This window comes from Clarias gariepinus, chromosome 16 (genome assembly GCF_024256425.1).
Source record: "Clarias gariepinus isolate MV-2021 ecotype Netherlands chromosome 16, CGAR_prim_01v2, whole genome shotgun sequence".
Lineage (NCBI taxonomy): Eukaryota > Metazoa > Chordata > Actinopteri > Siluriformes > Clariidae > Clarias > Clarias gariepinus.
In genome coordinates, this window is record NC_071115.1 from 16,636,862 (window position 1) to 16,708,950 (window position 72,089).

The 72,089-nt window shown below is 38.4% G+C and overlaps 1 protein-coding gene across 1 annotated transcript; it reads left to right on the plus strand.

The window, feature by feature from the left end:
- The first annotated feature begins 1,927 nt into the window (after positions 1-1,927).
- Positions 1,928-48,125, plus strand: ntn1b (netrin 1b). The gene is made up of 6 exons (XM_053514150.1): positions 1,928-3,736; positions 26,611-26,799; positions 36,130-36,279; positions 37,833-37,886; positions 40,462-40,536; positions 47,449-48,125. Exons 1-6 carry the CDS (start codon positions 2,719-2,721, stop codon positions 47,769-47,771), a joined length of 1,809 nt encoding a protein of 602 aa, XP_053370125.1. The 5' UTR covers positions 1,928-2,718; the 3' UTR covers positions 47,772-48,125.
- The last annotated feature ends 23,964 nt before the right edge of the window (positions 48,126-72,089 follow it).

The window sequence follows — 72,089 nt, forward strand, 5'->3', positions numbered from 1 at the left end:
AAAAATAGTGCCCATGCTGCTAGTCACTTCATCTAGATCATCTGCACTTAGGGGTCTAATTAAAAATTGGGACAGACCCGGCAGATTACTCTGTCTTTAGTAGTCAGATTCATATTTCTACCAAATAGATACCGTGGGGAAACACAGCTAATCTGTTCTACAGGTATAGTATATATCGGGAGGTGATGATCTGTGATATCATTTTGAGGTACAATCTCTATAATAAAGACATTTATACCATGGGATATAATTAAATCTAGCGTATGATTAAAGTGGTGAGTTGCTCCTTTTATACTTTGTGTAACCCCAATGGAATTTAGCAAATCCATAAATGCGATTGCTAAAGCGTCATTGGCATCATTTATATGAATGTTAAAGTCTCGTACTATCAATTTAGTTATAGATCGACATACAATGATCAACATACTGTAGGTCACTGATAGTTCTACGTCACTGCAGCCAACTTCACACTGAGTTCCCATAACTCAATTAAAATGTAAAAAAAATATGACATTTAAGTTTTTAAGTATTAGGTATTGTTGATGACTGGACCATTTGACTTGCTCTTCTGGGACCTGTTCTGCTTCATTTTCAACCTGGTGCTTGATGAGCTATATCCTCCAGCACACATCTATGCACTCTGACGGATTGTTCTGTGTCTCACCACACGATGTCGCTGTCGCATTAACATGTGGTGCTCCGAGTGAGTCTTTAACACAGGTGGAAGATGATTATTTGCGCACTGGGTAGTCAACAAGTGTTTTGTCAAATATTTGTCTGTTAAAAAGATAATACCTCTACTGATAGAGGATATTGTATTTTCAGTTTTTTCCAGCTGATTTAACTGTAGCTTACTGATGTTATATTGTTTGTTAGTTCATTCATAAACCATTGCAATGACAAAACAACCAAAAAGGTTTCTTCACTGATTGGATTCTTGGTACTTTAATACAAAAAATAATACTTGACCTTATATTCATTTGCAACACTTAACAGCCAACTACATATGATTCGAGTTGTAATCCTCAACGTATTCCACTTTACAGGGGGAGAAAAGTTCTGTTGGGTTTTCACTATGGAGGATACAGCTTTAGAACATATTAACCTGGAATGTTCCATCAAAGTACTTTTAGGTACCAAATTAGTATGTGAGGGCAATTGTTCTACCTTGAATAAGTTCTAAAATTAAAGGTATAATTACAATCACAGACAAAAGATAAAAAGATTAAACTAATTGCAACTGGGTCAGTCCCTTGAGGTATCCCTTTTCTATCATTAGTATGTATCTTGGACTTGGGTAAGTTTAAAAAAATAATAATCAAGAAACACCCGTATAACATGATCACATGCTTACATAAAGGTTCACTTCACATGTGTTTAAGACATGTAGTGCATTTTCACACGTGTTGTATTGTTTAATTGATTTTGTCTATACATCTTGGTTAACGTGTTTGTTTTTTCAAAAGTGATTTTCTCACATGAATCTTTTTCAGATGTTATCACATTTTACTCACATGATGTCACAATGTGCAATTTCCTGGGTAGACATCTGGGTGGGATGTTAGTCTATCACAGTGCACCAAGCACACTCACACTGATTCAGACATAAGTCTGGATGTAATTCCTTCACACATACAGACACCGACACTCATTAAGATATGCACCTTTTTTTAAATAATAAATCAATTAAATAAAAACCTTGTTCTTAGATGTGCTTCATTTACCCAAAATAAAAAATCTTTAATATTGATAGGTAAATATTTTAATGTACACTACAACACAGTGGATAGATAGATAGATAGATAGATAGATAGATAGATAGATAGATAGATAGATAGATAGATAGATTAATCAATCAATCAATCAATCAAAGAGAACGAGTTTAGTCAAAGGATACACTCTGGGTATTAATGTAGTTTTACAAAGCTCATGTCGGTAATCACAATCAGAATCTGCATAAGGAACAGGGATTAGTGATATCACTGGGTTGAGTGTTACTAATCACCTGCCTGTGGATGCCCCCTTTGGCGTGTATCCTATTCTCTGAGCTCAAACTCAGCTGAATGCCTGGATTCTGTTCACACAGCGGCAGCGCAGAGTGAGACACACACTCAGAGACACACTTAGAGACATGACGGTGTGAATGAGTGGGGGGGGAGTAAAAGAGAGAACGCTGTACTAGGAAAAAGTAATAGCAGGTTTTCTTTTTCATCTCGTTGGCGTTAGGTTGAAGGGGGGAAAGAGTGCGAGATTACACCATATCCGGGCGAAAGTGAGTAAGAGTGAAAAGAAAAAGGGAGCGTACCCTGTCATTTCTCGAAGCCGCTGGCCAAACTCCTCAGCCCGGTTCAAGCTGTTTCTCCGACTGCGCAGTTCCTCGATCGACTCGGCAGATTTTGGTCGCCTGTTCGCACACTGCAGAGGTGTACACTTCTCTACAAAAGGTGTGCATTTGGCCAGGTTTTAGTTCAGAGTAAACCGGGACTCCAGTTTGATTTGGAGTAACTTCAGTTTTTTGAAGAGGTCTCGATGGTCTGCTTTTCATGCAGAAAGCACGTGCACTAAATTGACAAGTCTCTTGATTGCATGCCCGCGCGCAGAGGATCCGATCTGTCTGGAGTTTGAAATCGCGCGCGCGGAGGAAAAAAAAAAAAAGGCAAAAACTTCTGTCTTTTTTCGCAAACGGCCGTGCGTCGAGAGCAAGCCTCCTGAGGGACGATGTTGCGGCTGTTCGTGGCTTGGAGCACGCTCGTGGCTCTGTGCGTGATGGTGGAGGGAGCGCGCGGCGGCGGGTACGGCATGAGCATGTTCGCCGCGCAGTCCTCCCCGCCCGACCCGTGCTACGACGAGAACGGCAACCCGCGACGCTGCATCCCGGACTTCGTGAACGCGGCATTCGGCAAGGACGTGCGCGCGTCCAGCACGTGCGGCACTCCGGCGGCGCGCTACTGCGTGGTGAGCGAGAAGGGCGACGAGAGGACGCGCGACTGCCACACGTGCGACGCGACCGACCCGAAGAAGGCGCATCCGGCCGCGTACCTCACCGACCTCAACAACCCGCACAACCTGACGTGCTGGCAGTCCGAGAGCTACGTGCAGCACCCGCAGAACGTCACCCTCACGCTCTCGCTGGGCAAAAAGTTCGAGGTGACCTACGTGAGCCTGCAGTTCTGCTCTCCGCGGCCCGAGTCCATGGCCATCTACAAGTCGATGGACTACGGCAAGACATGGACGCCTTTCCAGTTCTACTCGACGCAGTGCAAAAAGATGTACAACCGACCGAGTCGCGCGGCCATCACCAAGCAGAACGAGCAGGAGGCGATCTGCACCGACTCGCACACGGACATGCAGCCGCTCGCGGGCGGCCTCATCGCGTTCAGCACTCTGGACGGCAGGCCGTCGGCGCACGACTTTGATAACTCTCCCGTGCTGCAGGACTGGGTCACGGCCACTGATATCAAGGTGACGTTCAGCCGCTTGCACACGTTCGGCGACGAGAACGAGGACGACTCGGAGCTCGCCAGGGACTCGTACTTCTACTCGGTGTCTGATCTGCAGGTGGGGGGCCGCTGCAAGTGTAACGGACACGCGTCGAAGTGCGTGCGCGACCGCGACGGCAACCTGGTGTGCGAGTGCAAACATAACACTGCGGGACCCGAGTGCGACAGGTGCAAACCCTTCCACTATGACCGGCCGTGGCAGCGCGCGACAGCCAGGGAGGCCAACGAGTGCGTCCGTAAGTTCACCTCAGTCTTATCACGGATTTTTTTTTTTTTTTTTTTTTTTAAAGGTTATCCTAATTTATTGGCCTTATAATTAAAAAAAAAAAAAACTGAAAAAAGATATAGCACTGCGCATAAACAAACGTGTCAAACCTTCTCACGTTCTTGTAGGGGATCATTTAGGTCCAAATAAAACGTCTAACAAGGCAGCAGCATTCACTCAGGGAAAGGCACTAAATGTGTTGATCAAACAAAAATAACATCAAATAGCCCCACTAAGTTTGTGTTAAAGATATTTCTTATAATATATATAAATATGTATAAACCTCTATACAGTGTTTTTTACTGTTGTCTAAGAACTAATGATGTCTAAGAAACTGACCTGCCATTGTGTGCATTAGACACCAATACAGTGTGTAAATAAAGTCTAGATTCATTTGCAAAAAATACAGCAAGTGCTAAAATCAACCGCCTCTGACATCGCAACATTTGTGTATCCAGTGAATACAAAACTATTTACCTTTCTTAATGTATCGGAATTAATCATTTATATATAATATTAAACATAGACCTAATTCCATCCTTTAGTGCAACAATTGTTCTGGGATGGAACTACTGATAGTTAAGCAATTAAAAAAAAAAGTTGAGCGGTGTTAGGTCTGGTTCTGGTTTAAAAAGAAAAAAAGAAAAATATTAAATTTCATATAAGGTAAAATGCCTGTGGATGCAGATTTTGGGCAGTCTATTTATGTTTCAGGTACAAAGTAAATAATAGTGAATTACACATTTTTCTTGCTAGATGATAGAATGATAGACCAATTATAGATCTATACATGATGGAAAATAAATCTTGCATGAAATTTAATAATATATGTAAAGCTGAATAATTAATCGCTGCCGAGCCTCTACATTTGATATTGCCATTATCCTGCTGTTATTGTTGGCCCACACAGTTTTAAAATACTAAGTGACACAAAGGTGGCCATTAAACACAGGACGTTTTTACCTCTCCAGCCCTGTCAGCTGCTGTAACACCGTAAGTTTAGTCTGCACTGTTTCTTAAGGAAGGAAACCTTCACAACAGAGGTTTTAACATCGACTCATGCATAGCATGTTATTCCATGGCAGGTGTCTTTATCAGATCGAAGATGAGATTATATCAGCTTTGTTGACATTTTTGGCATGCAAGGAATAAACTGCTACTTTCCGCCAAATAAATTACACAGGGCAGGGGCTGTGTTTCCTGATCAGATCTGAGATTCTTCTGATCAAATGTACAACATTGTAAGCAAGGGAGTGAAATACACTGTTAGTAGATCTACTATTGTGTGCTGATGAAAGATTTGGGATTCTGGCAAACTACGTAACTGACAAGTTTCACTACTGGCAAGTTATGTTGCTGACAGCAATACTGAGCAAGTTGTTCTCAGGTCAGGTCTGAGAATTTTTACATGAACCGAAACCTGTATCTGTTTTTTTTAGCCATCAGTCTCTGAACTTTTCCAACTTTACCTTGTCACCATTTGGATCTACAATGTATTTTTGGTCATGTGCCATGTAGAATCAGGTTTGCTATCACAGATGATCTTGTAACTTTGTGTGTGTGTGAGAGAGAGAGAGAGAGAGAGAGAGTGTGAGAATAAGGCCCATCTGGAAGACTAAACGCTGCTGCTACAGTCCAGTGATTAGATATAAAGGAGAGAATAGGTTCCTGCTCTGCATTGGAGGAAAATGCGTCAGTATCTCTCAACAAGAGAGCTGCAGGTATGAGCGTGAGGATAACAAAGTAAGATTCCCGTGAGCTGGCATATGGGGGCACCTTTATTTGCAGAACTGTGTGGTGACCAACATTCCAGTCTGCTTTTTGCACGCAATGTTTTGGATTCTGATACCGTGGATTGGTCCAGTACAGGTAGTTTTGGGACATAGCGCAAAAGGAATCTTATTATATGTATAAAAGTTAATTCCCAAATAGTCATACTCATCTTGCTTTTGGAGATTTGTAGGTTTGGGAAAGAACATACTTGACGCAATATGTTTCTATGGGACCTATAAACCCATAAAAATGTATCAAGGATACAGCTTACTCAAAACATACAGTGTGTGTTCTCATCTCACAGACTGTCTTTCCTTGATCAGTAAGAAAAAAAAACAAAAACACTTGTATTTTTAGTCATATGAACAATAAAATGTAGTGTGCTTGGTTTTTAGGGTTTATAGGTTTTTATCTCACAGCACTCTTGAATTGTTAAATTTGATTTGTCAGAAGGTGTTGATTAATTTTCCCTTAGCTAGCTGTAATTCAAACTTGGATTACATTAATGTGCCTGGTCGAATATCTTTTGGTTCTATATCAAACAAGTCGTTACGCTCTACCCGACTCTCTCATACATTTTTTCCCACTATGCCCTGTAGTGCTATATTCCTTACATAAACTATAATTGGAATTTTTGAACCATACCTATGCCATCTATTATGATTATTATTAACTTTATAACTTAAAGATTTTTTCCCCCTGTAACCATACCCTAATTGATATCCATGATGAAATCGACCTTTTTTGACTCCATTCTGTGTGTCGTTATGGTTAATATTATAGTCTCAGCACTCAATAAAGCAAATACCACCAGCATAGTTCACCATCTTTTAGACATGTTTGTATGCTTCTGAGCCAGAGACAGGTCATTCAGTGTCTGTATACACACTATCAGTGCCAGAACGAGGGATGATCAGCCAGCGGCGTCACACACATGCCTGGCTCGACCTGCGTGCTATGTTAGCCCACCACCCCGGCGTGAATAGTACTGCAGGCGCCTTTTTGCCTGATAAATTTGTCCCTCGGTCTTTCACTAAGGAAAATAATTTATCCCATACAGAGACCATATCTGTCAGCCTCCATGCGAGATCAGAGAGGAGGAAAATAGCAATAATATGTCACAAAATAAGCTTGAGCTTTTCTGAGCCTATTCTCTCACAAGGCTTTGATAATAATAATTTGAAAAAAATGTTATGAAGTCTTTGCCTGAGCATCCTTATCGTCATGTTTATTTGAGAGGACGTTTGGTTACCATCAACTTAAACAGAAGTCTTTCTCCGTGTGCAAAAACATGTCCACAGCACGCGGTGGAGTTTTGAAGGGCCCGTGATTGTATCAGTAGCAAATTGGCTTTTCTCCCAGTCAAACCAGTATTGTGCTCAGTGCAGAGCCCTAAAAATAGACACCAGGCATGGTGGTCTTCATTTTGTGTTTTTTAACCATTGTAAACTCTTAATTGGCGTTAATCCACAGTTGTTTTGCTTGTAGACTGTGGTTTTGCGAAGTACACCACTGGTTTGAAAAAGATAAATAAAAAAAAGAAAAAAGTTATATTTATATAATAGAAAAAGATTACTTTTGGAGGAATAGAAACGAATTATTTTTCAGGCTTTCCTAAACTGCTGTTTGTGTGTATGTAATCTAAACCAGTGCGCTTACAGTATTTTATTGAAGTAACTGAAACATGAGGGGTTTCTACTAAATCTAGAGCGGCCCGTTGGGAATTGCGGGTCTGCGGAGCATCTGTGGGCTCCATCGTGCTGATATTGGATCACGAGGCGGCCGAAAGAATTTTGTAAAAAGATGACATCAGGACCACGTGGATGTGAAGCTCTCCAGCATTGCAGCCTTCTACTGCCAGGCATTAAATTTAGTGCAGTCCTTTGTGTGTTTTGGTGTGTATTTACATGTGGACAGTAAGCTATCAGTATTAAATTTACAGATGTTCTGGCAACAGCATATTCACAAACCTCATGCATTACAACGGCAAATCTTTCCGTTTCAAATTTTATGTCGCAGTCACAACGAACGCAACTAGACTGAAAGTTCGTTTCGCAAAGATCTCCAGTGGAAGTGTATTTTCTGCCCCGACAGCGTGGCTCGAAAAAAAATCTTTCAGCATTGCACAAAAACAGGAAATGAAATTTAGCAAATTGACATAAAAATGCCTCCCTGTCATCCTTGAACGCTGTCTCGACATGAAAAGAAAATGGGCCCGTATGAAACGGGGGGAAAAAATCACAAAAATGAAAACAAACATATAGCACAGAGAGAAAAAGGGAGGCAGGAGGAATGAGAGAGAGAGAGAAAGAGAGAGAGAGAGTCAAACGTTTTTAATCGGAAGCAGGTGGCTTTCTGGTCAGCTTTTTGGGGAGTAAATTCTGACACAGATTTGGCGATTCTTGGCCACATGGAAATTTAGACACCTACTAATACCCAATCAGGCCTTCACTGCCAGCAAAGACTGCTCACTGACTTCCTGGCAGAGGGGCTCGGGGTGAGTGATCCAGCCACTGGAGAACATGAGCACATTAGCAGGCTAAGGGAGAAAACATGTACTCAGCGTTTGGGGTATTGAGAGCTTGAATGCCTGAGACAGCTATAATACTGCAAGCTGACACTTAAATATACAAGACAGCTACAAGGTTTTCAGCTGGGACCTTTTTTCTTTTTGTTTCTATTTTGTTGCAAGTTGGGCACTGAATAAAGTGCTTTGGATGGTGTTTTTTTATATTAGCATTCCAAAAAATTGAATAAAATGTAGAAAGAAAAAAAAAAAGAATAGGCACAATTTCTAAGCAAACCACAAGTATTGTTTTAGGATTTTACATCCCCATAATATTGATTTAGACAGAGCTTTTTACCATTGCTTAGCTCGGAGCCTGAAAACACACATAAGGAGGGGAAAAATAAATGCAAAAGAGATGTATTTCGGGATTTCCAAATCTAAACCCAGGTGGAACTGAGAGTCCTCTGGGCAAAGAGCTGCGTGTTTTTGCGATTTTGTTTTGCTGAGCTCATAATTCAACACAGACACGACGTACAAGCCAAACGGCTTCGCTGCGTCTTCGGGAGCAATCCTGCTTTTCTTAAGCGCAGTCCAGAGGGACGATCCATGCCCTTCCGGAGACACGTGCGAGGCTTAGACCTTTATGTACGAAGTTGCTTATCTGGCTTATACCAGTGTTCAATCTGTGTTTTGTTTTGTGTGTGAGATTGCTGTGCTTTTCAGGAACTTTATCACTGTGGCAGCACATTGAACAGGTTCTTCTAATGAAACAGTAATGCTTCGCTTGTCTGATGTCAGATGGCTATTTCGATAAGCGTGTTGTATCTTGGGTCGTTGAACATAATAAAATCGTACCAGCACAAAACGTGCTGGCAAAAAGTGTGAGCATGGCACGCCTTCAGGCTGGTTGTGTGAAGACGGATTGAATAACAAGCACGAGGGAAATGGCAGCCAGTCATGAATGTCTGGTGGTCTGGGAAAACCCGTCAAATGTGAGTGTGGGTATCTGTGTTTGTGTGTGTGTGTGGCTGAGTTCTTGAAAACAGCTAAAAGTGATGAAAAATCATTTTCTTAAGTTTGTCTGTCAATAATACAGTATACTGTAGAGTCCCTGTTTTTAGAGAACATGAATATATAATATTACATAATACAGTATAATATATAATACTCAGAATATATATTTCCGTTCAGAATTCTTAGTAATAGAATATTTAATTTCAAATATTGATTTAAAATTTTTTAAATGCAACCATTAAGCTTAAAATATAAATCCTGCCAGTATTTTTCCTCTTGATCGAATATTCAATCAAATATTGGCACGTGGATCTATACATGAAAATTGAAAGACCTCCTGAGATTATTATTTCACACACTTTCAGTGGTATACATGGAATTAATTGCTAAAGACAACCATAAGACAACAGCATTAAAGTGAAAAAAAGCTGTGTGTGTGTGGTAAGTAAGTTTATGTGAGAAGATAGTAAAATGAAAGAGATGATTCATGCTCACTTCTATGCTTAGACATTTATGTACTGTATCTGGTGCTGTTTCTGTGTGTGTGTATGTGTGTGTTAGTGACAGTCGTATGGCTGCTGATAGGACCACCCTGCGTGAGTGTGGGTTTGTGTGCCTTTTAGTGCAAAAGGAAGATTGGAAAATGATTAATGGTTAAGTGGGCTGCCATATTTCATGCACGCACATGCACAACCACACACACACACACATACACATGCACATGCTTGAACACACACACACACACACACACACATGCACATGCTTGAACACACACATACTGTAGTGCACACTTCATCACTCTCCTCAACACCACGGACCTCTTGCTGGGTCTCATGCTGTGTTCCCAATCGCTTATGCCAGAGACGATACACACACATACACAGTATACAGTATATACACACACACACGTGTTTTTTTTTTTTGTTTGTTTTTTAACATTCATGCTATCAGCGCAAGGGTATCAGGTCTTGTGATAGCTAAACACAAGATTAGCAGGTGGACAAAGAAGATTCTAAGCTAAGATCCAAGCTGAACTTACTAAAACAGCACTCGAGGACCATAAGGAATTTATAAATACAGGCCTGTGTGCAGTAAATGCAGAGAATAAACTGTCAAATGCCATTTGAATGGTGGTGGCTGATCCAGAGAGGCAGGTGTGGTGGAGCTGAAGATTTACAAATGTTAGCCTTTTATAATGTTTACAGTATAAATTCACAACTCCTTACATATTGACTGAGCAACTATTGGAACATTTTATTTTCTATTAAACTGATTTGACTACCACACACCATTTAGCTCAATAGGATTATTATTGTTCTGTTCCTAATGGTCTAAAGCACACTTACAGGACCATTGGGACAGGAATCACGCTGCCCTACACCCATACTTTATGCAAGCTTTGTTTATTGGTGGGAAGGGACAGGAGGCTGATTTATATACGATTTCCTTTAATTTCTATAAAACATGAATTTAAACAAGCTGTCAATGTGAACACAGACTTTTTTTTTTTTTTTGTCCATAGTTGTTGGTCCTTTATCTGGTTAGAAAAGTTGTGATTAAGGATGCACACCCTTGTAACTAGACTGACCAAAATCTACATTCATGATCTGTATTAAAATGGAAAGTATATGCATATTTTTTTAATAAATAATGAGTTATCTATGCATGATCACTGTAAAACAGTACTCAGGGTCGTTAAGTAATATGTTTAATATAAAACCAAAATCTGTTTTTGCATATAATTCTATTATATTTCTAAACCTCTCCTGCATTAAGCTACATCATTCAGCCATTACCACTTATTAACAGTCTTTCATTTATAACTACTAGCATGTGGAATTAACATCCTGTACATTGCTAAGTAACGTTGTCAGCTCTGATAATCATCCGTACACAATAGATCTATTTGCTCTTGAAATTTATTTCTCACTAGTGGAGTACAGTGAAAGAGACGGTACATGTTATCATCTTGAGAATTTATTCATTCCTGGTGCGATCCTGGGAGATCAGTAAAGCGTGAGCAGTGCGTCCAGTGGGTGTTCCTGCACATCTCTATTTACTGACAGTTTTACTGGCTGTGGAGGAGATGATTAAGAGACAGTGACTCTTCCATGCATCATAGAATGTAAATCCTGTCCCATATCGGAATTTTCTCCTTTAGATGGAAACATTTGGTCAAAGGTTATTTCAGCTTGTATATGCACACTGTTATAAAAAAGGGTTCTTTAAGGGTTCATGGGATAATTAATGGTTCTCTGCCTTAAAAAGGGAAAGGGTTCTACTTTTTCTGATTGGCAGACGTTGTTATAGGGTCCGACTTTTTTTTTTGAGCGGATATAGAAGTCGGTTTACAGCAGTGTTACAGCAGTTCCATTTACACCCAAACTACCCATTTATACTTTTACTACAAGTGGAAAGAGAGGAAAATAGTTTTTCCAACATAGAGGTTTATAGCCTTGGCTCGATTTTGTTGAACAATAAAAAAAAAAACATTGTTTTTCAGCGCCTGTCATATTTCTTCCATATTTCACAGTAGATGCGCTGGCATCTGCAAATAAAAGAATTCCAAAAAGAAGAGAGTTATAATCGTATATAAAATCAATACTATTTACCTAAAAGACATTATTGATATTATTTACATTATATACTATTAGTAATAAATAATTCAACTCCTTATAATACAAGCTATAATGGGTAAATATTAAGACTTCAAGTGAAGATTATTTGCCTACTTAGCATGCTTACTTTGCATATTATTTCTTACATATACTGTAGTGTGCACATCCTGTACAGTATGAACAAGGGCCTAACTGATCTGTAACTGCTCTTCCAAATGCAAGTGTTACACTGGCTCAACAAGTAGCATTGCCACCTCGCCACACATTTGGCTACACTAAATTGGCCATAGGTGTGAATGAGTGTGAGAATGCATGTGTGATATACTGCTGTTCCATCTACAGTGTATTCCAGCCTTACACTCAGTCAACTGCTCCCAGTAACGGCTTCAGCTCTGACCAGGATAAAGGTCTTACTGAGGATGAATGAATAATTAATCTTCCCAATGCGACAAAACACGAGCGTCTGAGACTGATTAAGAGATTATTCCCTAATCTCTTGTTATATTTTTTTGAATGAAGATTTACTGAAAAATCAATCACTATCTCATAACTAATTAGTCTAGCAGAAAGCCAAGGACTACTTGATGGATTTGATTTGGGAGAGAAAAACAGTAAGACAGACTGAGAGGAGGTCCATGAGGAATAGAGAGAGAACGTAACTTTGTCCCCATAAGGTCTGTAAATATTACTGTAGAAGCAGGGGATCCATTCATCTCTTGGAGGCAATGTGGCTAGGAGAAAATGACATGTATGGTGAGTGTGTGTGTGTGTGTGTGCATGCACTTGTGTAAGACTTAATATTGTTAGACTCCTCAAGTCATCAAGAGGGCTACAAAGATTTCTCAGTCAAAGTCATGGTGTCATTTATCAATGAAAATGTTTCATGCACTAAAAAGTAAAAAAAAAGAAATATATTATTAAATATTCAGCTTCCAGGAAATTAGTATCATTATACATTACCATGTTAAGCATTTTACACAGTACAGGGGTAGGAACTGGGGAACTTCAGTAAGTACCGTAGTAGAACTATGGTGTGAGTCACAAACTCAGCAGGTATTAAATATAGTAGTGTTATCGTACTATATACAGTACTGTACCATATTCGATTTATAAGTGGAATAATATAGTACAGGCAGTACCATTTTATTGTAGGTCATTTTAAAAGGTTAAACATAAGCTACGGTATTTAATTAATGTTACATAGTATATAAATAGTATACCATACTACTTAAACATTATACATTACCATTGTAGTACATAAACATGTTTTGCATATTTTTGACAATATCCTAGTACGTGTTCCAGAGTACCATACTACTGTTAGGTTAGGACCATGTCCAAAACTATAGTACATGTACTGTTGTTCCGAAATATGTACCATGATAGAACCATGTACAGTACAATAGTGTGATACATGTTCTATATCAGCAATTAAGTACTATGGTTAATATTCAGAAATACAGTGGTACTACTGTATGTATCATAAAATACTGCTGGAATCAGACTACTATGATCCCTATTCCATGGTAAGAATTTCTTATGAGATAAATTATAGCCTTAATATGCAAGAATACCTATTAAAGTTTAGTCGGCTCAAACAAACAAACAAAAAGTCTTGTGTGAAATGAAAATGTTAAACTTTCTCTAGATGTGGAACCCAGTCCTTTAAAAAAAAATCTGGAACCCTTTGGCCATAATCCATCAGAGGTCTCATTTATTCAGATAAAACGTATTCACCCATTTAATTCACCTGAATTATTTAAAGAATATTGCAATGCTATTTGATACTATAATTAGCTAATGATGAGCAAATCAGTTCTATTTCAAAACATTTTTGTTTATTAAAATTTGGCTGTGGTATAGACTCTTTTGATATACTGTATGTACATCAGGTGTGTTAAAAGTCTAATCACTGGTTGTGTGTACTGACTAAGGGATTAGTTAGCTAAAGGGTGTTTACAGGCACAGTTTTGGCCTTCCACAGGAAGTTCTCACCCTCTTCCTGTCTTGCCCAGCTGCTGAAAGCCACCTAGCTACAAGGGTGTTTGGGGATGTTATGGGAGGTATGTGGCAAAAAAGCAAAAAAATAACACGTATATAGAGTTATATACAATAGTCTTCTTCATTTCTTTAGACATGTTCTCCTACCATACTTTCATCTGTGCACTCTTTTATTCAACAATCAGTCATTTTTTTAATTTGGCGTAAAAATGACTTACATTTCTTTTGAAACTTCAGAGAAAACTTGCTCTCCTCCTCGCTGTTGCAGAGAAGATTCATATCACAAGGAGGGATTTTGCTCAGTTATATATGACATTCCTGTGACAGGCTTGGCGAAAAGGTACAATAAAGACGCCACACTGAGGATGGATGGTCACCCGGTGTTAGTAATTTACAGCTCGGCCGCTTCCTGCTACACTCCCAGTCCGCTTTGGGCTAGACTGCAGTCGGCGCGTGTGGCACATCAGCAGGGAAATGCTGGAACTTAGCCCGCTGTCAATCCTCCATGCTGAGCCTCAGACAAACACCTCCAGCCAGAGTAAGTGTTTACTTACCGCTATCCCAGTGAACATGCTGGAGACCCTGTGGAATTTCAGGTACTTTAGAATAGCTCCTGAAGCTAAAACCGTTCAGAGCTACGTAGCTGTAAAGTCATGTCACAGCTTTCTTGCCATAATACCGCTCAGGATTAAATAACATATACACATTCACTGGCTACAGAAAGCGATACCCCTGGTCTTTTATGCAGTTATACATTCGGGTAATCACGCGTCAGAAACAGATCAGGAACCTTAGTTAATGTTCACATCGAACACATCCACTAAGTGGCAATTCTGTGGGTGGAAATGCCCTTGTTGATGAGAGAGGTCAGGGGAAATTGCCAGACTAGTCTGAGCTGACAGGAAGGCTATGGTAACTCAAACAATCACTCTTTACGATCACAGTGAGCAGGAAAGCAAATCTTTAGTCAGATGGGCATTGTGTTACAGTACTGTCAGCCCAGAACGGGAACTTGAGGCTAGAATGGGCACAGACTCACCGAAGCTGGACAGGTGAGGGTTGGAAAAACATAACCTGGTCTTTTTCCAGACGTTAACTTCCATTATATATGCAAGGTGACAAGATTTAAGACGGAATGCAGAAGTGCAAGGTTAAAAGTTCTGTCAGTATTCAACAATAATTTTAATCCAGAACTAGAACAAGAAAATGTGTTTTTGAACGAAACCCCTCACTGACAGTACAATTTAGTCTCAGATTAGTCTTATCCGGAGATGGAGAACGAGGCTTTTCTAAGGTAACTCATAAGCCAAAATGAAGTGCAAAATTAAAACACTAGCCCAAGAAAATAACTCTGTGGCATGTCATCCAGGTCTATCTTCCAGCCCTTACTGGTCCAATGTGGTTCTTAATTGAATTGCCTCTAGCTTAACTCTGCCAATAAAAGCAAACGGCTCAGGTTAACCTCTAAATTCCCACTAGCTCCTAATATCCAGAAGAAACTCACACTTCATTCCAAAGTGTAGCTGAAGCATGTAAGGCCCTCTGCACCAAACCAGTCCCCGCAACCACCCAAGTCAAATTCACGCCTAGTAAACCTTACCAAAGAAGCCCTCCCCAGCTGCAAAGGTCACGTTCCAATAAAGCAGCATCAATGAGGCTTCTTACTGCCCTTCAGGGATTGTAAATCTCCTCCAGAATGAGAGAACGGGGCTGTAGGTGTCATGGGCTGATGACACCTGCAGCAGGGACGAGTCAGTCCACCACCACGTCCACTAGCCCCCAGTATGCCTCTATAATGCGTCACTTATGGCGTAGGCGTAAGACCAACAGAGGGAAATTCCTATTTACAGATCATTGGACGGCTGATTTCTGAACATCGTGATGTAGTTTGGTTTTAGAAAAATGGAGCTGATGGGCCACACATCTGCAAACTGGCCTGTCAAAGGACTGATTTACTCTGGGCCGGAGAGAAGCAGGAATGCAGGCTGGGAAAGGAAGAGCTTACACTGTGCCCCTGCACTCCTCCTCAAGTCCGGATCTTATTTATGACCTGTCTATTCATGCCAAATCCTGAATCTAAAACGTCTTAGGTCATTTAAATAATGTGTGATTTTGCAGCAGTTTTTTTTTATCTTACAGTGTATTGATCACATCTGCTTCCACGGTCTGGACTGACAGTTGAAATATCATTTGTTCTAAGCAACAAATGTAGAATTTTTTTTAGCATTACAGTACAATCAGCTTAGATGTTTTCTTTCTAAGAATTTTGACTTATCTAAAACCCTTTTGTATCTGAGCCTTTGATTCCTGTGCCAAGGTTGCTGTAAACATTCCATGAATAAAACAAAAATTTAAATTAAAGGAATTTATACACAGTTAGGAACACCGGATTTTCAAGAGACTGTTATATAAGTAATAGTAAAAAGAAATAGTTGGAACCTCCTTTTGCTCAGGAAAACATGCTGTTGTAGGGTTCTTCATAAAATATTTTACGGTTTTACCAGAGGGGCGTGCTAAAGAACCTATTTCTAAAGTTAACTTAATTTTTAACATATTTGCAGAACATTTTTAGATATCTAGACCAGGGGATTTTGGCTCATGGTCCTTGGATTATGGATGTTGCCATAGTTTTTGCCAAAGCTTTCAAGTTTTTTGTGATCTGAATTCAATTCAATTTATTAATTTTTTTTTATTATTTATATAGTGCTTTTAAGAATGGCCATTGTTGAAAAGTGTTTTTTTTTTTTTTTTTTTTTTTTTACAAAATCAAAATAAGTTATGGAAATGTGATAAAAAGTGTATGTATGTATAAAATCAAGAAGGCCTGGAGAAAGCAAAGTACCCCACATATTTCAATGCATTTGTGTAACAAGTATAACTTTTTTTTTTTAACCAACAGAAAATGTAATGGCAGGTCTTTTTAACACACAACCGGTTTTGTTTATTATGGTAACTCAAATTTGAAATATTTAAAAATTTATAATATTCACCATCCCATATAGGCAACAGGTAGGATAGAGCAAATAGTTTTCACTATAGATATTTTTTTTAATATCTTGTTACATAACATCATACCACAGAACAAACGCTATGTGCTTAAAAAACCAATAATGTATAAATAAACAGGGAACAAATACAGAGCTTTTGGAGAAGTTGCAGAAAATAACACAGACTCTAAACTCAATGAGGCATTAAACTGTCTCTTTGGGCCATTCTCAAAATTTAAATGGCATGACAAATGAAGTAGTGAGTAGTGTTATTAAACCTACTATTACCTCTGACGATGGGTTTCCAGGCACCGAATTTTTTCGTTAATGCTCTCTTAAAAATGCAACTTAATCAGGTTTCTGTTTTTGATTTACAGTTATTCTTCAAGTAAGGCCGAACAAGCTGAGGATAAAATGCTCTAACCTGCGCAAATACATCTAGATGAGCTCATCAGAGAGAAAAATCATGGTGATTAACACCAGCATTGTGTTACTTTCCCGAGGCAAGGGTTTGAAAGATTAATTTTGTTTATGTATCCAATGAAATGTTGAGAAATGAATATACAACTGTGATCCTAGGATAATCCCCCCTGAACCATGTGCAAAAAGTAAGCAAAAGGATAAGAAGTTCCACTTGCCCGCACATGTCCAGGAATGACACTTTTACAACAATTTTTGTACGAAACAGGGAAAAAAAAAAAATCTCCAGGTAGTCTTCCCCCACCCCTGTCTTTGGGCGAATCTCAGTCTGGTTTCCGAGTAATTGTATTTGTTGAGACATTGCATCTCACTTTCTCCAGGCAACTGTGGCGTTTACGAGCGGTTACTCACACAAAAGCAGGGAGGTCTGATTGCTCAGCTAATTGGTGTCGGCAAGAGATCACAGAGCGGGCCTCATAAAATCCCATGCCCCTCTACCCCATTACATCACGGCACACTGGATCAGGCGAGCAACAAACCTCTCTTTGCTGGTTTCAGAAAGAAATTTAAGTTGTAGCAGCACAAAACTTTAGCATCTTAAGGACTTTTTTGCTGCAAAGCTTCGTCTCCTGTGCAGTGTTCCCCCATCAAAATAAACCCAAACAGATCTCTTTATCTTCTTGTTGCTAAAACATTCAGCTAGAGATGCTTTCTTGCTTATTAACCTCTCTTATCTTTTAATCTTTAATCCTATCTCCCAGCACTAAATGCACTCCGGTTAGTGGTGGACAGGTATTAAAAGCGACTAGAAGTCAGATTAGAGATAGATTATTTAACCTTTGAAGGGAACGCTACTGCAATTTATCCCCAAAGGCGATAGGAGGAATACCTCGTGTTAGCTACACTAAAGAGATTCACAGCTTTGCTCTTATCCCTGTCACCTTTAGGGAGTTTTCACAACACGCTGAAACAGAGCAACCACACTGGAAGATTAGTGAAATATCTACATCATAATGAGGGTGTTGATGAATTTATGCAACCAAGATTAGCTGTCAGGTGCAAAAACGTTGAAACATGACTAATTAAGGAGCCAGGACCAGAAATAGAGAATAAGGATTTTTGGTGAAAATTATTATAAACAAAATGTAAAATCCACGCGTTAAATCTCAATTTAAAATCTGTGACCTTAATTTTAAGCCTAATCCAGCAGACCCTAGATTTAACACCGGAATAACCAACGAAATAACATCATGTTACGCAATAGCAGATAAAGGACAACTACAAGATTTTCAAACTCTGAAAGTAAAATTCACCCTGGAAAAGCAAGACTCCTATAGGTTTTTATGATTACATCATCAAGTTGGTGAAGTTAGGGTTAGCAGCAAGTCACCCAGAGTCAAATTGAAGTATTATATAAAATCTCATTTCACAGACTTTGTCAAAATCAATGGGAAAAGAAAAGATAGAGATTTCAAATGAGACTAAAAGTTTAACTGTTGTGGTCTTCAGTGGACATGCACTAACACACACACACACCTGGTGAGAATTTGGTTGGAAGTGCTTAATTAGATTCTTTATTACCCCAAAGCAGAAAGTACAGTTCACAGGGGAAGACTCACACTGCTGGAGTCTCACTGTGAGTAACTGATGGGAAGGTCGGCAGTTCGAGCCCCAGCTCCGTCTGGTTGCCGCTGTTGGGCCCTTGAGCAAGGCCCTTAACCCTGTCTGCTCCAAGGGTGCCGTATAATGGCTGACCCTGTGCTCTGACCTACTTAAAAAAAAAAAAAAAAAAGCTGTGGTATACGAAGAATAAAAAAATTTAACTGTGCAGTAATGTATATGTAAGGAATAAAGCCTGGACGTATATTCCCAGTAATAAAAAATGTCTGGTTAGAGATGTGCAAAACATTAGAAAGTATAAAGGATGCAAATATTACCTTCCATTTTTGTATTTTTTGTTTTGTCTAGGGAAGGTTGACTTTTACTTTGGACACTCCCATGTATTTCTTTATTTGTAGTGCTGACATGTGCTTCAAAAAAGAAAGAAAAGAAAAGAAAACACTAGGCACTGGCTGTTCCCTGACCCCACACAAGAGAGGAATGTTTTAAATGTTTTAAAAAGGATAATGAATATGCAAGGTTTCCAAGTCATGCAGTTTTGTAACCAGTAAACGGTTTCAGTTATCAACAAGATTTAAAAAAATGTAAATAAATAAATAAATAAAAATGAAAAACCACCATTATTGAGTTAGAGTACTGAGTGATTCAGCCTAACGAGGCATTTAATTAGCAACACTTTCTGGCTAAGTGTCATCTTGTGATCAAGTTCTAAGTTCACTCACCTGCGTATCAACAGGACCTGTATGTACTGTAGTAATGTTACAGTTGAACATAATGGAAATAAAACAATCTGCATCGGAAAACACTGTAACATTCTGCTTCGAGAGTGATCCCTCCAGTATGACTCGAGTAAACAGAAGAAAAAAAAAATCCCTGCATCTATCACTACCATGTTCCCTTCATCTATAATTGTTTCATAAAATGCCAAGGTGATTCTGTGCCAAAGGCATGTCTATGAAACAAAGAAATCGAATAAATCAGTCTACTCACAACTAGCCAATATGTTTCTTTTTACAATTGCCATCAAAAGCATTCCAGAAAGTTGTAAAGAAAATTAATTGTGTTGATGTCACCCTGCCCAAGCTGTTGTTGTAATTCCCTCTGCCAAAGAAGCAGCAGCTGCTTTTTGAAATGTGTTGACAGTGTCTGGGGGAAAAAAAGAGAGAATCTGAATATTTTACAAATTTTACATCGATACTGTTTGTTTTAGTCTTTTTTATACTTACTCTCAAGGACGTTATTTTAATTGTTATTAAATGTCTCTCCATGGGAAAAAAATAAATAAAAAGGCTGTACAAGGATACATATCATGACATACTACTTAAAATAGAATAATTGTTGCCCGTGTGCATCCCTAAGTACCAGAAAGTGTTGATGATTTAATGCATGCTCTCAGAATTTAAATAGATGTCTCACCCACATAGTACTCTTGAGTTACATTATGCAAGTCATACAAGTGCTTTGTGTGGGCTTCGGAATAAATGTTCCTAATAAAGTTCTACTTCTATCATTTATTTATTTATTTTTTTAACTGCCCTTCAGACGTACCGAGTTTTTCAGTTTAACTTGTCTGCACACCGGCGCTTGTGTTTTCCTCAGGATCCTGATACAAAACCTGTTGACAGCCTGCAACACTCATGCAATTTTCCATGTTCTCATTCAAGCAGGGAAATTCGGAGATGTCCCCCAGACAGGGACACTCAGACAGGGCTAGACAAGATCTCACCTGCACACACTCACCCAACCAGACATAGCACAGTCTCACCCAAACCCCACCCTCTCCTTTAACCAAACTCCAAATACAAAAGGAGATTTGTGGCATTAAAACTGCTTACAGTAAGCACAACCGTGTAGCTGAAAAAAAAAAAACTGATAAAAGCAAACAGATTTTGAAATCGCAATGCGATTAAGCATTGCGACAGAGTGAAAGTGTGCTCCAGGATGCGGAGAGAGTGTTTCTGACACAAGTGTTAATCCGGCGACGATTGAAATGTCAGTCTCTCACATCATAGTGTGTCAAGAAGATGAGCGTTTTGTTTAACTTGGCACTCACCACACGACCATAATGGGCCAACGGTAATTACGGACTTCAGGCAGTGAGAGGTTAATTGATCTGGGATAAACAGCTATTTGGGAGGAATGCCTTTCTTTGCCCAAACTTTTGGAAGGAGACTTTCGTCTGTCTGTGGCTGAATCAGGGAACACCTGTAGATATAGCCGGATCCAGGTACAGTAATAAATATTTACCTTAATTTGTCAGACACTTTTATCTAAGTGACTTGCATCCAAGCCAGTATCTACTCCCATCATATCCCAAATCCCATAATAGACTTGATGGTAACACGTGCTTTAGACACACGTGCTTTCGAGCAGTGATGTCTGGGAACCAGGTGTTTATGAGGAATGGCCAAGGGCTCTGTAATTATTAATTTTTTTATTTAGTTGCAGAGATGGAACCCACAACCCAATAATAACGTACAACTTAATAACTTATAGTTATTAATGGATTGAATTAGTAGGTTTAAATCACGCTGTACCTGACAAAACAAGCAGGGCTATTAATAATGTCAACTTTGGGTATGCGTTGCCGTGTCAGTGGAAAGTTTAGGGAAGAAAATATTTATGGCCCCAATAAGCAGCTAGAATATTATTGAATTTAATTAGTTTGTGAAATAAAATTGTCCTGGCTAACATCTGGATTTTTTTTATTTCTTTTACATTTAAAGTCCAAAATTCTAAGAACTCCTAAATCCCAACAATACAACAGCCATCTACAGAGAGAAATCCTAGAAAGCAAAACAGTCCATGCTCTTGGTTTAGGCGGGATGACAATCTCTCTCTCCTGTCAATCATAGTGGACGTCTGTGAATTAATGGATGTGTGAAACAGAGCTGATAGTGTTTTCCTCTGCCTTCATGCAGCAGTTCAAAAAGATGCAGTTGGCTGACACTGTATGTCACTGTAGAGGAAGCACATGTTAACCTTCACCTCCCCTGGTTGGTAGCTGATGTGGGATCCAGGACAGGTGACTGAATTGGAAAGGAAACTGGATATGGGTGGAATACAAGATATTTATAGCAGAATACTGTATATATGAACACTACGGCTGTTATAAGAGCTAGACACATTTGTTATATGGAGCAGAACTACAAATGTTACTCCTGTATGTTAATAATGTTAATTGATATCTAGATATACAGTAGATACAACTTTATTGTCATTGTATAGTACAGGTACTCAACAAAATGCAGTTTACTAATTATCAATGTGTGGAACTTTGAAGGGAGGGAACAGAAGAAGAATACTGGAAAGTGTGTAGTGTTTTATCTGTGTTGGTTTGTTATACTGCATACTATTTTCCTTATTTTCAGCATCTGAAGTGCTTTAACACTGTAAGCTGGTACGGGGTAAAGCCCAGCATTGTTGCTGTAGTTGATCCATGAGATAATGATAACTTAGATGAGCAGTTTTGTATTCTATGAGGCCCAATCTGATCTTCCTACGGTTGGTTAAGTCAGGCTAGTTACTGATTATCACCAGGGCTAAATCTGAAAATAATGCAAAAGTGGGCATAATTTTTAGATGAACTGACATAGGTTGTTCAAAACTCTTCCTCTATATAAAGGTACTATTCAACATGGTCTCCATCACAAGCAGTACACTTGCGCCATCATTGAACCCAGTTGTTGAATCCTCTTTGAAAATCCCCTTTGTCACAGATGGTCTCCCACTGTGTGTTTTGTCTTCAATGCTGGTTTCCCGTTCTTTAAACTTCTTCATTCATCATTGCACATTGCTCTTGTTAATAGTGTCATCTTCGTAAATATTCTGTAGCACCGTGGGAGACCATCAACTGTGACAAAGGGGATTTTCAAATAGGCTTTCAATGGGTTCAGTGATGGTGCAAATGCATGGCTTATGTCGAGTAGTACTGTTGTATAGAGTTACTCTACCAACCTGTGTAGTTTAAACAACGTATATCAGTCAATATTAAAATTATTTTTAAAAAATCTGCCTTACTTTTAGCTTGTAACTTGTAAATAATTACAAGTTTTCTTAAAAAAGTGGCAATAAAAGTAAAACTAAAATAATTTTACATTATAAACACAGTCCATCTGATTTTATATCATGTCAAAAAGAACGCAGGACAGTGGTGGGGTAATGGTTAGCACTGTGGTCTTGCACCTTCAGGGTCTGTGTTTGATTCTCATCTGAAACTCTGTGTGCATGGAGTTTGCATGTTCTCCCTGTGCTTGGTGGGTTTCCTTTGGGTACTTCAGTTTCCTTCCACAGTCCAAAGATATGCAAATTAGGCTAATCAGCGTTACTAAATTGCATGTGAATGAGTGTGTAAGTGTGGGTGTACAGGTGTGTGTGTGCCCTGCTATGGATTGGCATCCCATCCAGGGTGTACCCTGCCTCTCCTGGGATAGGCTCCAGGCCCCCTGCAACCCTGTATACAGGATGAAGTGGTATAGACGATGAGTGAGTGACGGATTGACAGTTTGTATATATATATATATATTAGTATTGGGTCGTTCATGAATGATTTGTTCTTCTTGAACGAGTCTTTAACATGACTCGCAAAGTCCCTGTAGGTTATGTAAAATCAGTCACGTGACTCTCATAGACTCTATGCAGTTCATTACACATGAAACAGAATTGAGCGGTTCTTCTCTAGTCCTTCCATTTGTTCGTTTTTTTTGTTACGTGACTTCCATATACAATATGCAGCGGGATATATTTAAAATAATGAATGACTTAGACTAGAAGACTTATGAGAAGAACTACTCAATTCTGTTTAGTGTGTAATGCATAGCGTCTATAGGAGTCACGTGACAAATTAACGAATGATTTGGACCAGAAGATATGAGAGATAAGCTGCTTTGTTTGTGTGTGTGTATGTGTGTGTGTGTATATATACTTTACCATTTACTCATGAATGAAATTAGTACTAATAGATAATTTGATTGCACTTAATTGAAAAGTTAAAAATAGAATAAAGCTTTAATAGTGCTCTTAATAAATAGAATAATAGCACATATAGTGGATATAGTGAAAATAGGATCATAAAAAAACTCAAAGCAAAAACAGAGATTTGTCTGTGTTGCCTGAAGCTGTAAACATGAGCATTTTACTCATGTTAAAAATGATTGACAATGTTGAACATATTGACCATGAAGTTGATGTAAAAAATCACGATAAAGCAGAATTTGCATGTTAGACTTCCGGCACGTAATTCAATTTTAGTCAACAGCAGGAACGGAAACGCAAAAAAAAAAAACCCTTAAACACACCATGGCATAGCAGTCAAAGCATTTTGACCTGGATATTTTACTGAAACCCGAGTGAAAACATCCGCCGTCTCTGCCCCTGTGGTCATCCAGGGTTCTGTGACTCGAATCATTTCTGGCCTGTTGCTCTAAATAAGGCTTATCGGAGTAGCAGCTTATCGGTGCTAAAGGACAGTTAGCTGGAGATAGACAGCATTGCAGTGTGGTAGAGATAGCACAGTCCTCATTAAAAGAGGCTCTGGCCAGCTGCTATGATAATGCTTTAATACTCACTGTTTCAGTATTCACACACGCTCAAATTAGATTTTAAAACGGTTTATGGCTAACAGTAAATAAGAGAGAAAATTTAGCGTGTCATGTAATCAAGAAGCCGCAAAGCCTTTCGTTCATGAACACTTTCCCATGTTGGAAGAATTAAAGGTACAGCTCTACTCATGAGTGTTACAGTACAAAGTACTGACACGAAAGCCTCCTTACAAAAATGGCAAAAAAATAAATAAATAATAATAATAATCACAGAAACTTATGTCCTGTTAATAAAAGAGCATGTTTTTAATCGGTTTGGAGCAAGTGGCGTGCCAAGCAAATAAGTTGTTACTACAGAAACAATAGCATATAGAACAAAACCGCCCAGATCCGGATCGGGCTTTCGGCAGTGTCTTGGTGTAATGCGTTTTTAGAATAGCGGTGGTAAATTTACACCAACTCTTAAGACCCGCTTCAGCTTTCTTATATTCAAAGTGTTGTAAAAACAAAGGCAGCACTTTACTCTAAAGTACAATTGCTTTGGAACACAGTGAGCCATTTTCTCATTTGCACAAAAAAGACTGAGAGTGGAAATGAATGGTGTCTGATATCAGAGGGCGAGACAAAGAGCGTAAGATAAAAGCCTGGATTTTGTATACTGTGGACGTGCTGAGTGGTCCAAGTGCTCGAGGTGTGTGCGGATAAAAAACTTGACAGCTGCCTCACACCTTCTTCCTGTAGGCGTGTGTGTGTGTGTGTGTGTGCGTCTACGTTTTTATGCTCGTGTAATGACCCCCATGCAGCCAGTAACTGCTGCCTGCCTTCTGAAGCAGGTGTGAGCTGGACCAGGGCAATGCGTATTATATGGGCTGAACAGTGTGTTTTTGTGGCATGTAGCGTTTTAGTCTATCGCTTCCATCTTGGAGCAGTAACCTCAAAGCCAAAGCCACAGATGGAGAGGTTAAAAGAGAATGAGCCGTGATGAGGGCCTTTCTCCTCCGCACCTGCACGCACACGAGTTGGTTCTGCTGCGTGAAAGACAGCCTCATAAATAATCACTGAAGCAGAACTACAAAAACGTGGAATTCCTTTCTGCAGAAACATAGTCATTCTGTTTCCCTTCGGAAAATGTTTCATATTATTGGTGATCTGCCCAAGCCCAAAACAGTTATCCGTAACATAATCTGAAAGATTACACAGCCTTGTATCATACCGTGATTACATTTCAAGGCTTTCGAATGAATTTCCATTTAAGGGCCATGCGCTGAATTATAAAACTGGCCATATTTCCATCTGATGAATGCTTTCCTAGTAGAACACATGCTCAGTGTCTGTTCGCCATACGCCACGTTTCACTCCACTTTTTTTTTTGAGGGAAAATATGAAGCTCAAACATTTCTCCACTTTACTACTATTCTTCCATTAAAAAAAAATCTCACTAATCTGATTGCATCACAGCACATGCCCTTTAGTTATAAATAGACAGTAGGAATATTAAAAAAATTATAATAAAACATGTATACCAAGTATATTCACCATATGATATATTTTCTTGGGTAATATTCATTAAGCATGTGCTATATGTAGCAATGATTTACTAGCTTACAGGAATATGGTTTTACTCAAAGGATATCAAAAACTTTAATTATTGCGTCCATAAAAGGTTGAGATCTCATGGGGGGAAAATCTCAATTTCATGCCTGATGTCAGTGGCTGGGAAAGTTCATGGGTCAAATCCATGAGCAGGTGTGTGTGTGTGTGTGTGAGAGTGTGTGTGTGCGCCTGTTCATGCAGCATGTATGAGAGAGCACAAGAGACAGAAAAAGTAATATTCGTGCTTCTTGTACTCCTGCCCATTCATTTTATGAAGCATTTGTCTTTTAATAAATTGCTGGACTGGACAAAATCCCAAAGATCCAGTGAAGTCATGAAAATAGCAAAGTTTTCTCAGGACTCCAGGATACGTCTCTGTTCTTACTATGAACTTTTCTCAGGCCGGCTCAGCTCACTGAAACATGTCATTATGCTTTGGCCAGAGGGCTAGCGGTATTATGCTGTGACTGTTGAAAAATCAATTAGAAGTATTGTGCCAAAACCAGCCATGTTGAGAGGTGTGATTAATGTTAGCAGCAATCATGCATTTTGGGCTAGCTGTATTATTTAGGGTTATAAATTTTTGATGTTTTTAAAATGTACTGTCCAGTAGCTCTGTTATTATTCTTTCAGGGTTGTCTTGTATCTCTTATTTGTGGAGAGATTCTTTTTGATTCATATTTGCTACACCTGCGATCATGTTAGCATGTTCTTGTTTTCATCTGCCTTATTTTAACATGTCAATTTTTTGTCCCTTCTTTATTCTTTAGCTTGTCACTGTAACCTACACGCTCGCCGCTGTCGGTTCAACATGGAGCTGTATAAGCTCTCAGGACGCAGGAGCGGAGGAGTTTGCCTCAACTGCAGACACAACACCGCCGGACGCCACTGTCACTACTGCAAAGAGGGCTACTACCGAGACATGACGAAGCCCATCTCGCACAGACGAGCCTGCAAAGGTATGTGGAAAGGTTTTGAATATAGGAAAAACTCAACACGGTAAAGGTATAATCAATTTTATTCAATTAAATGTATATTTATATAAAAAAAAAATGAACAGTGGACATTGTCACAAAAAAATGTACTGTGCAAAAATCTTGAATCGTCATTTATTTCTTCATATTAAATGTAATTAAATGATGTATAAATATATTAAATTGAGGAAATGTAAAACACTTTTTACTGCGACAGGCTGCAATGTGCCTACAGATATCATTTAAAAATTGGTTGTTTTTATAACAACCTCAGGAGCAGCCTCATTTCCCCTCTCGTTTGTTCCAGCCAGATCATCTGAATATGAATGATTCATACGTCACTTTGTGTTTTACCAAACAAAAAACATTACACTAAAACTGGTTAGGTACAGTTATGTGTAACGACTGGACTGTAAATGGGAGCCAAAATGAGAGAGAAAAAAATTCTCAGGCAGTCTTAAATGTTATTACTACTACTACTACTACTAATAATAATAATAATAATAATAATAATAATGATGATAATGCATTTTATTTATAGTGGTGCCTTTCTAGTCACATAAGATTGCGGTCCAATTTAAACAATAAATCCCTAACCCTAGATAAATCTAATAACATTAAGTAGTAAATAACTTTTAAACAATATTTAATATTAATATTAATTTAATATTTAATATTAATGTTTTAAATATTTTGTTTATTTATGTTTTATTATGTTTTATGTTGAGTGAAGCAATTTACAGTAAACAATCAGGAAAACAGAAACAAAAGTATATTTGTACTTTTAGCACAGGAAGGCAAGCAAACACACTTTACTTCTACAGATAAAGCACTAAAGGCACTTGAAAAGTGGGGAATACGGAAACTAAATAGGGACAAAACACCTGGAGACAAGATAAAATAGGAGTCTTCAAACAGTCGACAATACCGACAGGGCACCAGACAACAGAGACCGACACCATCTCTGTTCAAAAACTAAGTCCAAAAACTAAACCCCTAGTAACCCTGACAGTAGAAAGTAAAACCTAGTTGACAAAAACTAACAGATATATTAACAGATATATCTTTCAGATGTTTTGTATTGTTAAATAATAATAATAAAAAAAAGAAAAGCTCAGATTTAAATTCTCACTTCAATTACTTGTAGCATTAAGTGCAAATCCAACTTCTACGCTGCCATACTGAGATTCAGTATGCCTCTCCAGGTTATGATTACTTACATGCAATGCAATTTCATTTGGATCACATAAATCTCAGGAGGTTTTTAGACATATTAGTTTGATACTGTTATAAGTGTAAATGAAGCCATGTCTGATCAAATAAATAGCCTTCAGAATAACGCGAGTGCTGTAAGATGTCATTTTTTGAAAAAAAGGAAAAATAGAAAATTGCACGTTTTTTTATTTAAAAAAAAAAACTTTTTTTTGACTAAAACAAAAAATGTGCAATGTGATGCATTTCACAGTACACACAATACATCAGACAGATTTCACTGTGCTTAACTGGAAACACATTTGACTACAAGTGTAGAAGCATGTGGTTAAAATCTTATCAGGAATCAATCCAGATGACATCCAGGAGTCAAAATGTCTGGGATCACTTGAAGAACTGCACTTACTTCATCAGTTTTGAAAAAACGATTCGGCAACATAACACAAAATTACATATGTAAAAATAAACCACAGCCAATATCCAGCCTTCTAGCAGTATGTGTGTTACTTTCACTTATCATATGTGTGACTTACTGCAACTGATCCGCCAGCACTGTATACAGCAGCGCTATCATTAGTATAACATAAATGATAGGTTTATTTTACTGTATCATTATAGAAATAGCACATTCACGGGGACCTGTACAGTGTACACTTCACATAATTTAGGAATAATAATAAATGGATTCAGAAAATAAGCAAAGAAAAGCATATAATCATTAATATATTTTTCTGTTAGGAGACAGTTATTTACGTGAATGAAATGTTTAGTGTCAGCACTTTTAAACTGTCAGTTTTCCATCACAGGAAAGTGTTCAGGAAAGAGGAGGTTGTGTTTTTCTCTACATTGTCTCAGTAACATGACAAGATTTGTGGCCAAAACAAAAAGTTGTTCTAATAAATGGTTCAACCCCCTTAACCTTGATTACAACAACCTGGTGACCAGTTCATGTGTAAAAATGATTCTTTCATATTCTCAGAACCTCTCTTTTCACGATCTCACTTTGGGAACGCGCCTGTGCTGTCAGAAAAGGGAAAAAATCATTATTTGGATAACGTGGTAATTCAGTACATGCAGGTAGTCAGCTGACTTATAACTTTGGTGAGCCTAGACATGACCAACTTGAAGAAAAGAGTAAATCAAAAGATCTGGACAAACACCCCATGATGTCACCCACAGCTTCTAAACATTAGTTTCATCTTAGCAGGAGCTGACTCCGCCCAAATCACACTTAATCCATAAATGGGCATATGGGCGGGGCTAATAGCACCTGGCCGTTGGTTGGAACATGTCTATGTACCTCATTTACTAGCTAGCTTAGCATTAAATTAGCTTCAATGCCAAAGTAGCTAATGCTAACGTTAAATGCTGATTTAAATGCTTACGTTTCTTTGTATTTTGATTGAACTCTGCCATCCATACCCTACACACCTTCCTGTGTTAACACTTACTTTTTTTGTGGTAAGTTAAAATATACATTTTTAGTTAGCTGGTTAGCTAAAATGATGCATAGCAAACAGCTAGCAGCTAGCCTGCCCCTATTTGTGTGTAATTGTAATGGCTTGATATAATTTTACCAAATGAGTTACAAAAAAAATCAGTTATTTATAAATGGAAAATCTAGCTATGGAGACCAAAAACATCTCTTGTACCAGGAAGTAAACATGTTTATTTCTGTTGTAATGTTAGCCATTTTAACATGGGAGTCTGTGGGGATTGACTCACGTTTGGACGCAGCTTCCAGTTGATATCGAGGAACTGCACATTTTATTTGCTACATCTAACGGCTTAATTTTTCAGAACTGGAGGTTGGCCCTTGATCATAACACTGCCTCAAAATGGCTTGTACAGTGGGTACTATGCATGATGGGTGCATTACTTTATGTACTACCCTTCTTACCCTGGCACACCCATCGCTTGGAATATGGTCAGTCTGGACTCATCAGACCACATGACCTTTTCTTCCAATGCAGCAAAATCCAATCTTTATGCTCTTTAGCAAACTGAAGCATTTTTTTTTCTGATTAGTCTCACTAACAACTGGTTTCCTTATGGTCACACAGCTGTTTAGTTCCAATCCTGTGGGTTCTTGTCACATTGTGCATGTGGAAAAGCTTTTACTTTGATGATGAAACACAGTTGTTTTTTTTCTACTGATGCAATCACCAAGTTTAATTGAAGGTTTTTTTTGACCACATTACTTCTATGAAGTTGACAGTCCAGCATCCTTCCAAGTTTTAATGATGCCTTGGAGGGTCCTATTCATTTTAAATCCCATTAGATGTTTGCTGCAACTTCTTTGGGGGAGGCATACCAAATATGTATATGTAACTTTCTAAGAAAAGCTTGTTTATGAGGGATTTAATTCAATAAAGAAAAGTTAATTGAAAGACATAATGCACAACAGCTCGGTCTACCATCTAATTTTTATAAGATGTGAAAAGAAAGCAGCTGAAATACTGCTACAGTAAATTATCCCATGCCCACCTGCACTATTCCAGTTAATCTTATAGCTAACTGAGTATCAAATAACACAAAGAAAAACAAATCAAAGCACAGTGTGAAATTATCCTTATGCATAGCTTACGCATTTCCTGTTCATAGCGCACCTGCACATGAATACATATGTACACACACACACACACACACACACACACACACACACACACTCACCACCAGTGCATGGTGGTATTCAGTAAAAAACTTCTGCTTTCTTCTGCTAGTTGTTACCTTTCCTGACAGAATTTATTCCTTCTTATTCTCATTCTTATTCATTTAACTTTTTATCTTCAGTAAGTGCTTTATCCTGGTCAGGGTGATAGCGGATCTGGAAACACTGAATGTATTTGATGGAATGCCAGTCTATTTCAGGGCACCATGTACACAGCACACACACATTCACACATTTTTTACACCTACGAGTAATGTAGAGCAGCCAATCGACCTACCCGCCTGTTTTTTGGACATTTGGAGGAAACCGGAAAACCCAAAGGAAGCCAACGCGATTCTTATTTTACAGCTCCCTTAACATGCATGTAGTTGAAATTTACTCAGTGTAAATTTCCATCATTAGAAGAGAGAAAGTTTAATATTCATGGCTCAAGAAACCAGGCTCTCTATTATTTTACTGGATTGTATTCATTTAACTTGGAGAAGGATGAAGCACATAAACCGCATGTGAGCACAAAGTGACGTGTGCAAAGCAAGAAAACAGAGAGAGGCTGCATAAAAATTCTAACCAGAAGTGAATGTTAACAATCACCTCCTAAACAAAATGGTAGATCTTTCCTTAGAGAAAACCTTTTACCTGGCTCGTTTCAGTAGTTTCAGTAAAATAAAGTATTATTTCATATTGTTACTACCTCTGTAATGAAATTTGGTGTTTTTGAGGTTTGTGGGGAAAAAGAAATATTTAATCTAGTAGAAAGCTGTATCTGATTTGAAGGGATGCCAGTGTGAAACGCAACAAAGGACAATGTAAACTTGCAAAACTTTCAGGCAAGAGATCTTGTCAAACTTATTTATCATTTACCCATTGGAGCCATCACATATTTTATAGTAAGTGCAGCTGCTGAAGAGTTTGTGAACAAACCGCAGTGTGGTTTTTATCCACCGCCATGTTTGCATTCCATTTGGCCCTGAGCTGGATTCCACAGTTTCAGTCTAACTGTGCCCTTCTGCCTGTTATCTTGTTAACTAACACACACACACACACACACACACACAAAAAAAATATGGGCAGAAGCTTTATTCTCACTTGACTTCAGCTAATGTGCTTTGGCTTGGCTAAAAGCATCAACAAACTTCAACATAACCGATATAAGCAGTTGCTTACGCACTCACTTAACTGGCTTAATTTTCCTTGGTTGTTCGATCCCAGACCCAGGGTTTAATTGATGGCCAATATAGCCCCATGCTTCACTGTCATCACTTTATATTCTCACCAGAGGAATGCCGCTGATTCATAAAGAGGTTCCAAATGGTTTTCAGCAATGCAGAGTCACTCCTGCCAGCGCAAACATTTACACAGGCTATATTTGGGATGCTCAGAGGGCAGAAGGGAAAGGATACAGCTATGCTGGTTACAGCGTTTCATGCCTCTCTCATCATGGGCCTAACATGTAGCCGCCATAATGCAGCAGCTGTTAATACGAGGGCTGACAGCTTCCAGTCCCTCACTCTCATTTGTTTAGCTGTGGACCGATGGGACCGAAAGGTAAACAGCCTGATTGCCGCGCTCTCCTCCGGTGACAAACTCTGCACTCGTGACGTTGGTATTTATTGTTCGAGTCAGCCAACCATCTCGACTTGCTTGTTTTGGCTGTGAAATGGGTCATCATGCCAGAGGCGCTCAGGAGAAAATCGGGAACTCATTCCCGCAAACGTGGCGTACGCGGCAGTCCGTGAAAGACCGAGCAGGGAATACGGTTCAGAACCAAATCCCCCTCCAGTGGCAGTGTGGAATGCCTCATGCTTTATTTCCTTGATCAACTAATTCATCTTTCATCAAGGGCAATGTAAACAACATGTCACTTTCCACAGTTATACCCTTTTGTTTTAATTTCTTCATCTCGCTTTCTCTCTCACGCTTTCTGTTTCTTTTGCTCTCTGCCTTCTACCTTACCTATATCACAGCCTGTCATCTTGTCTTTTTTTTTGTGTGTGTTTCGGTGTGTTTTCCTCTCTGATGGAACATTTCTGACTACACTTCACTGCCTCGCCAACAGCTCCTTACACCCCACTTTCAACCTTCATTAGTACTTCTGCTTTGGTCTGAAGTGCTCTGTGGTGGGCTGTGCGGGGGGGTAAGTGCTTTAATATAATGGCAGGTAGGCTCGCTGGTGGGTGGCTCAAGTACACAAATCTAGCTATGACTAATATGAAGTGTCCATGTCAAGTGTACACTGAAATTCCAAACACCTTGGCTCAAAATCCTACCTTATCTCTGTTACTCTGAAGTGCACTTCAATCACAATTGATCCCTTCATAGGTTAAAATAGAACAAAGGAAAGCATACACCGATGAAAATGGTCAAAATTTGCTATACTTTCATTCTACTGATGTCAACAGTATCGGCTTATACCGTATGTCCTGCTGATTTTAAAATATCCGCTTCTCCTGAGCACATTTCAAAATAGACCAGCCACTCATTTGGTTTAAGTCATGTCTCCATCCCATTGTTTCTTGTCCCATTTCATTTATAATTGTCCTATATGTTCTGCTTCTACTCAGACAGGATTTTCACGTCAGAGTAAGTCTGAGGAACATAATTTATGTTCATGCTGGAAAGGGCAACAGTGGGGGAAAAAAACAATGCCTATTTCATGAAGTCATAGTTGTACAGTAACAGACTGGGTTTAATTTAGCATGGAAAGTGTGATTTTATTTTTTCTTTTGTTCTTCAATATAATCATGCACAAAAGCAAGAGATAAAAAGGTAGTCATTGTAATGTTTACTAAACACTTCCCTCAGCCTCTTCACTGTACCCAAACAGTGTCAGGATATTGTCTTGTTTAAATTCCCTGAGTGATGTCTGATCTTCACGGGTGCCTCAAAGCCCTCACTAATTGCTCAACAGATTTCCTGAGACTGGCTCGCCTCAAGCTGTTTTCAAATTACTTCTTGGTTCCATAAAAACCTACCGGCCTGATGAAGAGGTCTGGGCCGGGACTTCAAACATGCAACTTTATAGCAAACGTTTGGCAGCACGAGCACGCAACGAAATTCTCACTTTTAATGTCCGATCCTCCTAACTAAAGGCTTAAGCAGAGCGGCTTTGAAGTGCGCCGTGCTGCCCCGTTAATGGTGAATGTTATTCAGGCTTTATTTGCAGCGGCTGTGCCTGCCAAGAGCCTTTACATTGGAAACTCAATCGGAGAAGGCTGCGAGAGGTCTACATGACAGATCACAAACCTACAGTGGAGCACAAAGGGATTTAAAACACACACACAGATACACATATGCAAGAACAGGCCCAGTGACAATGTGCAACCCACACATACATTGGCATTCAGTGTGTGGGCCCAACACATGAAAATAGGAAACTTACACACACACACACACACACACACACACACACACAAACACACACACACACACACACGTACACACTTTCATCTCACTATCCTTGTGAGGACCTTCCATTGACTTTAATTATTAATGCAGTACAAGCAAGAATGTCCCCACATGGTCAAAGTTGTCTGATATGCCTATGCTCACACCACGACTTTGACGGCCTCCTTCCAGATAAACTTGCCTACACTCCAATGTTCACAGGTGCAGGCCATAACTGTGCAATCCTAAATCCTGAAAAGGAGATTTCTCTTTAGTGAGTTTTCCAAATAAAGTTCCCGACTATATACTAGTTCAGAGGGCAAGTCACTCTGCAAGCTTAAATAGCCCCAAGCCTAAGTTTCAATACGTGCACGTATAAAGAGCACTGCAGTTTTCACAGCAGTTCGTCTAGGTAACACTTTGTAATGACTATTGTTAAAAGATCGTTAAAAAAAGATGATTAGTTGACAGACTTTTTAGCACACTCCTAAATCTAATTGGTCAAAAGAAGTGCATTATTTTTGTATAACAGCTAATCTATGATTGTAGTTACACATGAAACAAGAAGGAAAAAGGTTTTTATTTATTTAATACGTTTTGTCTATCGTAAAAAGCTTGTATACCGCAAGTTGTGCCTCTGGGTGTACCACATAATTTATGACTTAATAAAAAATAATAAATAAATGATTTAAAAAATATATTGCACAGGCATTGGTACATTATAACCTCATTTAAACTTTCATGTCTTAAGCAAACCATGACAGGTTGCTACCTGGTTTTTGAGCATTTTGTATTTGTCTTATTTTGCTGACTTCATGTTTTATATAAGGAATATTTGTTTTATATATGACATATATATAATATTAACTTGCAGACAGGCATGTGGTTAACACTGTGGTTTCACAACTCTAGAATTAAGGGTTCGATTCCCACTTTGGTTCATTGTGCATGGAGTTTGCATGTTTTCCCCGTGCTTGGTGGGTTTCCCCCATGTACTTTGGTTTCCTCCCACAGTCCAAAGACATGCAGATTAATCTAATTAGAATTTCCAAATTACTGTGTGTGTGTGTGTGTATGTATATATGTGCGTGCTTGTCCCCTGCAATAGATAAGTACCCCTTCCAGTGTGTACCTCCTCCCTGCAACCCTGTACAGGATAAGCGCTATAGAGAATGAGTCAGAGAGTGACAGAGATATTTGTTTGTTTCTTTAAAACAAGCTATAAAATATTACTACATATGTAAAAGTAATTTTATTTAGTGAGTGGCAGTGACATGGATGGATGGAGGAATGGATAGATATTGATCATGAAGGAAATGTACATATAGCTATAAATTATAAAGCTTCATTTCTTAACAGCTGGTTAAGATTACAAATACATCCTGTAAATACTTATATTATCATATTTTCATATATACATTGGAAGAAATCTAAGACTTAACATAAAGTTGCAGTCCTCACTAATTCTTTGCATCTGAAATTATTTGTTTTTACTAATGTTCTATGGCTCATTTAATTTTGAAGGAAGCTACTTGCTGTATTGAAAGCTTAAATTTTAATTATGAGTACACACATTAGCAACTACATCAGCTAATTATGAACTATTGCAATAACTTTTGTGGAATTTACTATCACAACATCTAAAATACTATATAATATTATCATCACTATAAATTAAGTTTTGTTTAGTTTTGGTCAAAACGAATACAGTCATGCAAAAGTTGTTAAAGATATAAATAAATAAACAAATAAATAAATACTAGCGAAATTTATTTTATTTCTTTAAAACAATGTACTGTAAATGGTTGGGTTTCTGTGAATAAATAGTTTAAAACTAAAAAGCCTTTAGTAAATAAATGTAGATACCTGCTAGCTTAGTCAAAGTAATTATGTAATTGCATAATTGCTTCTACACATAAAATTAATTCTCTCTATCAATGTGGAAGGGGTCTAAAAAGTGTAATGTTTTCGATTCCCTAATAAGAAAATGTTCCACTGCTGTTTTTAAAACTTTTCTTTAAATTTGAAATATTATGTCCTTTTTTTAGCGTGTGACTGTCACCCAGTCGGTGCTGCAGGGAAGACCTGTAACCAGACCACAGGCCAGTGTCCGTGCAAGGATGGTGTGACTGGTATTACTTGCAACCGCTGTGCTAAAGGCTACCAGCAGAGTCGCTCACCCATCGCCCCATGCATCAGTAAGTGAAACCTCTCTCTCTCTTTCTCTCTCTCTCTCTCTCTCTCTCTCTCTTTCTCATGCCTCTGGCACTCACCCAGTAACACAGTGGAAAAGCGAAGTGTAATAAAAATCATATTATATCTTATATGAGTGTAATACCTTATAATGGTAATAGATAAGCACAGAAACTGTTTAAGTGTGTCTCAGGGTAGCATTACGTTTTAGCAACAGATGGAATATTTAACAAAACAATTAAAATAAATATTAAATGATTGCAATGTGCTGGTATCTATTAAAATTGCTTCTTCTTTTTTTTTTAATAGTGCCTGAAATGTCCTGCACATGTATTATGACTAAGAAAATTTGTGATCATGGAAGTTAAAGAATTAATAGATCTATTGCAACTTACCTTAACTACTGTACCTTAAAGCTAAAATATATCTCAGTACTATTTGTACAGCAAGTCATTGTTGGAAAAGATTTATCTCAGCACTCCCACGGGAATGTAGTGGATGACGCCCTAAAGAATGTTTACCTAAACACTTACTATTCATGAATTCATGGCCTTTTCATTTCCGACTGCGTCCCCCCCTCCACCCCACCCCCCGCCCCCCCTCTGCTGTTTAACCTGCGCTAAAGCAAACAGTTCATACAGGACCAGCTGACAGCACAGGGCCTGGTGCGCTCTCAGTGTTGGCTCATTAAAGCCATGAATCTAATGGGCCGCTCTACAGCCATGATCAGTGATATGTTTATTGGCAGTATCAACAAGGCTGCAGATTCCGTCTCCGTGGTGATAAACAGACAGCAGTGGGGAGAAAGGTGGATGGGGCGACTGGCACTCTCCCCTTCCTAGCTGGCATCGCTTGATAACATAATGCCAGAAACACAATGCAAGGCTGTTAGCGTTCATTTCTGCTCTCCATTCATATTGTAAGGCACGTTATTTTCAACGCGAATCAGTTTGGTCCTTAGACAAAGCTATCTAGAATATGGAACTGTTCTGATATGTTTGGCAAGGTTTCACTAAAGCGAAAGAAACTCAGGGACCCTGTGGAATTAGGTTTTCCTTTATTTTACTGCGAGAGTAACAAATCTACTGTAAAACCTCAGGAGCAAGCCCTAGCGCTAGAGCTGCAAAGATTATGTTTCTTATATATTTTGTGAGATAATGTGTTTTAGTTTTAATAGGTTACTTAAAAAAAAAAACTGTATCGAACATTTTGCCAGCTGGGCTTTTTTTTTTTTTTTTACTTTCGCTGGACTCCCTAGTGGTGTATAGCTTACAAAAGCAAACAATGTAGAACATAAAGAGTGTGCTTCAAGAAGCAAAACCTATTAAAACCAAATACATGCTTTTTCATCAGCGATCAATAACCTGGCTATTTAAAAGGGCCTTGAGACTCTCAAGTGTTAATAAATCATTAGACAATATATTCTGTTCTTAGGAGGATAATTTGATCAATCCTTCTGCCTGCAAAAAGAAAGCCCAGGTAAAAAAGAAAAGAGATGTGGCATTGAGAGATAAAAAAAAAAAAAAACAGTTGGTCATTGTTGTCTTCCTGCCTACAGAGATTCCAGTCGCATCCCCCACTGCAACGTACATCAGTCCTGAAGAACCATCAGGTGAGTAAAAATAAAAAATAAATCCAGTTTCTATACGTTTCTATAGTTGAAGAAAAAAATAGGAGGCTTCATCTAAAATACAAACAGCCCTAATACTGGACGCAACCAAGTGGAACATTGTAGCACAATGTCATTTGCATTTATTTAAGCAGCTTGTTGTTTCTTTTTTTTTCATCTCTTCTACTTTTTTCTTTCATCTTCATTCTCACTTAAACTTAAAACCATAACCATAGCAAGACATATAATGCATGCCAAAAAGTAATTCTCAGGATTTTTCCCCCTTTTACAAAGCTTTGCTTCGGCAGCTGTACATGGTTTTCATTCCCATTTGTTTTTCCACAATGGAAAATGCAACCTGCATACTGAACAAGCGGCCAGTCCTTACCAAAGTTCATTCCAGACTCAGAGATTCCTCATGAAATCTATTCATATTAATATACAACAAGGCGTTGTCATTTGTCTGCGTTATACTGACATTTATTAAATTATAACGTTCAGGTTCTTTTGACATGTTTTAGCACATCGCCAGCTGCTGTTTGCCAAAGGCAGATGGATTCTTAATCTGATTACATGCTTCATTTGCTTGGGTTTGTTTCTCAGTCACACTTTTAACTAGACACAATGCACTCGTGCTCCTTTTCACACCTTATTATCTCATCAGGCTGGTCACTGGCAGATCCAAAGGAGCCTAGTAATCACTATTGTGTCAAGCAAGCCAACTAAAGATAACACAATCAGATGAAGTTTTTAGGTAATTTGCTGCCTGAAACTCAGAAGTGTAAAGTATGTAGAAGGTTATGATATACAATTGGTTAGCAGATATTGAGAAAAGTGGATTTGCAATGCACTATGAAACTATACCCCATTCAGTCATTATGGCAGCAGCAACATGTAGTGAATCAACCTCTGGTGTGGTCCCCTGGTGGAGCAGCAGACTGTAACATGGCCTCTGTCGAGAGCCTCCACAAAGCGGGCATTTGTCTCGCAGCAGGGGCCGGGTGTTAATGAGGCCTGTGGGTGTGATGGGCAGCACTGGGCTTTGTGTTGCCCCCCTAATGGCAGCCTGGGTGTATCAAAGAGGGGCAGGATGGGGGCGGACGGGGCTCACGGGCTCACAAAGCCATCCCATTCCTCCACACTACATTTACATGAAAATGAGGCGTGGTCGATGTGGTTTCATCAAATTCATTCGCTTTTCTTATCTCCCTCTCTTGTTTCTGCTTTCTCCTTCTTTCTCACACTGAGTTCCTATCAGAGAGATATATCTCTCATCCTTGAATGTCTAAAATGTTTTTAAAAATTTTCCAGAAATCTTCTACTATCAAACAGTTGTTCTTCTGAATCTCTCCATACGTCTTCTCTATTTCTTACTCCCTTTCCAGCCCCCCAACCCCCTCGTCCTCCCCCTTTAAATTTCTTTTTGGTGTGGCGTTTTTTTCCCGCCCCACCATTGCCCAGGCAACCTCATTCACACGGAATAGAAAGGGCCATGAAAAGGGAGGGCTAAACGGAGACCTGGAGAAAATAATGAAGTTTGTCCATATTCAGGCGAAAGCTGAATGGTCCCCTTTTTCCCATTTCCCTCTCTCCTTCTCTTCTTCTTCTTCCTCCTTCTCCCTTGACTGCACCCCCACCATCCCCATCCGCCTCACGAGAACGAGAAGCCTCCGGGTTATTACCGCTATGTGAGGTAGCACACCGGGAGACGTTCTGGTTCCAATTTCTGTCCGTCAGTAGAGAGACGTCAGAGGGAGTCATTTTCCTGCTCAGTCTGGCCTCGGTGGAGTTCAGCGTCTGTCCAAAATTGCCTCAACAAGGCAGCGGTCATCACTGAGGCCTTGTCTTATGTTCCAGAACTCTGGACATGTTCAGAAAGAAATGCTAACTTCAGGTGGTATTAATCAAAAACCTGGAGTCTGATTAATGCAGCCTAAGATTCACTCTACCATGTCATATCTAGACCAGGTTCTGCAACTGAAAGAAGTGTAGCCTAATTTAATTCTGCTGATTTGAATTAAATTACGGGCCTTGGATGGAAGACCCCTCTCAGCAGCGCTTCCCAATCCTCTCAATGGCCTTCCATTGAGTTTAAATGACCTCTTTACTTCCAGCGCTGACATCGTTAATATTGAGCCTAAACCAGAGTGGGGGATAAAGGAGCTAGACTGAATAATAACAGTGAGAAAAGAGCTTCGATCTGATCTAATGTGACACTCATTGGGGTATTTGATGTGTGGATTGCACAATACTAGACACCATCTAGGAATGGAATAACAATAATAAAAGTACATTTTGTAGCATTGGGCAGCCGTGTAAAAAAGGAAGAGACGAGAATCAGAGAATAAAATGTTGTCAACTAACGTAAGCTAAATTAAAATCTAGGCTTTCCAGGTAACTTTAAATGTGCATAAATGCATTTTATGGTCTCACCCACAATATATTTTCACCTCATGATGCAGCACCCCTGACAAGACAGATTGAATTCGTATAATTTGAACGTACCGAAGTCTTATGTTGCTTATTCCTCTCATAAATCTCTGCCTGATTTGTTTTCTTTATCTCTTTTCTTTCACAGATTGCGAATCCCATTGCAAGGCCTCCAAGGGCAAAATGAAGGTCACCATGAAGAAATATTGCAAGAAGGACTTTGGTAAGTGACTGACACTCGAGACACATCGCTTTCTGAGTGATGGACATCGCATTGTGCCACAAAAGTTTGACAATGAAACCAAGGTTTTTTAGTGTTCTATTTTATCCATTCCATCCATCCATCCATCCATTCAAGCTGACTTCACTGAGCGATGGTTGGTCGCAATGACCTATGACTCTTCACCAGTATTTATTGTTATAGAGGAAGTTACGTTGCTGAGGTTCTCAACCACTGGAAACCCACAGACGTGCGTGTGTGTTTATATATATATATGGGTCAATGACGTGACGCCCCCTTTTTCTGTCCGGGTTAATTTTATTTTGCAGAAAAAACTAAAAAATACCTAAAAATTTCTCATTTACTTGTTATACCTTCTTTATCTACTAAACCACTCTAACTTCTCCAAATTTTTAAGTTTATTATCATTTTTCTGCTATCCGAAGTGCCAAAACACCATATGGGGCGACCGTCCGGCCTTGACTTTAGTTAGGACAACTGGTTTAAAAACACTTTAAATCAACTTAAATATATCCCTTTTCCTAGTTGGCATAAATTTAAACATGTTTTACATCCATTGACAAAACTATAAAGCATTTGCTCATGTATTTCTATCATGATATACAAACGAATGTTGTCCGAATTATGTTGAGTCTATCCATTTCATCCGGGGCGACCATCAACAAACCACAATTTTGGGACCTTTATTTTAAAAAACATCTCAAGGATGGGATACTGCATCAGCCAGACACAAGTGAAGACCCCCTGGAAACAACTGTATAGTAAATCAGTCTCTCTCATATAGTAAGAAAAAGCTGTTTTTTAACGGCTGTGATGTCGTAGTCTCTTTTGGTCATCATGTGGGGCGACCACCCCAAAACTGTGAATTATAATTTTTTTCCACAAATCTATATTTTGATGATAAATTTGATAGTGCTTTGTCACTAGAAGAAGCTAGTTTGGTTTCTGAGGCTAACTGTTAGCCTGTTATACTTGAGTAAACTTGAAAACATCATATGGGGCGACCGAGTATCATGTGGGGCGACCACTGCTAAATGTTTTAAATGATAGATATATGTCCTATATTTTGTAGTTTTCATATTCTTTACATCAATTATATACATAGAGTTAATTGTTTAAGTATAATTATTTGTATATTTTATCTTTTTTTTTTTCTAAATTCAGCCATTTTCCATTCCTTTTATAGGGATAAACATTTATTTTAACTGGATAATGAAGGAGACTCTAATATTATAAAATAAACTTGTGAAATAATGGTTTTCATAAAATGAAAGGGCACTAAAGTTCATCTTTCTTCATCAGTTTATCTACTTACTGATATGAGTTCAACTAGTCTTAATGATACATAAAAATGTGAATTCTGAGATATATTACGGTCACCCCAGATGACTTTTTTAAGGCTATGTTTTATTAACTTAAGTGTAAAAACACTAAAATGTCAATTTGTTTACTTTTCTTTATAAAGGCATGTGTACAATACATTCTAAATGTTTAGAAAATGGCCAAACATTAAAAAAAAAAATTAAAAAATCTTATCCGTCAATGACCCATATATATATATATATATATATATATATATATATATATATATATATATATACACCCACATTCAATTAAACAATACAGCAGCCTACAGAACATGTCCAAAAATCAATGTGGTCATCACTAAGCCACCATGCCGTTACTTACCATTAATTACTGAATAATTTAACATTAAAAAGTCATGTTAAAAATATCAAAGCAAGTTGTTTGTTTAACCTGTAATACTTTGTTTAATTGGTTACAGGCTGTGACTAAAAATAAATCCACAAAAATTAGCAACTATTAAATTACAGCTTGTTCATACACAGCTCTGGTCTCTATAAAGATCGGAACTGGGTTTTCAGCTTCACTTATGTATTTTAGCAGATAATATCCATAAACAGAAGTTTTCCTTTCGAGCATAAGCATTGGTTATTGCAGAAATTAATCTTCTGACTTAATACAGTTTTCAGTTTTTTCATTTGAGTCTGTAAAAATGCAAGTGAAGACAAACGTAATGTTTTACTTTAAGTCTTACTTGGGCATTACATAATTCCAGTAGTGTAGTGAATGTTAAAAATAGGAATGTCAACTATAAAACAGTTATAGCTCACAGGTCAACCTGACATTCCTATTCATGTCCCTCCTCTTCCTAACCTCTATCCGTCTCACCTCTATATTTCCCATGGTTTATTCATGGGATCTGGGTTGAAGTTTGTAGCATCAAAGCTTATGGTCCAGCACGAATCGCCTGATGCACATGCCTAGACTGTCTCACTGCCTGCAGAGGACAAAGGGGACAGCTGGTTCCTGTTGGAATCCCAGACGTGCAGGCAGTTCATGAGCACAAATTCTAGTTCAAGTATTGATAGACATTAAAGGATTTATATATGTCGTAAAACACCATCACCAACACAGATACTGAGCTGATCGAATTTTATTTAAGATGTTCAGTTTGATCTTTAAAAGATTCGAATAAATATATCAGCTTTTCGTACTTGGTTTCATTGCGATAATACTAAAAGGAGTTTGTAACTCTGTTAAACGGATATGAGTGACGATAACCCTTGGATACAGAACGTTTAGGGAAAAAAAATTAAATTGAAACTTCAGTATAACTGAAATAATAAAAACTATATGAGCACTTTACATCAAAAAAGCATATTCTTAAACCATAAAACCATATTCTTATGTTTAATGACTGATGAGTCAAATCAGAGCAAAATGTATTTATATATTTTCTAATTTATTTAAATTGCTTTCCAAGTCAGTGAATTACATAATAATAATAATAATAATAATAATAATAACAATTGTAATAATAATAATAATCATCATCATCATCATCATTATTCATTTGGTTAGCAACAATAAGTACAACAATAATGATGATGATGATTAAACAAAATGTCAAAACCAGAACCTGGAACAAAAGCAAAAAACAAAAGCATGAAAAAAAGGCACATTAATAAATAAATCCAAGTAAATACACACACTCAGGCAAACACACAGCGCCAGGCCATTCAGAGTGCATCTTGTCTTTAGATCAGAAGCATCATATCAATATTAATGTCTCATTGCCTCTGATTAGTTTTAATCAGTTATTTAAAATCAGCTCACAGCTGTCTCTTTGTGTGTTCTGCTTCCCTGATATCCTGCTGTTCAAAATGAGAAATATTAATTTATCACTATAAGGATAGAAGCAACAGAAGAAATACAGAAAAGAGCAGTTCATGTCTGTTAGTAGTTAAACAATACATGTCTGCTTTAATGCTTTGAACATAGAAGTGTGGATGAATTAGTTATCTTATTGTCATTCATTTTTGGTTTATTCCCTTTGGGGGGGGGGGGGGCGGGCAGGGGCATTTTATGCTGATCTAATGGAGGAAAGACAGAACGAGCAAAAAAGACGAAGCAGTGCGGTGAGGGCTCAGCTCTCAATCTGGCTTTGGTTACAAGGTTCTTCAGTGTGTGCGTCTGTGAGCCCTTACCAAGTTCCTTTTCTTTAGGCAATAAAATCTCACTTCCAATTTCTGGCACGGATCAATGTATCTATCAATCCATCATTTGATATAGTGACCGTGATACCATGCCAGTTCTCTAGAGTAAGGCTTTGGCTGGCTGATAGAAATTTCCTTACTGTGTAATTCAAAACAGTTCAAAGCTCATAGTTTCACACAATCTGTTCTATAGTTCTCTGTTATATTAGTGTAAAATATTTTTTTTTTAACCTTTCCGTTTTTTCCTACTTCCATGAAACACTTGCTTTACTCAGCAATTAATGCGTGCAAATAAAAGCACTGGGCATCCCTTTGTTTTTGACTCGAAAGACAAAGTGAAAGGCTTCCACAGACTATTCAGGTTCCTCAGCAAGCGTTCTGGGCAGCTGGGTAATTTTTCGAGACGCATCGCATGCAGCAAATGGACCATGCTATTCCTATACAGGGCTGTCAGCCGCCCAGAAAGCTTCACAATTCATCAGTCAAAGCCGTAGAGAAGAAATGGTCACAAGCGCTTTCAAATGCGTCCAAATAAGCATGGAAATGTATCTTCTGTTTTCCTCATTCATAAGGCAATAAAATGCAAAGGAGAAAATGTGATCTGTCTGAAACAACTTGACAGAAGAAAAAAACAAGTTGTCATATTCATTCTTTTAATGATTTTTTAATGTGCGCTTAGCTATTTTTCATTTCGACCTTTTTGGGGGCCTGAAAATCATTTCTGCCATCTTGCCTGGTAAACATACTTTTTTTTTTTTCGTTCCTGAAGGGCTGCGCTTTTCTAAACTCTTCACGCCTAAATCTGAGCCTAAGAGTTTTAGTCACGTCTCTTTGTGTGGCTGTATTTGCACACCCTAAAACATCTTTTGTGTCTGTTTGTGTTCTGGTGTCCGAGTCCCAGTTTAAACAGAGCTCAGGCCGTCTCAATGCTCTGCTGCCAGCTGACATCAAGTGCTAAATCTGCCCTCTACTGACAATAAGACATAGATAAAAAGAAATATTTGCTGCTCATCCTTTTTTGTTCTCTGTCTCTACGGAGACAGCAAGCATAAAGAGGTACATTTTCAGCCACCGACCCCTTAGTCCCAGACTGGGAGCGGCGCACAATGAATCAAAGCGCCGTGTGTGTGTGTGACAGCGTGTCAGTGTACATGTGGGCCCTGAACCGTGCCACACACACTCGCGACAAGGCCAGCAGTCAGTATGGTGATAAGCGTCTGGGCGTAGGTTGGCCCAGCGGGGGTGTGAGCATGAGCTTCATGCTGCTAATCAAGCGCACTAATTAGATTAGCCGGGACTTGTGTGGGGCGAGTGGGTCACGGCCCAGCACACCGCCCAAACACATACAGGAGCTGGCAGGGCTCTCGTGCCACTCATCACCCTGCCTTTATTTCTAGTGATCTGTTGGCACTGTGCCTCACTAGTATGCATTTATAGCTCACTGATGCTTTGGTGAATGCTACCCATGAGCTCATGGGTGGCTCACCAGTGGCTCCTGCAGAGCTCTAATGAAGCTCCTGGATTGGATTCTCACGGTGCTCTTGAAGCGGGTGCTTGGACCCCGCAGGCTCGGTGAGCCGATGAGGTCGGAACACTTCTGCTCAATTCTACTAGAATCTTCTCTGTAGCTGGGAAGATAAATAGTGGTTTCCCATCCAGAAGCGCCAAACCTCACCACACTCTTCTCCATTCTTTTTATCTCTTGCTCTGTCTTTGGCTGCAAAAGTGGGCTTGAGCCCAGAGAGCCAGCAGGGATGAATAGGGAGCCCGTGGGAGTGCACTCTCCTCACACCGACACTGCTCTTTTCTTCTCTCAAATTGGGTGCAATTTGCTCACAGCAGGCCCCCTGCTGCCAAGCCAGGACATTCCACTGTGTTAGAGGGGACGATTCATGCCCGTGTCACTAAAGAGTGCAACAGCGGGGGAAAAAAGGATAGAAATTGAGCACTTCCCATGTCAATTTTACATAATGTCCCTAATGGCGTATTTCTCAAACATGATTCACCTTTAGTTAGCAGGTGGGTCAGCGTCACTCATTTTGCAAGCGTGTATTGTATGTTTTTTTTATTATTATTATTAACATTTTCTTCCTTGGAGGATTTGTGAGGTTCACACCACAAAGCATGGTCTCACTTCCAAACGAGGTCAATTTTCCCTAATTGTGAAATAAGGACTCTTACCTAGGCCCCCTCTGGGCCCTCTGGGCCTTTCTGGAACATTCCCCCACAAAACCACTTCATCATGAGCACAGATTAGCTCATGAGCTCGGACTGCGTGCGTGCAGAATGATGTGACGCTGGCTTAGCTTTGCACCATTAGGTCTTGTTTGTTTGAAGGACTAATATACACTTGTATTTCCTATAGTTTATAAAGATTCAGTGATTTTATTTTATTATATATATTTTTTTGCCTACTGCCAACTTTACCTGTTTTGACTTTTGTGGTTGGGAAAAACCTCCAGCCTTCTTGCATTTCCTATGCATACACCATGAAGCTGTCAATATCTTGCCCAAAACAAAGCAACGAAGTGAAAAATGAAGCAGGTACTTTACACCTCCACCCCGTCTCCTTCTATAAATCTTGATGGAGGAAAGCTGAGAGTTTCCAAGGCTCCATTCACTGTAGTGCAACATTACAGCAGGTCCCGCAGGAGAGGGGAGGAGGCGTTTGCATGCTCTCGGCGGGCACACATTGTCTTTGGCCGTGAGTGCTATGGCAACTGTTGCTGCAATACGGAGCATGTGGCCCAGGACAACAAGGAAAGGTCAAGGGTCAGGGTGTGAGGAGAGAAGGAGGGGAGAGGTTCTGAAAAAGCAAGTTATCCCACTTTCAGATTTGCGGGAATATACAGAATGCACAGAAAACAAGGTTAAAAGTACTTTTGCACTTTTTGATGTGTTCATCTAACAAGAAATGTGCTTTTATATGCATATTGAGATTATCTTTTGGGTAGAATTGATCTGCCAAATAATTTTCCACAAAATATTAACATTTTACAATTAGGCATTTGGCAGACGCTCTCATCCTGAGCGACTTTCAAAAGTGCTTTGTAGTTTCCGTCATTGGATACTTCATACTACATACATTTAGTAAAATGTATGAAGGGACATTTTAAATGTTTGATAATGCTTAAAACCTGTTCCACTTGTAAAATAATATTAAAAAACATAAAAATATAATTGAATGCTAAATTATGGCACCTGGTCATAATAATGGAAACTAATTGATAATAATGTCATAACACATGCTTTGTATTCATATGCAATAATAATGCAATGATATTGAACATATATATTATATATTAATAACAAATATAAATAGCACTAACCTCAAAGTCTTTGTTCATTGTTTTTTTTTTGTTTTTATTTACAGCTGTCCAAGTTCATGTGCTGAAGGGTGACAAGGCAGGCGAGTGGTGGAAGTTCACCATTAACATCATCTCGGTGTACAAGCAGGGCGGGCATCGCATCCGACGTGGTGACCAGCTGTTGTGGGTACGTGCCAAGGACGTGGCCTGCAAGTGCCCGAAGATCAAGCCAGGCAGGAAGTACCTGTTACTGGGCTCAGACGATGAGGACTCACGTGGCCAAAGCGGTGTTGTGGCTGACAAGGCCAGCCTGCTCGTCCCCTGGAAGGACCAGTGGGCCCGTCGCCTCCGCAAGTTCCAGCAGCGTGACAAGAGGGGCAAATGCTGAAGCAGCCAGCAACAGCAATCAGCACAGGAAGAAGGGAGACAAAGGAAGGATTGGAGGAAGGACCGAGTGCTGCTAAGCAGACTGATATTGCAAGCCTCTGGTAGAAACAGTTGTGAAGGAATTCGGATTTCACAGTTGTCTTCAGCCGTTTTTTTTTTTTTCCAGTTTATTTCTTTTTTTTTTGTTTTGTATTGTGGATTTTGCAGAGTTTGCACCTAATTTTACATATACAGTATGTAAAGTCATTTTTCCAGTGATTGGTTTGGTGTCCCTCACTCTATTTCTTTTTATAGAGCTTGACATTCTCTGTCCCTTTTTACCGAATTAGCTACTGTCTCACATGTCTGAGTTGAGTTTTTTTTTTTTTTTTTTTTTTTTTTTTTATTCACCAAGCTTGTGTTTAATAGAGTGTGCTACTGTATTTGAGCAAGCCACTTTCTTGTTTAGGTATGACAAAGCTAAAGTGATCTGTGCGGGGTTACCAATAATTTTTTTTTTTTAGTTTTTTTTAACTTGCAAGTTCAAAGAGTGAACTAACAGAGTGAACTAACAAGCTCTATTAAGCCCACTCTCAAGTAAAGCATTATGGACAATACCTCATTGTTTCAGATCAAGCGTGTTTATTGAAAGTGATATGCCTCACATAGTGGGAAAATAAACCACTACTTGTTTATGTTGAATGTCATATTTGCAATGTACAGTATAACATACCTGGCCTTACTACCACGCAATATGTATGTATAGAGACAGTGTCATCTTTAACACATGAGCCCTGCTTACATCTATACGACTATTTAGCAACAGCTAACTAGATTAGGTTCTTGTTGCATTAAATATAAGGAATACCTAAAAAGAGAGTTTATAAATCTAAATAATTGTATAAATTTGATCTCATGAAGAATTCTAATGTAAAGGGTGATTTCCTTAGAGGTTCCTCCTGTGTAGCTTTTCATAACTACATTCCTAAGTTAATACGAGACTACACCAATCATGCAGTCAGGTCTCATCCATAACAAATATCTGGAATTTTTTTTTTTTCAAGCTTTAAGTATAATAATACAGTGTTAAGTCAAATGCATAATATCGACAAGTCGAAGACCATAATAACCTATTTTGCCTTGTGTTATAAAGCATAGCCCTATATTTGCTTGGTACTTTGTGGAAGGTATTGTCGCTTTATTGTTGTTTGTATAGTTGTATAGTATCTTTTATATAACATTAACTAGATTATATTCACATTATTAACCAGAGTGTTTAGAACCATAAACGTAATATTTCGAAAGATGAGTAAGAGTGTTTGTGTTTGTTTACAATGATTGATCAATTAGCAGAGTTGTACAGTGTCTGTTACAAGGATAGAGTATTCGAACACACACACACACACACACACACACATGCACAGCATACACAGCCTTTGCTTAAGTTACTGTCAAACTATGAACATTGACATTGGATTAAAACTGGTTATTCTTTTTTATATGTCAGCTACAAAACAGTCACAAATGGAGGCACGTAAGCAATTTGAAATTTTGCAAAACTTTGTGAACCAACAAGAACATTTTGACCATTTCTTCAACTATTTGGAGAATTCTTTTCCGAACCAGGTTTTGGCTGTAGACCCAGCCATTGTTCATGGTCTACCTGTAAATGATCATTTAACTGTATTCTTTGTTTTGTCTTATAATGCGTACTAATATATAATGGTTCTCATAAAATGAATCTATTTAATGATACCGGAATTGACATGCCTTTTGTTTTATTCTTGTTGCTACCATGAGATGACCTTGTGACGTTGTAACCATTGAACATACAGATAGTGAGAAATTGGAGACTGTTTTCAATAAACACACCATAAACCCCAGTGTTCTATATGTGATTACATTATTTTAAAATATGTATCTAATTATGCCTTACTCAACTCATGATGTGCACATAGTCAGTTCCTGTAGATATCCAGAAATATAAATATCTGCAGTTGGTGTAGCCTGATGCCGATAGGCAAACAGTCAGTTCTCCTTGTTTGAAATGGCACCAGTCCAAGATGAACTGAATACTGATTTAGCCCACCTACCACTCTCGCTGACTAGGATTGTACACACATGCTTTAAGAATTGTTACAAATTCTTATAGGCTAAATATCTCTGTTCTGCAGCCATCTCAATGCACTGCACACAATGGAATTAACTTAGAAAAAAAAACATTAATTCCATCCCATGGCCAAGTTAAACATTATCATAAGTGCCAAGTGTGAGACCTGGTAAAGACATGGTGAAGGGATCTGTGTAAACCGTGAATGTCACTTGTAGAAAAAAATCCCAAACCTTTTTCTCTTTTCTTTTTTTTTTTCTTTTTTAAAGCGCATGCCTTGAGAATCATGATTTACTTTGACTCTGGTCACCTCAATAAAATGCAGAGCACCCGGGATAAATTATAAACCGTGAGGAGTTGCGTGTGGAGCTGTAGGTGAGACGGTGATATGTCGGTGCACAGTTAGTCTACCACGTAGCTGACTGTGAACACACACTTCTAGTAGGTGCTCAGGGACACAAACCAGCTCTTAAAATCCCGTGCATCGTCCACACATGCCGGTTCTATAAACCGTGGAATTTGAGGATACCAGTTGATTTAGGTAGGCTGTGCGTGCCAGTCTTATTGCTGCAAAATCTCTACGCAGTGACTTTGGAACCTGAGGCATGATCCTACAGAACGTTTTCAGTCAGCCCTCTGAATGCTGCAATCGTGTAATGGTGTATCGTGGCATGGTGCTGCAACAGGTAGCATTGCCGCCTCACAGCTTCAAGTTACACAGGTTAATTATGTGCGTCAAGTATTGGCTGTGTGGAGTTTTTCATGTTCTTCATGTTTCTCTGTTCACCTGGGTTCCTCCCATAACATACGCTGTACGCTGGGTCCCTTCAACATAACATAAAAATCCATCCATTTATCTAGGAACCTTTGTAGTCCAACTAGGGACCGTAGTGGCCAGTGGTGATTACCATCATATTTATTCCCATTTTATGACCGTGGTAGGTCCACATTCATAAAGTGCCTCTACTCACTAAGGGTAATTTTTTGGAAACACCAACTACTCTTACATGCATTTCCTTGGACTGTAGGAGGAAACCCACCAAGCAGTGCGAGAACATGCAAACTCAATGCACAAAGGCAGGAATTGAATCCAAACTCTGCAGGTGACACTGCTTACTGTACCACTACAAGCACTGTGCCACCAACATAAAAATATATAAACAAAATATTTTTTAAATACAACATTTTAAAAAGCTGCAGTAAAGATTAATGGCAAAAGATACGAATGCAACAGTTAATAAATATCAATATTAATAAAATAATTAATTTATCACATTTACAAACAGTATGTTTTATGACATGAATTATTAAGCACATTTAAACAGTTTTTAAATCCAGATTTTTTTTCATTTATTAAAAAAATGTATTCCTGATATCTATTGCTTTGAAACTGTCATAGTTTAGGTGATGTAAATGTGCCAAAATTATAAGAGTTAACCTGCCTGAGCTGAGCGAAAGTGCCAAAATGGGTTCTATTGCTCCAGATGATCAAGACGTTACAGTGGCTGGTACCACATGGAAAATCTAAGATTTTTAATTTATTTGGTTATTAATGCATTTCATATAATATAGAATGTAAAATATTCTTGGCCATAGAAAGAAAAAGATTCTCAGTATCTTGGATATTTCATATTGAGGATTCTGGATTCTATTTCTAGCAATCTATTTAAATAAAAACATATTTGTGATACTGATCATGGCAGGAAACTAATTATTAACTGGGTCAAGTTTTAGACAAATTGGTAAAGTCCTGCCTGCTGGAGTGGATACTGTCGTTAAAGGGGCACATACTGTATCACTTATCACTGTATCACAAATTTTTGACATCCATGAAAATATTTTAAACATTTTACTTTACACTTAAATTACTATTGTTAATACTGTTTGCAACGAATTAGACAGGAAAGCAAAACAGAATTATTTTCACTAGCTGTCCCAGACTTTTGGACCCCATGTGCAGCTAATTGAAGCATTAAACACCATTAGTAAAACTTTATAGTCGATACAAAACTTAATAGACAGTCAGTTTAAATTGAGCAGTTAAATCTTTAAGAGAGTCAGGAGAACTTCGAAAAAGAAAAAACATTCAGTGTTAGAATAAAATTTCATCCTGCACACATCTCAGAGTTATGAGCGTGAGTTTCTAAGATTGATTTAGATGACACTGTGATAGATGCTAAGAAAAAATGACACTGGAAAAAAATTAAAACCTTGTGTCTATAGCCATATCCAGTATGTGGAGTTGGCCCAGACACACATACTATACTTGGACAGGACCTATTCCGGAGCTTTTACTCCAGCCACACTCCTACTATTGTACTTCTGTTAACACACATCAGGCAACTCCTAAAATATTTTCCGGCTGTGTGTAGGGGTGTAGGGAAGTGCTTTCTGATCAGGCAAACAGGATTTAAAAAGCTCACGGCTCTAAGATGGACAATGGACAATGGACATTCCTTAATTGTACTGCTATAATTTCTTTAGTTATTAGTTCCATACGTAATTGCCAGTAAACCTAATTAGTCTGATGTATAAAATGAATGTCGCTCTTACATTCCCCTTTCGATTTCCTTTTTTCAATGGCTTCTCTGTTGCAAGGAAAGACTGGCATCATTCTCAACCCTGTATATCACCTTAAAAAACAAAGTGCAGCACCACTTGAGCTTCACACCACCATGGGGGACCCATGATGGGTTCCTTGGCTTGGCTGCAACTGGCAGCTAGAATGAGATTCTGGTGAGAAGAACCCTTGTGACCCTGCTCAAGTCCTTCACTGAGAACCTCTTCAAGCTCTTCCACTCCCTCCCCTCTTCCACCAGCTACACAAGACGACTGTTAATTTACCCTGAGAGCTCCTCTCTGGCTTTCTCACCCTGCGCCTTGGTGGGAAGTAACTCCATAAGAGACTACATTTAACTTCTTAAAGTCTAGAATGCAACGCTAATTTGATGACTTTCATTCTGCATTCTGTTAAAACAGAGGGATGCCAAAAGCTAGGTTTTGTCTGGTGTATTTTGAAAGAGTCTCTCTCTCTCTCTCTCTCTCTCTCTCGCTCTCTCTCTCTCTCTGCAATGTGCTATGCGGTATTGAGATCCTTTTCAGTGATGCTGTTTCTTGGGCCCCTCATCTGCTGCATTAACCCTCTGTAAATCAAACTCCTGCCATCTCGGATGCTGTTTTGTTTGCCCTGGAGCCGCTAATTTTCATGAGAACAACCATCTGTGCTGTTTTCTCACCCGAGTTAGCGTGTTTGTCAAAAGGCACTTGTCAAGGGGTACCTCATCAGGGTGTATCAAAAAATTTCACATGTAGAAAGTAGTGCACCATAGGACTTGTATAGGCATTTTAGTAATAAGGATAGTTCTTTTGTTCTTGTCTTAGGTTACATTTTTTAGATATTTGTTCCGTATATGACTGTAGCTATGGGTGAATGATGGAATTTCCTTTAAAAATCAGTAAGGTTTCTATCCATCTCTAGAACCATAAGCGACAATTTTCCTCTTCCATAAACAACACAACTTCACCAATACACACACACTCACACTCTGTTCATATTATTTACAGACTATTATGTATGTATGTACGAACAGAATGGATAAAGGAAAACAGTTAAAGTATTATCTCATAGTTCCTTGAAATGAGCCATAAACTTTTTGTCATGGTAAAATGTTTAAACTCTTCACTTTTGCAAAATCATTACACTATCATGCTATAGTTCTGAAAAGAAACTGTAGATAATTAACATTTTATTTACCTAAGTCTAAGTCATACAGTAGCTTAGAGTTAAAAAGTTAACACATTAGCCTAACACCTCACTCTGGCTAGCTAGCTAGCTGGCTAGCTCCTAGTGTTTTCCATTTCAATTACATCAACATTGAGAAGTATAAAAGTTGACTAAATTGACTAAAAGTGGACAAATTAAGAGCCTGCTTAAATAATTTACATAATTTAATAACAGCTAGACATGTCCTGTCTGATGTAAAAGTACTAGATGTAATACATAAGAGAGGAAAAAATCAACACAAATTAACATGCTGCTTATTCTCAACCTTGGAAATGAATTATCTGCTAGTGTCAGGTCAATGCACATTTTTCCACTGAGAAAGATAACAAACATGGTTAATAGCTGTAATAGTAATCCCACTCCTGGCCTTTCTGTCTGCAAGCTCCTGAGGTGATCTGTGGCGGGACAATTAGCTAACATTGGTTAGCTAACTAGAAGACTTACATTACAGTATACTGCATACTGTATATATATATATATATATATATATATATATATATATATATATATATATATATATATATATATATTGTTTTAACAGATTATGCGGGGCAAAAAAAAAAAAAAATATATATATATAAAGGATCTTTAGAACACAATTGCATAAATGTTCATACTGCTTAATTAAATGAATGCTTTGTTAAAGCACAGTTTGCTTTTAATACAGCAGTGGGTTTTTTAGTGCAAGACTTACTGTACCAGCGTAGCATATTTTAATTTGACAATTTTATTCCAATCTTTCTTGCAAAAAAAAAAAAAAACAGATGCTTCTGCCACTATGCTTCACTAAAAATTATGCCCGTAAAAGTTAAAATTATACCCCATAAAAGTTAATACCACCATAATGCATTTTGTCTTACTGATTACCCCAATTCTGTTGAGCATCTCTGTTTTTTTGTTTGGCTGATTGGTTGCTTGTTTGCTTTGTAGCGAAAAAGACTTTTAGCCCAGACCATGTAGCCCAGGCAGAATAATATGAGAAATTGCTGTCACATGCAGGGAGTGACCAGTATTTGCCAGATGTTCCTGCAGCTTCTTTAAGGTTCCTTGGCAAACACTCTGATACTGTATATTTTAATAAATCTTGTCCTTTCGTCAGGTTTGGAGAGGCATCCTGTTTTTAAAAATGTCACTGTGGTGCCTCATTTTCATCCATTTGTTGATGATGGCCTTCATCATTTAATTCTCTATATCCCTCTCCCAAGCTTTAATTACGGCAGTGAGATTCTCACATGATTTGTAAGCGCTTTGCAGACCATTGATTTAGCACTGTGATGAAGCAAAGAATATTCCAAGGAAATCTTACAGAAGCTGATTTACATTGGTGTTAATTCTAGTGTTTTTATTCGTTAAATGAAAAGGGTCTTAGTATGAGTAAGTTAGTTTAATTGTAGTAGTTTTTATTTAGGACATGCTGAATTATTAGATTAGATTATTTATTATATGTGTTAGATCTGATCCAATAGCTCTGACTGTAAATTGCTGTTAAAAATAATCTTTTAAAAGACTTAGGCAATTAGTCATGTGCATAGCAGCTACAGAGAATGGTTTTCTGACCTACAGTAAACGTTTCTGATAGCTCACATTCTAAACTTGGTGTAGTGCGATTTTTACAATCTTTATCATCTATATGTCAGTAATTTTGAATAAAAACCAAATGCAATTTTATGTCCTCCTTACAGGTTTGAAAGCCTCCTCTATCATCACTCCCTTCTATTCCTTTTCCCCTAAACCCTTCTGCTGTCCTAAACCCCCTTGGAAATTGCCGCCTACACATAAATGCCCTTATGACTTAATGGAATCTAAATAACACCAAGATTCAGAGAAGAGCATTTGCACACACAGATAAATCCCAGACCATTTAACATCCAACACCTTCAGTATTTCACCCTGTTCATTTTTTCTTTCTTTCATCCTTTCAGCTATTCTCCACATTTCTTTCTCTCTTTCAGCACTAATTTCTTGCTCACGAGACAGGGTGACAAAGACATCTCTTATATGCATAAGTGCAGCCAAGACTAATCAGCACTCAAAAGGAATGTGAGTCTCGGTTCTCTTTTTCTCTCATTAACATCTCCATAAAGGGTTAATCCACTTCACCAGGAGGGATTTGTGGGTTCTAGTTCTCCCCCATTTCACTGCTATCTATATGCTTAGGTTAAAAAAATAAATAAAAAGGCAAGAGAATTTGTTCCTCGATTTCCACTGGTGTTAATGGTGTTGTCGATCAACTCTTTCTTAACGGCTTTAAAGTCTGCACATTTCACACAACTTTCCATAGTGGATGGAGATCAGGATGGTAAAATCATTTGTATGATAAAGACTATAAAGATAATAGACCTGTCAAATTGGGCCATTACTCTTTTGCCTCATCATAAAAGCTCTCTGGGAAACATGGGAAGTTTCCAGACTAGTTTGCAGAAATGCCTGTAAATATTATATAGATTTAAGTGCATCAACTGATAAATGAGCCTTATTTACATTTCACTGGCCAATCAAATTTAGCCTAGCTGCAGATAGAGGCATTAAGAGAAGTGACTAAAGAACAAGTGTAGAGAGAAACACAACAGTGTGGTAAGAGGGTGGATTTTTCCATCCAATGCCTGTCGGCCCCATTTCATCAGAATACATTAATTTCCCTGAGGATTGGCACCGACTTGTAGAGCTCATCAGTCCAACAAAGTGTTCAGTGACTTTGACGTCTGGGATCTTCAAATAAACCCCTGCTGGGAGTCATGGCGACTGGGAAGAGGAATTAACCGCAATATTAACCGACCTTCATCCTGTTGTTTCTCCAAACCTGACTACCGGGGGGCCCTCGCTTCCCTGTAACCAGGGTCCCCCAGCCCAACAATGCGGGCATTTCCCCCCAGCACCCATGCACAGGACTGCCGCGTTTGCTGAGCAAACAAGACCTGATTCTGCCAAAAAGGGCTTTGCTCCTTCCCACATTCCAACATCACTTGCCCGCTTTATGTTTTGCTCTCATGCTGCTTTCTTCACCTTTGCTACCACTGCTGGTACAAGAGTGTAGTGTGGCCATTAAAACTGAGTGGGCATGCTTGCTGGAGGTGTGTTTACTTGTGGGAAAATTGGAAGCTATGCCAGATTGCCTCATCGTTGGAAAGCGATTTACTAGATAAAATGGCAATATATGTAAACTTTACATATTTCTCTATTGTGGTGGTTTGACAATCTAATCTTAAAATAATGTGTTAAAGGTGTTTGATTGCTTGCTCTTTTTTGTATTTTTTAAGCAATAAGACTTTAAGCTCATGAAAGAGTTAAGACTTTTTGCAAAATGTGGAATCCAGCATTCAATCCAGAGGTGTAATTATGTTTAATGTGTTTGTATGGAGTCCATATGAAAACTATTCAGAAATGTAAAATCGCTCCAAATGTAAGATGGCCAATGTCATTACATATAGAATGTTGGTATGTACTACATTTGTACGTAAAAAGCAAGTAATAAAAGATTGCTTGTAAATCAATGTTAGTATAATTTTTTTTAATTTTATATTTTTTACATTTTTATTTGCAAATGTAGAAAGATAGCAAAGATGATTCCAACACAGATGACCTGAAAAAGCTTTTAAAATAAATTTTAATCAAATTGTTTAATAGTTTATTAATTATTTAAATTAAATAAATAATAAAAAATGAGACATGGGAGCATGTGTATTACAGTGTTGTTTGTTAGTTTTTTCATCTAGAGTCCCTAGGCATGCAGTGCAACAAAGATTTTGAAAGATCAAAATCTTTTTGAGTTTTGTTGTTTTTCAAAATCTTTTTGAGTTTTGTTGTTGTTTTGAGTCCAAATTAAAACTATTTAGAAATTCTACAAATTACTCCAAATTCTAAAAGACCATTATAATGAATCCAGTGTTTAATGAATCATTTATTCTACAGTAATATTAATAATATTCAACATAAACAGTTTTTATGCCACATAATGTAGTCTGTTAATCATAAGCTTTGGTTGCATAGCAACATAACAGACCAATTAAGAACATTATTTAAACATAACAGTTTTACTTATTTAAAACCTGGTGCATTAATACAGAATTCAATTACAGTGATGAGGTCACAGGAGTGTCTGCTTCGAGTCTTGTACAATTGTTCTGAATGCACCTTAGAGTGGTGGGGAAAAAAGAAAGTAGTAATTATACATATATGAATATAAATGTTTTTTAAAAATGACCTGGTTGGATGTGTGTAATGTTTTCATATAGGAAAAAGTGTGTTTTTCTATATCCACTATGATTTTACTGTAACATTTACATTGTGTGTGTGTGTGTGTGTGTGTGTGTGTGTGTGTGTGTGTGTGTGTGTGTGAGAGAGAGAGAGAGAGAGAGAGAGAGAGAGAACCTGCATTGCCAAATAATCTGAAGAAAGAAAAAAATACTCCCTGAATAACTGAAAGTTTGGGTCATTGACACTCAAGTATAATCAATTTCCCTCTGCACCAGATCCATTATAGCCAAACGCAGATATTTCCCACAGATGAAAACAAGTCTGGGAAATAACATGAACAATTTAGGACATTGTATGCAATCAAAACATTGGTAATTGGTTTCTCTTGAAGGACAATGTGCATTTTAGAGCGGTCTCAGAATCAATAACCATGCAAAATCTGTCTCATTATATGTCCGTAAAATCCCCTTGGGCCTCTGACAGCGAGCGTTCTGCACTACCACAGAGTCCCTCTATGACAGATATTATCCATAACTCTAATCTAAACTGCGATTTGACACAACCTGAGGCAAATTTTTCTTGATAGCTCAATCATCTGTTTTCTGTTTTCCGCATGGGCCATCCATGGAAAACCTCCTCACGTGAATTCTCTTCCCTTCCAGCTTCCACAGTAAGTGTGATTTTATTGTTTAACCCAACCCAGAGCTCCCCATCTCGTATGGATTCCATCTCTGAACTTGGAAGGAAGCTTCTGCTTTTAATGCACAACTGGTGAACTGGCATGCAGTCCAATCCACATGCCTATCAATACAGTACATACTTTACATATATGACTACATTGTGTGGAGAAACGTGAGAAGCGAAAGAGGACGAGCAACAGGAGAGCTTAAGGAAGAATAGGAAAAAAACATGAGTAAGAGAGGTGCAATAACAGCTCCCAGTTGGTTTTGGCTCATTTGAGGCAGGCGACATGCTAAGGTTAACATATAGATTAATGTGTGGTGAGCAATGCTCGGAGGACCGTTAGTAGGCATTTTTAACAAAAGCATTTAAGACTTTGTCATGTCACTCCAGCAAGGGTGACAAGACTCCACTGCTCCATGCAGCTACTTATATATATATATATATATATATATATATATATATATGCCATATGTATGCCATATGTATGCCATATGTATGCCATATGTATGTGTTGTGTAAGTTTACATGAGCATATTCTAACAATGCCAGTCTATTAGGCTATACAATTCATGCACAATGTGAATAGCATTCCAAAAGATGAACTCATTTTATATAAATTTCTACAGATCAACTAAGACATATAGGGTGCTTAGATAATAGCCAAAACAACAAAAAGCTTTTCTATGAGACAAAGTGTCTTGATTGCATTATGGCTTGGCACTGATGCTGACATTGAAACTTGCATACTTCAGAGAGAAACACATCCTAGTGGAACATGAAAAAGAAAAAAAACAGGCAGAGTCATCACAAGCTTGTCATCCAAATGGTAAACTGCCTGCGCATGGAATCGTTTTAGTGTCTTTACCCTATTAAGTAAAATTCCACAAATGGGCTCTTGGGCTGCACCCTGACCCCTTTTCCTGTGTGGGTGTGTACGTGTGACACACAGCCGTCAGAGCAATGTGTTTCACCATGTTATCATACTCTCTCACACTGAGCCAAATGACCCAGAGCTTGTTGAGTTTACTCGCATCTGAACCTGACAGTTTCTTTCTAGAATGTACTTGGTAACGCACATGTTTTTCGTCCGCGAGAAATGGAAGACAGACACTGACGGGGTGAAGGAGAAGAGGGGTGAGAAATCAATAGATGTGAGACACTGATCTCTAGAGCTTAGCAAGGAAGAGTGTGACGCCTCTCCGGCTTTGATCCAGCTGTGACCTGGAAGAAGTGATTCTGATGAATGCTGGCAGATAGGAAAAGGGTGGTGTCACTGTCTCCATGCTGTACCATGAGACTTGGCCAGCCTTCCAGTCAGTCAGTCAGTCAGGACTTTTCGGAAGTCCTAGAATATTCCAGTTCCACTTGTTAGATGGCATTAAGAGTATTTCTTCCTGGCTCAGTCTTCTGTCCACTGGCTCACAGCAGGAAATGTGTTTCATTGAGAAAACACACATTAAGCCTCTTTCTCAGCTCTGCTTAATCCTAGGGCAGATCTCCTGGGATGCATTTATAAGTCAGTTAATAGCTACTACTTATTAATTATGTGAAGGTTTGTTTTCACTCACTTGCTCCCATTTGAACTCATTTAATAGAGCAGAAGTCCGCACTGGTGAAGTGTTATAAGTGAGGCACTAAACGCCTTTAGCCGCAGAATATAACCCAAAAAATCCCAAAAGTATGGTCTGAAGCATGGGCCAACAGCAGAAAGACTTGCCTTTGTGTGGAAATGCTTACTTCTGAATGCGTAGCCAAACAGATTCATTCTGGAGACCAAATGAGTGAGGTATAATGTGATTACGCCACATCTGAACTTTGGGAGAACTACTACACCTGAAACTTCTGCCTACTTGGTAATATTTTTCCAGCCTAGCTGCTACTGTTCTCTGTGATGGGTTTTTCCTTCCCCACCACCTCACCAGCTCTTCCCTGTTCTCCATGACTTCTAAATTCCGGTTGAATTTTGAGCGAAGGGAATTCTGCCGTCTACCACAAAACGGAATCTATCCAGAGCTTCAGCCCAAAGTTCTGTGAGTTCTTTTCTCCTTCTACTGTTTTGCAATCGTTCTTAAAACCACAGTCATTAATTGAAGGTGTGGTCTGCACTCGCAAAAGTCACATTAATCCTGTCTATAAAGGGAAAGGAAAGTATGCCAATCCAGTCAGTTTAATGCGTGGTTTAGTTACAGAGTCTGCCCCGAAATACCTGTCACCTAACATTTCTGAGATTGCAGCAGCTGGCTCTTGGCTTTTAGCCAGACAGAACAAAAGAGAAACCATTCCGCAAGGTACAAAAGGGATAAAAAACAAACCCAAAAGAATTATTAGTGCAGGCAAGACAAAGTGGAACAGAGCTGATGGAAAGCATGAGGATGTCATAGCCTAGGCAGTTCCCATGTAGAGCCTTGCATAAGAGCCAAAAGCACATTCAGTTAGATTGAGATCAACCAAAGCCATGAATTTGTTTCCACATAAGACCTTCACATTCGATCACCATGCTCCTTGCATGAAAACAGCACATGATACGTACGTCATTAGTTGTGGACGTAAGACAGTTTTCTTTGATCTGACGGGCTACAATAGAAAGAGTTAAGAAAATGACTTGATTCGTTCATTCCTCCGAATCTTTTTAACAAATGGCCCTCGGGTTGCTTTCTATCCACAATCTTTGATAAGATTTATGGCTCCGCATGCTGGATGGTAATTATTAGGCAGACTGAATAAGATGTTAGTTTCACAGGGTCAAAGTACCATCAATAATACAATGCCGCCAGAGCACTGGGATCTGTATGTGACTTTTACAGGGGTAAGCACATCATATGGAACAGATATATTTTGGCCTGAACTGAATTTATTGGAACTGCTCACCTCGCATACCAGATAAATGAAAGTTAGACTCGAACGTCCTTGTTGCTACAGAGGCAGCTTGATACAGGCACTAGTGTTTGTTCCAAAGAGAAAATGAATCTAGTAATGCACAAGGTCTGATGTCTTATGAATAAGGCATTATGCTTGTCTTTCTTTTACTTTCTCTCTCTCTCTCTCTTTCTCTCCAGAGATAGCAACAGTGTGAAAATTCCAGCACTCTTTCCCATCCTGCATCTGGCCTTTAGAAGTGTCTCCGCACACATGGACCCATTAGTTCCACCTTCGGCAAGGCCCGGCCCTGATCCCGCTGATCTGTTCCCTCTCAGGTGCCTAGTGGGGTCCTTAGAGTCTCCCCCAGGGACTCATAACCACACCAGCACCAGAACCAGAACGAATAGTTTGCTGCTTACTCACGCCTCGGCTGTTCTTTATGGCAAGTAATTTCTCCCCCTGTACCCCCTGACCCATTCTTTAGAAAGTACTTCAAAGCCCCATACTGCTCATCGCCCTCCGCACTATTGCTATTGCCTTCCTGTCCGGCCACGTAGCACTCCCCATACTCATAACAGGAGGTGAGGGAGAGAAAAAGGAAGAGTGACGGAGTGAGAAATAATGATGGCTTTGAAGAAAGAGTCGTTGAGGTGCTAGAACAGGAAACTGGACTTTTAGTGAGGGGAAAACTGGAGAGGCAAAGCCAAAGTGCTGGTCCAGCATCTGCTGCTTTTACCGTAAACCTTCCATCCATCGGCTGCTGTTAGTTTCAAAAAATCAATCTAAGAGTTCTTATAAAGGTCAGGTGGTTCAGAGCAGTTGTAACCAACCAGAATGGCACAGGTCTGTATGATGAATTTGTACATTGAAAATGTATGTTTTTCTTATAAGCAAAAGGAAAAGTCTATATAGCAATTGTGGAAATCAGGAAACATTACTGTATATTCAACTTCTATAAAGGCTTAAACTGAATTATTCTCATTCTACTGTCCTTATTTACAGGATAATGACCAGAGGTGGGTAGTAATGAGTTACATTTACTCCGTTACATTCAGTTTTTGAAAAAAAAATTACTTCTATGAGTAGTTTTACTGCACCATACATTTTACTCTTACTTGAGTAGATTTGTGAAGAAGAAACACTACTCTTACTCCGCTACATTTGCCTACACTCTTGTCTTGTTACTTCTCCACCATATATTCTACACATTAGATATTCTTGATTTTTTTCCCAGAGAAATGCAGCCGGTGGATCTACCGAATGACTGTGCTTCACCAGTCAGACGTAGCAACAATAATAACATGACTCCATTTGACCAATTAGCCACAATAACAATAACCACATGTATCACATGACCACACACAAACTTGCTGCATAGTGGGGAAAAAATCCTCAGCCATGGTAGACATGGGAATGAAAACATAAAAATGCAAAAGAACAGACTGGCATTTCAGAATATAAAAACTCCATGTCTAACCAGAGGAAACATGTTAGTTTAGCTTTTTTATTTAATGTTGCAATGCCAACATATAGAATTAGCAAATAAGCTAGAGGATAAAAAAATATATATGTTTCTTACATTTGTTCAGCTGGACACAGTTTATGGTAAAGTAAGACCTCTTGTACATGTTCTAATATTATTTTCTATCTGCTGAGCCATTTGGAGGGAAACTGAATATACAGTCTATTTTGGAAATAGTTTACACTGTTCAAACATACATATGTCACCTACAGTAGGTGTTTGTTTCAAAAGCGTTATGTTGTGAAAAAAGTGAAAATAGGAAATTTGTCTTTCTCATTCCTTATTAAATTTCTTCATTTGCTGTTTTGTAAAGATATTTATTTAAGTTCATTTATTTATTTTTTTATTATTTCATTTATTTTATTATTTGAATTTGTACATTATTTCATCATTTTGTCTGGCTGCTTACATAATTTCTAAAAAAAAAAAAAAAAAATCAGAAAATCAGACATTATGATGAAACAGTTACTCAGCACTTGAGTATCTTTTCACCGGATCCTTTTTTATTCTTACTTGAGTAATATTTTGGATAACTACTTTTTTACTTCTACTTGAGTAATATAATTTCAAAGTACATCTACTCTAACGAGTAAAATTTTTGTCCACTCTACCCACCTCTGGTCATGACTTATCTAACGTTAGTTGCTTGTAACAGCCTATTGGACAGAAGGTGCGGGTGGCTGTGTGTGGCTGAAAGGCTGCTGTACAGATGTGTCAAGGTTAAGTACTTTTGACCTTTAACCTTCTTGAAGCAAAGACTATTTTTGATACACCACCAGTATTTGAGGCAGGGTGATAGGCGCAAACATGCGTCAATGGTTCAAAAATGTCAGATTTTTATTTTCCACATACTATTAGTAGTGGCCTAAACCAGCAAAGACGTTGACTGTGTGGCCATATTTCTGTATGAGTAGATTTGTCTTTGGCACATGTTAGAAGGTTCTGTGAAACTATCCAGAACTATTCAAAAGCCAGAGGCCTGCAGTTCGTGCCCAGCCCAAACCCCCCCACATGTTCCCCTCCTGTTTTGTCTGAAACACTTTAATTTTCTCTGGGTTTGCTGCTCAAATAAATATTGAAATATTTCATTATTTAACTTTTTTTTTTAATTAATTCTCCCTGGAATGGTAATAAGGTTATTTAATACAACTCGAAAAACACTGATTATAGCCAAGTTGCTGATATGCCGTTCTACTCGAGTGATTTCGTGAATACCCTGATTAAGCCAACTGATTAATTTATTTACTTTCAATTTGCAATTCAGCATGAACTTTGCTGAGATTAGCAGAAAGAAGATGAGGACACTTCAGGCAAAAGGACAGAATCTGAAAGAAAGAAAAGGAAAATAGAAAGAGGAATGCAGGAGAGATGGAGAAGCAGACGCATAGAAAAAAGGTAGTATGGACTAAAGTAAAAAAAAAAAAAAGGCTGCAAGCATGGAGTTGTCAAATGAAAACCATAAATGAGTTCAGAGAAGAGGGTTTTGAAAGAGGAGGACAAGGGTAGAAGGAGATGTAAGCACTGAGACAGAAAAAAGCTGGGGGGATGTAAGGTAGCAGAGGTTATCCTCCAGCTGAGGAAACACTGAGGCTGGCAACTAGAGGTTGTTTGTGGTGGATCTAAAATCTGGGGCCAAAGAAAATGTTTGGGTACGATGCCCTTGCAATAAAACCCTGGCTCACTAGAGGAAATTCGGGTTTGACCTAAACAGCCTGAATCCCCCTCTCTCACGATAAAAACATGTAGGGAATAACATGAGAATTTATACAAATGGTCACATAAACATGTTCATCATGCATTAAATCGCATTCCAAATATTGTATATACATGTGCGAGGTAGAACGAGTCCTCATTCAACTATAGTCCCCTGAATTTTAAAAAATCTGCTTTTTTATTTACAGCAACAATGAAAGAATATATGAGTCTAGACTGGTCTGTGCAACAACTCATAGCCAATTGAAAGTATATCCACTCGTGTTATTCCATGGCAAGTTTGCCGGGTGCCAAATTTTTTAAAAGGTAGTGTTGAAAAGTCCTTTCTTGAAGCACTTTGATAAGGAATGCGCCACTTTATTTAATCTTGCATGTAGGAAGTTTTAACAGCATGCTACCACCAACCCTAAGGCATTGTGTGTCAGAAACACAAGCGATATAATGAGTGACGAAGGTCTTAGGCTCTGTCTATTTTCTTTCTTACTGTACAGAATGTCTTAGCCATGCAGTAAATAAATAAATCCTTCCTTCTAACATATATTTGTTTTGAGTCTTGCTCATTCAACTGTCTACTGTAGATACAAACTTGATACAAGCTGAAAAAAGCCAGCCCACATTCTCTTTTCCAAAACTGCCCTCATCAATTTGTAGACTGGGTCACAGATAACTTACGATACAACAAAAACTATTGGTACCCTTATACCCTTGTACGCTTTTATAAGTAGCTGATGTTCTGTAATGCTGAAAAATTCAATTGCAGCACCAACTATGCATTAAAATTGTCTAAACATGAGAAAACAAAAAGCACAAAGGACTTACTTGGGCAGACAAAAAGAACAAAAACAGATTTTAGGTTACGGTCATCTCCTTTCATTACGTAAAACTCAGTCCAGTGGCTCATTCCTTTAAATATAAAGTATCGGCATGTTTGGTAATTATATGCTAATGGGCCAAGATTCCATCTTTCACCGGCTGGCAACAGAGCAGTTGGTTTCTTTACAGGTGGCAAAGATGATCATGTATTCCCAGCCTCCTAAAGTGCTAATCTTGGAACAGAACAACTGCGTTTAAGCATTTACAATATTCATCTCTTTTAAAAGGTACTTTCCAGTTTAAGAAAATAGATTGGAAAGGTTTTAAATGTTGTAGTTCTAGAAACCTTTATTTCAAAAAGCTGTTTTGCGAAATATAAACAATGCTTTACAGCCAAAAAAAGAAAGAAAGAAACTTTCATTCAAAATTGTTGTTAGTTTTTCGGCAGCTCACGTCATGGGGTCGCCACAGCGGACCATTCGATCCGCACAACATCTTGGCACAGGTTGCCCCACCGGATGCCCTTCCTGATGCAACTTTCCCATTTTATCCGGGGTTGGGACTGGCACTCCATCCAGTGCTGGGAATATTTGTTTATCAAAGGTTTAATCAACTAAACTTTGTAAAGCACACACACACACACACACACACCACTGACAATTTGGAAATACCAATCTGGCCTACTATGCATTCTTTTGGATTGCGAAAGAAAACCCACCAAGCATGGGGTGAAGATGCAAACTCCAGGCACACAGAGGAGAGGCAAGGTTCGATCCCTAAACCCTGGAGGTACAAGAAAACACTGCTAATCCACCCTGCTGCACTAAACAGATGGCATGAGTACATAATGTAAATAAAGTGTATGCATTTGATTGGATACAGAAGCTGTGCTGGTTCATGTTTAGACATCAAAAGTTGTTGATCTGGTTGAGTTCAATTCAATTCAGCTCAGTTTATTTTTAAAGATCATTGAAAAGCTGAAGCTGACCAAAGTGCTGTCCAGATAAGAAGTTTGAAAGAAGTAAGAAAATATTTTAAAAGACACAACATACTGTACAACATACAGTAACAGGATACTCAATATACAGTAAAAAACTGAAATGAAAAACATAGGAGCTCCTCAAAGCATAACTGGATTGGACAGCCATTGGATGAAGATGGCATTGTACACTAAAGGGCAGCATGTTCCAAAGTCTAGGTGCAGCTACTGAAAAAGCATGACTGTCCTTGGATTTTATTTGAGTCCATGGGACGCCAAGAAAGAGTTTGTTAGGATACTGTAAAGCGTGATGTATAGGAAGATGTATAGAAGTCTAGCAGCAGCGGCATTTTGGATAAGTTGCAAACAGTGGAGTGACGTCTAAGAAACTCCCATACACAAGAAATTGCAATAATCAAAAAAGATATAAAAAGAGCATATATAACTGTTTAGTTCTATAAATGACAGAATTGGTTTCAGATTAGCAATATGTCTGAACTGGTACAAACTACACCTTACAACAGATTTTATTTGTGTATCAAATCTAATAGATTTTTTTTGCACAGGTAGAGATGATAGGAAAAAAGGAGCTCAAGTTGTAAGCAAAAGTTTGCAGCAATACTTTACTGGGTCCATATCCAGAGAGCGAATTACAAGCAGATGAGCACATGACATTCCTACAGTGCTGCCTAAACATTTCCAGCTACAGAAACATTAACAGTAGCCTTTCTATCTAATGTATGCCCGTAATCTCTTTGTCCTACTGGAAGCATTGTGCGAGAAATAATAAATACATTTTGAAACAATTACTCAAAAGGGATGTTTTTAGAACATTGCATAATGTTTTGTTGGATTCTCGAAAGCAGCGCGGAGTACTTATCGAACATTTTAAGCCCATTCTTCATCAGCGGTGTGATTAGCCGAGAAACTGAACAGCTCTGTTCCTCTAAAACGTTTCATAAACATGGCTTTGTGCCTTTGGCTAGTCATGTGCTGGCTAATACATGTGCCATTTGTTGAAGTATCATGTGTGTCAAGGTGAACCAAACACAAGATGACTGTGAGACCTCGTGATGACATCAGACGCTGAAACATGCCAGGCAGGCACTGGTTCTTTGGCAGCAATGACTCCACTCACCTTACTCTCATTACAGCTTGTCTTTGTGCCAGACGCTCTCAAATATACAGTACATAGGACAGATATATAAGAAGTGCATTAAAAGAAAAAACTGGAACATTTCCCCAATTCAGTCTAATCACCTGTGCAAAACCAATACATCTACAGAAACCCTTAATGCACCATTTCCTCAGAAGGTTTAAGTAGCGTGTGCATACCAAAAAGAATGTTCAGCATTATCAGTAGCAGAAATAGCATGAGATCATAATTATAATTATTGATTTTACAACACTGATTTACATTACAATCTCATCTTAACCACTCCCACCAGAACCGCTGTCAGCATCTTAATCACTACTTCATACAACTACATTATAGTTTATCACCTACAGTATTGTACCCTAACCTTTCCCTGTGATGTATAGTTCAGACACCCACATATCTGCACTTCTCCCATCACCTTCCTGATGTGTGTTAATACACCAAACCCAGTCCATATGGACAATAAATCCAGTCAGATGAAGAGTACTAGCCAGGATAGGCTTTGGAGAAGAGCATCTGCTGTTTTAGAGACCTGTGCAGCTCCAGGGTGTAAAAATAACAGCAGCAGATTTCATGGTTGAGATGCATGGCAGATATACCTCCCTTTGCCCTCTCACCCAGGAGGAGGAGTGAGGAGATGCCAAAATGTGAATTATGTAACCGACGAATACGTATGAGCATCGGGAGACACAGTGCTCTTGGAGCTGACTGTTAAGTTGGGTTGCCAAGGGTTGATGTATTGGATAGGTTTTTGCATTAAGCTTGTCTTATTTGCATCTATTTGATTTTCTTTTCACCCCAAAATCTGCTTTTGTTCTCAGCTTTCAATTCTGAGAATATGGGCAAATGATATTAACCTTTAAAACATCATTTTAAACATTCAGCTGAACATCCTTGTAAGAAAGAAATTAACACTGTATTATAGACTATACATCATACTTTGGATGATTGTTTTATGCATTTTTCTTAAGCTTTTTTCCTTTTTTTAAATCCGCATTTAAATCTGCATTGTCAAATTTTTTGTCAAGTTTTTAAGATCCGTTTAATATTGTAATTCATAACCATGGTCATAATAAATAGTGAAACAATATTGCATTGGAATGAGTGCATTAATACAAGCCTGTTATATGAATTACAGTCATCGGTATTGTCAGAGCCATGCTGTTAAAATGTACTAAAATGAATCAACACCTTTTAATTATTCAGCTTCCAGAAATTCAACAGTGTTCACGTTAAATAGTTTTCATCACAGCAATTATAACCGAATTCCACATGCTAGTAAAAAAGGGTACTGGTAACAATATTAACACTGCTCCTGTCATTACCTTATTAAGACTTGCATCCTTTTTTTTTTTTTTCTTACAATATAACAGAAGCCAGGGCAACATCTACAGTATAAAACAAAGTCGTGTGTGGCAATGTAAGCATGTGGTAGAGTGAATGAAAAGCCAAACAGAAATATAGTGATTTGAGAATGAAGTTTGGTGCAGTCTGGGTCATATCCCTGTCAATGGACTCAAACTACTATATTCTCCAGACCCAAACACATTACGGAAACACCAGTCATGTTTGTAGCAGGTTCTCTGCTTCTCCTCCTTTACCAGGTCCAGAATGATCTTGTTCATAACACATATGAATTAAATATGGGCATAGGTCATGTTCTTTCTCACAAAGTTTTTAAATTCATGAGTAGGCACATGAAGAGTGTAGTGACACTGTAAAAGGAAGTTTAAAGTGACTCCATCAGTTGTATATTTTATGTAAACACACTGAAACTGTGGCCCTAATTTTCACTGATATTAATTATGGGCTGGAAACTAAACACCTTGGTTTTCTCTAAATGACCTCACACTCATTCATTGCCATTTCCAGGTTTCTAATTTAAAACCTGACGCTCTTCACATTTGATTCACAAAGATTATGAGTCCATGTGTATGACTATCTACCCTGCTTACAAGTTTAGGTTATAAGATATTATTTAGAAACTTTGGTTCAAGTGAGTGTTTTGTCAAGTTTTATGGATGTTTTAAGACGATTCGCTAGTTGATTGTCTTCTAAAATTCTATCACATGGAGTTTGACTGATTATTTAATGTCTGTGAAGTGACTTTAAAGTAAGCATGCTTGAGTACTGGCAATACTTAAATCCTCTGCAGTGCTGATCTTCTCTTTCCTTCTTTCAACAATCTAACATTTGTGTCTAATCCAATGTTGGAAGCACTTATGTCAGTTGTAATCAGTGTCAGACCATTACAACTGTTTACGCTCAGATTATATTCTGTCTCACTTTTATGTTGAATATGTCAAAATGTACTAATTTGAAAAACTTTTCATAGTTTAGAACGTTTATATTTATTTACATGTATGGATTTGGCAGACCTACAGAAATACTTTGAAGTCTTTATCAATGACCACATCCGCATACTCATTTACTAGATCGGGGACCAAGAGTATTATCAATAAAAAGAAATCCTGCTTGAGACGTTAGAAAAAAAAAGGAAAGAATAATTAGTTTTTTTATACATAAATTGCTTATTGAAAATTATCATGACGAGGTACGCAGGTCTTTAGTCCTGCTTTGTAGACAAACAGAGGAATTTCATCCCAGCAGACTTGTACCAGAACAGAGAAGAGAGCTGACACATGTCTTACTGGTATACACATTGGTGGTGGCTACATCCCAACGTGGTGCAGATTGTGGTGGGGTAAGTGCTTTAAAGGTCCCATATATTACCATTTATTTAACAAGTTACCATAGATCTTAGAGCTCCACCAAAGCTGTCTCTTAATACTCCAGCTAAAAAATGTCTAAGCTAATGCATTTTTTCATACCTCAAGCTCCCTATGTTGTACTCCTCCTCCAAATGTACATTTTTCTGTGTCTATGTAAATGAGGTACAGCTGAGCCATGTGTTACCAGAGAACAGCAGAACTAAGCAACAAACTGAGGCAGGATTTTTTCTTATATTAGGACAGAACTGGCCAGATCCTCCTAATGCTGTAGAGGACAAACCAGCATGAGCGTGTCAGTTTAGCGATGTGAGGCGAGAAGTACTGTTAATTGTCCTTGGTTATCACAAGGTTGCCTGCAGTGACAGATAATGAGATCTGAGAGATTTCCAGGGAGATTACAAGATCGTGACATGAGGTGCATCTTTGGGGATATACATTAAGTTTTAGCTGATGAGCTGGCATCCAAGATGAGATGTCTGCCAGACCTGCTAAGATCCGTGCAAAAACACAAGTGTGTAAGAGAGGAAAGGAGAGGACTGGTTGAGCGTCATCAGCATAGAAGTGGTATGAAAACCCATATGACCTTACAAAAGAGTGGGTAGAGAGGGGGAACAGAAGAGGACCAAGCACTGAGCCTTGAGAAACACTAGTATAGATTCTGCATGGAGCAGATGTGGATGCCATGCATGTCAAGAAGGAAAATATCACCATGTTGTTTCACGAATTCCAAGGCTCATTAGGAAGGAAAAGAAAGGCTTGTGGCGGACTTTGTCACCACTAAAAAGTTGAGGAGAAATGTGGACTAATGACAGCAAAAATCTTTGCTGTCCATGATGGCCACAAGGGCAGACTCACAGGCGTGTAGCCAGGAACAGCATTATTAACCTATTTTTATATAAAATGTGTGATTCAAACAGATTGACAAGCATGCTAAAACAGATCATAAGGGTGGAAACCTTAAAGCAAAGTGTAAAAATTATCTGCTTTGTAAAATTAATGATGCAAAGGTAATTTAACTTGTGCAGACCTTGTGCTATGCTGTCATATTTAAATACCAGCCCATTACTTTCTATACCATTCCTGTCAGGTTTTCCCAAAGCATTTTTCTCTTCTTATAATGTGCCTTCATCTTTATGGACAACATTTCTTCATATGAATTTATATGTTTTTCATGAAAATAAATGAAACTTACAAATCTTCGAATCAGGTGCCACAAAACAGAATTTTAAAATATCTTTTAAGTTTAAAAAACTAAGGTTAATAAAATAAAATATTCTTTCACTTTAACCCTTATTCATAATACATTTTATTTTATTGAAACTTTTTTATTGTGTAAAAAGAATAAGAAATGTACATAGCTTTTGTCTTTTGGCTTGACTTGACACTTGGAACGACTTATTGTTTCATATGGATTTGACATAAGATTCTCTACACATTGTATGCCATATCATCAATAGTGAAAAAAATAATCACATCTTGAGCTTTGATCTAATTTTATGGTATGATAATTGAATTGGTGTCTGAAATTTAATCTGGGTAAGACTTAATATTGAGATGGCGGGAAGAAGTGGGGGGAAAAAAACTTTGATTGAACTTATAGCTTAAATTTGCTGCTATTATTCTCTCACCATATACAGTCCATTCAATCAACTCATAATGGTACAGTACCATTTGCATAACTTCTTCTTTTTCGTCTTTGTCTTTTGGCTGTTCCCTTTCAGGGGTCACCACAGCAAATTATACCTCTTCTGACCAAGAGTCACCTCTTCTCTTACACCAACTAACTTCATG

Coding starts and splice junctions, on each gene's coding strand:
- ntn1b (XM_053514150.1), top strand. CDS start 2,719: ATGTTGCGGCTGTTCGTGGCTTGGAGCACGCTCGTGGCTCTGTGCGTG. Junction 3,737..26,610: donor GGAGGCCAACGAGTGCGTCC/GTAAGTTCACCT, acceptor TTTATTCTTTAG/CTTGTCACTGTAACCTACAC. Junction 37,887..40,461: donor CAGTCCTGAAGAACCATCAG/GTGAGTAAAAAT, acceptor TTTCTTTCACAG/ATTGCGAATCCCATTGCAAG.